This window comes from Teleopsis dalmanni, chromosome 1, assembly GCF_002237135.1.
Source record: "Teleopsis dalmanni isolate 2A chromosome 1, ASM223713v2, whole genome shotgun sequence".
NCBI lineage: Eukaryota > Metazoa > Arthropoda > Insecta > Diptera > Diopsidae > Teleopsis > Teleopsis dalmanni.
Genome location: NC_051846.1, coordinates 81,854,063 through 81,926,151, shown reverse-complemented (window position 1 = coordinate 81,926,151; position 72,089 = coordinate 81,854,063). Strand labels below are relative to the sequence as shown.

Sequence of the window (72,089 nt, the reverse complement as noted above, 5' to 3'; positions counted from 1 at the left end):
TGAAACTTTTATAATTCCTTAGATAACACACAAATAATATGTGCAATTCTGAATCTTAAAACTTGTGTCTAAAGAACTCTGGCCATTCCTAAGTTGGAAATGAAAACACTTTAAAACTTAAATTGGCACAATATATAATATATTAAAAATAGGCGAGAACAAAGAATTAAGTCCGCACAAATATATTCTAAAATATTGAACTTGAACAGAACAATCTCAATAATTTGCAGTCCTCATTACACTATCAGAATTCGTGTGGAATATAAAGTGCCGCTCAACGAACACTTCACAGACAAATCCAGTTCTTGCGCGAATATAGAGACTCTATAACCAAGTTACACATTCCACTAAGTTCTATTACTGCAACCTACAAATCTCTAATGTTTGTTATATCTATGGACTTCTACTTCCTAGACGTCCATATTACTTATAAATATTAGTTTGTAATATATAATTTTGTTCTAGAAGTTCTATTTATTTGTTTTTGTTTTTTGTATATAAAACTTACATCACTTTTTTTTCGCCATATACGAGTATTGTGCCTCAATTATCTACGACGGTTAATGCACTAAAAGATTATTTCTTGACTAATATTTTTTAAAATCATAACGAATTGAATTTATAATTTTTCGAACAAATTTCAATTGCAATATGTATTTGCACATTTAACATTTATATACATATGAACATATATATTATATATTATACAGACAAATACATATATATTAGAAATAAGCGTACAATTATTTTAAGGGAAATTTTTTCAACTATTGTATTCGCCTATATAGTATTCATGCATTAATATTTTACAACTTATGATAAAATATTGTTATTTTATAATAACAAAAACGAAAAGTAATTATTATATATGTATGTATATAAATTTATATATATTTATAATGAAAATAATTAACTTTCAAATAATGATTTAATATAAATAAACTGAAGTACACAAGAAGGATTAAAGCTTCCTGTGTACGAATTTATATTTTTAAATTAATTATTTTTTTATCGAAATCCAATTAAAAAACACACAAATTAAAAAACAAAAAAAACGAAAAATGTTCGATATTATATATGCTTTAATTATAATTATTGTAAATTTTTTTATTAATTTAACTCATATTATATTATAATTAAGTGTATTTTTTTGTATAAGCTTTGTTTATTTTTTATTTTTTTTTATAAATGATATATGTAATATTAAAGGATATACAGAAATATATCCTGACTGATTTGCTTCTATAAATTCCGTAATTTGAAGAATTAATAATTTATTTTATGCTATTTGTTATATAGTATAAAAAATACTAAAATCTTATTTATAATCAAATTGAAAATTCTTTGAAAAACATTTGTTGATATATCTAATCAATTATATTTACATAAATTGTTATATTACAGACAAGAAGACAAATAAAAAAATATAATTGCAAATTAAAAATATGTATTTTAACTTTTATTAAAACAGCAAATTTAATTAAATTTAAATATATTGATTTAGACAAATTCCTTTGATAATTTAATATGAAGACCACATGTCTAACCCATTCTTTCTTATGTTTAAAACATGTTTTTTTAGTAAATTCAATCAGTTTTAAAATACTGTATAATGAGGTTTTAATAGTAGTGAAATACAACACTAAATATTATTTTTATGTTATTTTAATTAATTGAATTTTTGGCTGACCATACAACTGTTTCAAGTATTGCCAAATACCCATCATCAGTAGTCTTGGAAATAACTCTTGTATTTAATTATTCCTAAACAATTTTTTGAGACTGCCTCGACCTCGTGCCCTGCCAAATTTGAAGCTCAGAGTCAGCGCACCTTAACCAACTGACCCAAAGCCGTATTTTATAACAAAATAAATAATTTTAAATTTTTAAAAAAAACTTAGCAATAATGCTAATACTAATGTTAAACAAGCAACTATTGTAAAAAACATATATTATTTTTTTCACTAAATGAGATATTGCCTATAGCTTTCAACCACCTTCTGCGCTTATTCAACTTGAACCATTATAACATTATTGTAGACAGTCGAGCTTTTATTTTTGAAAAGCTATTGCTAATATTTTTTATAATCGTCTTTTGAAGTCAATTTTATACCAACAAGAAAGTCTTCCAAAATCGGCATAAGCCACATAGTGTGTCAAAATGTTCTATCCATAATCTCTCAGATTTTTCCCGGTCACGAAAAATATATGACACCAAGCACAGTACAGAGGATTATGATGAAACACTGCAGATTGCCTTATGATTAGTTCTTACCTCTTTCATTCAATTTTTTTTCCTTATCCCTAATTATAGCTAATAGTTAAGATTTAGATTTGCCTAAGCAATAATAGCTTTCGAGCGTTGATTCCCAATCAATTATAATAAACACATAGTATCATTTTTTTCTTATCCAACCCACTTCTACTATCGCTTGTAAAGCCTCATCTATTTTAAATAGTATGAATTTTTTTATAGCACAAGTATTATTATTTGTGACCCACTTTTAATCACTTGTTACCAAACCTTTCAAAACTTGTTGCATTTCGCTAGCAACTGAACTTGACTGAAATTTATTATAATAAATGTCATTTATTATGATAAAAGCTTAAATACTAAGTTCGTTGTCGTACGAAAAGACGTAGCGAACGTAGAAAATGTGATTTCTTACCACAAAATACACACAAAAAAGCATAGAAACACAAACAACACAAGTTCAATCCGATCACCTATTCATCATCATCTATAACTATACAACCCATGTAGGACCTACCTAAGCCTATTTCACAACAGTCTTCCATTCTTCTCTATTTTTTGTTTTCTTTTTCTTCTAAGTCCTGTTACACACTATCTTTCCATCGTTTTCTTGTTCCATTTTTTCTTCTGCTGGTTAATACTTCGTTCTCCGCGGTACTCTTAAGCGATATTATCATATCTGGCATTCTTATCACATGTCCAACCCATACTAATCGCTGCTTTTAATAAATTCGTGCGATCACCTATCAAGATTTGTTGTAAACAGAATTTATCATTTTTTTATAAATCAGAATTTATATAGAACTGCCGTACCTCCAGACCACACAGTGTTATTCAGTGACGTCTTCTGGATGCAATAACATTATATTTCGTCAGTTACGAACAGTTACAGTTACGAATAGATTAGATTTTTAGAGTGGATCTTATTAGTAACTATATCCGCTAATTAAAATATTACTATAAAAAATTCGGTAAGAAAAATATATATTTTTATAGTAAGTTTTCAAAATTTTAGCACATTCAACAGTTGGTAAACGATCCATATTGTAAAATGGCGAATCTTGACCTAAACACATATTGTCTTGCGTTACAGTTCCGTTCGACTCTTAACTTTCAACAAAGAACTGTAATATTTTGATGGTAGTATAAACTCCGTTCCTATTAATACGTTCACAGGACCTAGTCTTATTATAAAAAGGAAAAATCAAAATAAAGTGTTGTTTTTAAGTACGTCATATTTCCCAAAGAGTGCATCTCTTTGGATCGCCAGTACAACCTGGGTAAGTAATATATCATTGAAGAGAATACACGATTCTTTACTCGACCAGTTCGTTTTACAAACTAATGAACATTTTGTGTATGTTAACGTGTTTGCTAGGCCTAAAACCCCTGAATACTGCTATTGTTTTTTAGACTACTAAAAGATTATTTAAATTCTTTTATTGTTTATTTTTATAAGGAAATGTATCAGGGCGATAGAACTTTCATTTCTATTGAGAATCTCTCGATCTTATTTCCTCAATAAATAGCAGAATTCGTTCCATTTTACAAAGTTTTCAAATGTTTATTTATATTAAACATTTACATTATGTTTTGTGGTCCCCACTTCTTCTTCGTATATTGTTTTTTCTATTGTTTTTTTTTTTTCTTTCTATTAAAGTAATATAATTATGGTATATATGGTATAAAAATAAATAAATGGTATATGAATATATGAAATCTATTATATTTTTAAAATCACAATTGAAAAAAAAGGACTTTACATATAAATGCCTTGCTGTTCCACAAACCGAAAAACTATAAAAAATTATTAAAAATTAAAATTAATTTTTTCCAACTATAATTATATAGTATTATCCTTTAAGAACAGCTGTCTATATAAAAAAATGAAAAAACAAAAAAAAATTATTTTTATGCTTTACAAAGAAAGGAACGCAAACAATTTTAATTTAAACTAAATTTTGTGTTCCTGCTCACCTCACAAAAGCACTTATTTTTGTAGTTTGAATCTAGGAAAAGATAACATTTACTCAAAATTGTTAAAATTAAAAAAGTTTTGAATAAAAACACGAATAACACAACTCAACTACAATAAAAATTGGAAATGAATGCCAACAATAGAAGAACTCAATGGAATGATTCAAAGGAGTAATTCAATGAAATGTCTATTGTTGGAATAGATATAGACAAATGATGAGATGTAAAATATGTAAAATGTTTCTATGTAAAATGAATAAATTAAAAATTGTTTTAAACTATAATAAATTGGCAGAGATACTATTTCAGTGCTTTGAGGTACTAAGATAGAGAGATACTGTTTCAGTGCTTTAGTATTTAATAACTTATCTACTTATGCCCTGATTGACTTCTCATCATCAGGGCATTGATGTGTGGCTTTCATAAGGATTTAAAAAAATAATGAGTAAAGAATTAAAAACAAAATTATTTGTTATACTAAAATCAGCATACTTAGTTTCAAATAAAAATAGAATCATTAAAGGTTTCACCTGAGGGCCATGTTATGCAAACTATCATATAACGAATGTTCGAATAGTTGAACATTCTTTTTGGCCATAACCATTAAGGCTTGTACTACAGACAGTCAAATCACAATTGTCAATTTCTACTTTTGTAACTAGTATTTTGATACTTTCATTGTGCCTAAATTTAAAAAGTAATATTTTTTATGTAGATATCGACATATGGTATACCCATACAAAAATATATATATTGCTTTCTTACAATCGTAAATCGCTGGTCAAAACAGGTCAAGTTTTAACCAACGAGAAAACCTCGTCACTATGACCCAAAATTTAAGCGAAATTTTTCTCTTGTTCTCATTCTTTATTTCAAGAATTACCAAATATAAAAAATGATAAAGAAGTTTTCGAAAAGTAGTGAACTAAAACAACAAAAATTATTTTTTATATTATTTTAATTAATTGAATTTTTAGCTGATCATACAGCTGTTTCGAGTATTGCCAAAAACCCATCATCATAAAAAATAATAACAAGACTAAAGCGTTTGATAACGTGCGGCATAACAGCCTCTTTTATAAAAATGGAAAAAAACTTACTACGAAAGAGTTATGTTACTACTACTTTATAAAAAGTTGTGTAGAGAACAGATAATTTTGTGAAAAGTGAAGAACATATCAGTGATGAAATAAATGAATCTGGAGTACCATTTATCCATTTTCTACAGATTTTCACGAATCCAATTATCGATACACACTAATATTGATATATTAATATTATCTGAAGATATAGATTGAATATTTGGGCTGGAGATTTTGGGTATAGCTAGGAATTCTAATATATTAATCATACAAAGGCGGCAATTGAAAGATCTGTGTGCGACTTACATAGCTATCTGTAGATGGACAAAATTATTGAAGTACTATGTAAATCCTACGCAAAACATATCTTGGAATCACTTATCTATAACCAACTACTAACTAGAATAACCGCAATCCAAAAGAAGTTTCCAGGACTTGGAAGCCAATTTGATGGTCATATAATCGCTCATAATACTAATCTCCCATATTCTCTAGACTATATTTTTTATCTTATTTTAGTAATTCTACGTGATAAGTATGTATATGATACGTAAATTTAGCGGGATAGATTTAGTCTCTACTCTTATACACTAGGGTTCTTGCGAGATAAAAATATCCACAGATTTAAATTATTCAGACATCCTTCACGAGATCCTATAATATTCAACGTATAAGAGAAACTGATTATGATGATGAACATGAGATCTATTGAGACAATAAGCCTTGTGACTAGCAACCATATTTTATTTTAATATTAATATTTCTTCTTTAATTGCTTCGTCTCTAAGCTTCTACATTCAGTTTCAACAACAAACTTCAAGCTTCAGTAATTATTACTAAGCGGTACTGACTTATTCAGTTCTTTTCTGGTATATTCTTCCATTACAAACATAGAAACAAAGAAATATGCCAAAGACTAGATAGAAAAAATTTTTTTTTTTTTAAAAAGTTTAGAAAATCATGTATTTTTTTGACAAAAATAGACCGCACTCAATACTTTCACTTAAAAAACTAATTTAAGTTTAAAAATAAATACTTGAAATACACCAGCCATTAAATGCTTTAGTCACAAAGCATTTATTAGAAATATAGGAGACCTGAAAATTCTTACACTAATTCACCCTTCATATACAAATCTTCCATATCCTTCAGTTTATTCAAAGCCCGTACATTGTCATTTTCTTTAGTGATTGTTTTTATTGAAGGTGTATGCACACGTAGATAAGGATTCCATAGCTTTTCTTCCATGAGGGTCGAAGGAATAGTCGAATATTTTGCACTACGTCGAGTCTCTGCCCAATTTAAACGCCTTTGGATGTGATAATTTTCAGGGTCTACTTTCATAGCGAAGAGAAGATTCTCTACTGTATTCTCATGACCTCCAAAAATTAAAGTGTCGTCAGGCAGCTTAGCTAATTTCTTGTACAAAGCCTTATGGAGATCATAGTAGCTGCCTTCGATAACTTTACCACAGCCGGCTTGATAAAGTGTATCACCGGTGAAGAGTGCGCGAATATCTTTGTTGGGCGATTCGACGAAATAACACATGTCTCCACTCGTGTGAAACGGTGTGGATATACATTTTATGGTACTATTGCCGAAAGTAATTATATCGTTATCATGGATTCTCCTAGTTAGCGCTGGAATACGGCTCTGACTGCCATAGACTTCGGGTATATTTTTAGTCAACTGCAGTAGTTTTTTATTCCCACCAGAATGTTGGTAATGGAAATGTGTCGTTAGTATGGTCGACAATTTTAAATTTGGCATTTTTTTGATGTATTTTAGTACCAGTGTCACATCAAACGGATCAACCACGGCAGCTTCATTAGTCTGAACATCGATTATCTAAAATAAAATTTTTATGCTTTGTAAGTGAAAATATTTTTTTATAAAAAAAATCGTTTTGATGGTGATCTATTTATAATGGAATTAAAAATCAAAAAAGTAATTAAGATTTCCTAATAGAATAATCCAAAAATTAATTATAAACCTGATCCTCGATAATATCAATTATTTCGCAGAAATAGCTTTATTTAATATCATCTATAGGAACAATCCATTTATGAAGTTTATATATTTTAGTTTGAGATCTTTGTATGTGGGATGATAATATATATTCTTATGGTATAAAATATTATTAAAAAACAATATAACAATACAACAATACAACTAGGTATCACCAGCAGTAATACCTAGTTGTGATTTAGACGTGGAGTTGTGAAGTCGAGCAGTAGAGTAATGTAGAGTAGTGAAGTAGTAGAGTAATGAAGAGTAGTAATAAAGTGAACATATTTAAATATTAAAACTGTACTAAAATAACTATAAATAATATAAAGTATATATAATAAAAAGTATATATAATATTAAAAGCTTGAGATATTTCAATATATTGTTCTTTTATTATAATATTATGTTAGGGAATTTTGCAATCTTGAAATCATAAATAAATGAACACGATCAATATACCACACAAGATCCATTGATTTGTTTACAGTGTCGGTTGTATCCCGCATCTTTAGGTTTTCCAGTGTCTTAGCATTTATTTGAGATGTATTGTAGTTACCACCTTAGGAATATGTGCAGTTCAGTTCAGTAGGCAGCTATTCTATAGTTCTATCTCATATACCTAGGCATATAGCGATAATAATCTTATAATTATCTATAGAACCAAATCATTTGAATAGCACTTAATTTAGATTCTATATTTTAAAATCAGAACGGAAGTCAATAATGTATATATTTAAGGAAACTATAAAGCGATTAAACATGATCCAGAACCTTTGAATTGTGGATAAGTTAAAGAGTATGGTAATTTAAAGTACCACCATATTTGTGGCTGAGAAACTAAATGTGATAATCGGACTCATGAATATAATTCCCAATGTGTGCCTCGATCACTAGGCAAATCGCTGATTGTAACAACTGGGTACTTTTATTCTAGAAGTCAATAGAGGTAAAAAGGGAAAAATAAGACCAACTTGATGGGCTGATCAATCGTAACTACAGTTGGGAGGAACGATGAGAGAAACAATACAACCAAGGCATGATTGAACAGAATGGCATACAGCAACGATAAATTGCTTTTACAATGTAATATGCCAGTAGGCTCTGTTGAAAACAGTGAAACACTGTAAGAAGCAGAAAGAATTCATTTAGCCATTATTTATCATGCCATTAGCTACAGATATTATTTTCCCTATTAAGATTGCTTGATGAATATCCGATTTGTTTCAAGGTAGAACACATATTAAAAACTTCACTCTGACTTACTTAAGTTTTTAACCATAATAGTTGAATTATAAATACTGTTCAATGTTCTTGAACAGGTGTTTTTGTCGATAGCCGGTCCGCAGACCACTACCGATATGCGTCATTAGCATCACTGGTCCGTGAAGTATCGTATTTTGGACTTAGTACCGATTCTTGTAAAACAAATTTTATATTTCACTGGTCCTTGTAACGTATATTGAATATTTTACTGGTTCAAAGTATATTTTAGGTTGAAAACTAGTAAATTTATAGGCTTTGAGTGGTTAATTATAATGGTTATTGTCTATGTGAAGTGCGATATCAATATACGTTTAACATTAGAAGTACATTCTCCGTCTACTCCTAGAACAAAAACAAAAGTTAGTCCAAGAAAATAAGTCTGGGTCACTCACTTGAGTTGATGCTCACTCTACATAGTACAATCGTACAATGAAATAAAATAATTGGTTTTTTCTTTGTTAGAGAACCAATCCGAATCTCGTAATATTGCTTTTTCTGTTTAGTTCATGTGATAGTTGGTTAATTGCTTGCAATGGAAGTTCAGTAGATGTCCTAATACTGCCTATAAATACCGATCATTCACTCTTTTACTACCATGTTTCTCGTAAGAAAGAGATAAAGAGATTAAAAGAAAACTAAATCTACCCCGTTGTACTCCATTGCGTGATAGTCTTGAAGAGATTTTATTGAAGAGATTTTGAATATATATGCTTTTATAATATTTTGTTTACTATACGAGCATTATTATCTGTAAAAATATTTGAAGGCCTCACCAAATACATTAAATTGCTTTCTCCAGCTGGCAACGTTAATATTTTCAAGCTGCCCATGTCAAAACGCTCTAAGAAACTGTGCATGGATCTTTGTAGAATTGTATTTCTAACATCTGAGGCTTCTTTAAGACTTGGTAAATAAAACCTACTTTCGGCTATTGTTGCTTCTTTTGCAGTCGAATCATCAAATGGACGAGGGAAGAGCACTGGAGTCAGGGAAATGAATCTGATGTAATTTTGGTTTTTGATGCATTTTAAAAAAATTTGTATAATTTTTTGTGTCGGACGGCATATTCTCAATAGCATTTTATAGTTTTCTTTTTAACCTAAATTTAAACATTTTTAACGAAACTGAAAATTTTACACATTTTTTCCTAAAAAAAATTTTGACGAAACAGAAATTTTGCGGTCTAAAATAATTTCAAAACATTTTTTTAATTAAATTTAATTTAAATTTGGTTACTGAGTTCTATAAAAAATTAAAAGCCGTTCTGGTAATTGATTTCAGTGTTGGAAGAGTTGCAACCGATTTGGTTTAAGTGACATGAAACCTACAGGATCCTTTATTTTGAATACTTATACTTCAATTTAACACTCCGATGGGCACATGTTTCGATAGTCACGTATGGTACTCATGGGTCTGGCCAGACCCTTATGCGTTTTCATGCATTTGTACGTAAATACTGAGTACTTTAATGAGTTATTGCATTAATATGCGATGTATTTATATATTTTAAATTGTTTATAGCTTAGATTTTTATTAATCTTCATATTTTTTTACATTTTTGCTAATAAAAATATCGAAAAAATAAAGAAAGTGACATTTGTATGCAGTAACATTTTATTATTTTATTAAAATAAATAATATAAATTTAACAAAAACTAATATATATTTATTTGGCTATTATTACAACAATTAAAACATATATATTCAACTTTAGAATGTTGTTGACAAACTGGATTTGAACATTTGATGCAAAAGAAACGGGTTTTGCGGGATAGTTTTTCACCTTTTGAACAAATGTTGCAATTTTTCTTCTTCTCGAGGGTATCTGCCCCACTAACGCCAGTCACGACTTGTGGTGTAAAATGTAATTGTTTACCGAAAAACGATTCCATAGTATCACTATAAATGCATCTATCTCAGCTTCAGTAACATCGCTTCAAACTTTTTGTACTTTATTGGGATTATCCACATTCCATTTATTAACTGAATCTCTTCCATACCGATTTGTTTCGGTAATAATGACTTGGATAATGTTTGATGTGAAAAATTTCTTAAATACCTCAAGTGGAATGGAGTTTTTTTCTTTAGGTCCTGCTCGGAAGCGCATAATATTGTGTTGACATATGCTAACACCGGCATTCAATTCATTTTTACTCCATTTTGTTCCATCTTTACCATAAAAATATTTTTCGCCAACACTTTGTTGTTGTGTTGCAGGAACTTCCTCATCGTTATCTTCTATATCAAATAGTTCATTTGGTTCGATAATTAATACGTCTTCAATATCAGATGCATCGTCCTCATTTGGTATGAAATCTGAATCATTATCTGCTTCATCATTGGGAACTTGATCTACTTCTTCATGCTCCTCTATAGCTTCCTCTTAGTCCATATCGTCGGCTAAAGCTGCTACTAGGCGATTATAAAGTGAGGTGTCGAACTCATCACTGAGGTTTTGCGTGTTATAAAGCAACTCAATTTCATCACTCATTTTTAATATAATAAATTTTAGTTAAAACAAATGTTTCGAAGATGTTTGCTGCAACCATCACTGAGACTACGTTTCAAATAGATCGGAACTATAATTTGGCTTCCTTTTATATAAAATTCATTCCATTGCAGGTAACAGCAAAAATATTTTTGAAGTAAACAAAGTACCATTTGCAAAAACGATTGTCACTTGCATTTTGCTCATGTTAAAATCGTGGGAAACACCTTATTTTAGGAAGTTAGTAAGAATACTGGCATAGAATGCCTAGTTCTGAAATTAAAAGTCGCCGAATTTTGCTCGTAGTAGAATCGTGGGAAATACCTGTTTTTGGGAAGTTAGTAAGAATACTCGCATAGAATGCCTAGTTCTGAAATGATTAAACTTAACCGAATCTTCACGACATTTCACGTCTGCAGTGAATCCAATTAAATCTTTTTTTTTAAATATATAATAAATATATCAATATATAATGTTTATAAATTATATTATATTATTAAATTATTATTTTAATAAACTTTTCTTTTTATTAAATTAACAAAATATCTTTCATTTGAGATTTTGATGTTTTCAAGTATTTGGCGAATACGTGCATGATTTTCGAATACAGATATTCCAATATATTTACGTATATTTTGGTAATTATTGTTTGGTTCTCATCAATTTTTTTTGCTTTTTGTTATTAATAAACAACATAAGCTTTTCAATAGTCTAAACCGACAGTTTTAGCATAGATATATTAAGAAAAAGTGAAAAATGCAAAAAATGTCATCATTTTTCATACAAATTGTATGTGGATCTGGCCAGACCTTTGAGTACCGTATGTGATGTGTACACCAAAACATGCTTATAATTATCCTTTGTAAGCTTTATCGCCACGATTTGCAGATCTGTAGTCAATAAAATTGTAGGAGGGTACCTGAAATTTCAAATCGCTAGCTAAATTAGAAATGTATTTAAATTGTGTTTGAAATCAAAAAAGGTCTGGCCAGACCCATGCGCCTATCGGAGGGTTAAAAATCGCTATTATTCATTCTTGTCTAAGCATACATTCTATATAAAAATGTGTTAAATTATTTCCAAAATCCTTAAGCATTTATTTTGCCGTATTCAAAATAGGTTCCATTAAGTTAAGTTATCACGTGACCCCACCATCCATACATTTTTAGGTATGACCTTCGACTCCAACAGCAAGTATTCTTTCATGGCCGCAATCAACACGAAACTCCTTCATCGAAGTGGTATTTCTAATTTCAGGAACAGAAAAGTCATAGATCATATTAGGTGAGTACTGTGCTGGATCTGTTCCATTCAATGTATAAAAGAAACGTTTCAGATTGTCTTCATTATCTGAAATTAGAACTCTTCCTTATCATGGCATTACATTATAAATTTTGCCCCAAGTATATATTCCAAATTATTACTTGTGTGACTTTAATTATTCAGTTTATTCTAGTATTAAAAAGGCTGGAACTTACTGTTACTTTGCTATATTCGTGATGCAGCTGGACAAAATTACGTTCTTGTTCTTGATAAATGTTATGTGAGAGTCATAACATATAACTATAATGAGTAGGTGATTTTAATTTTTTTTAAAGCGGGAAAACATTCCAAATCCTTACCGTATAAACCAATTTAATAAAGTCTACAGAACAAAGATACATCAATTTGTTAAAATCTCGGAGTTTTTATATGATTTTGAAATACATCCTTATCAAATACCAAATAAAAATAGTTAAGGAAAGTATTTTAAAATGTAAATCTAGTATATTTAACTGACTCTACAGTTGTTTTGAATATTACCAAATATCCATTATCAGTGGTCTTGGAATTATTTCTTATATTTACTTATTCGTAAATAGTTTATTAAATTCGTTAATATATTTTTGCACTTCCCCAAAAATAAACTCAATAAAATTTCATCGTCGCTGAAACGATTGCAAAATACCATGGGTTTAAGATATATTTTTTTCCCACCTTGTCAAAACTAAAGAATATCTTCTGACCTCTCTATTTCCCTTTCCCTCCTCCCCCCCACCATCAACTACCACCCATCCACATCCTATCTCATGTAATCCTTTCGTATTATCCGCTTTCAATATCCAACAACACCGACAATACGACATCGCACGGGGAATATGATTAGTAGACCCCTTCGAGCACCCTGCATGAGTCAATTCGTATTAAAAATACATCGACACCTATTGTGAGTTCCAGTACAGTTTTAGGAAAGAAAGATACCATTTTCATACGATACAAACTGACCTAGGAAGTAGGAATATACCCATATGCTGAACAATTCCGAATGTGTGCCCTAACTGCAATTCTATAACCCATGACGTCACCCACTTGTTCTTCTGTCCTAATGCACACACTAATTAATAACCTACCGATCTATATTTGCATCACATTTGAATGTCTACATGTCTGTACTTTGACATAGAGTAGTTCCAATTTATTTGGTCATCTAATTCGACTATAATTCATTGTCGTGCACGGGAATTCATACTCTCGTCAATACATTCTATAAATATTCTATAAACAACAACATGAGTATCTCTGTCCAGGTATGTTGGACAGAGATACTCATGTTGTTGTTGTTGTTATTGTCGTAACCCGCTGCGACCTGAAAACATATGACATGTAAAATTTACAAGACAAATACATGGGTTAAGATGTGGATGGATGGTGGTTGGGGTAGGACCTGTTATTACTAGCTATTTTTAAGGCTGTTTGTGCATCAATTGTTATTATATCAATGATATTCATTATCACAGAGACTTATATCGTTATTGTACACTTAATAACTTTATTGTAGCGTTAATATATCACAAGAATTGTTCTAACTTTTTTGACAGAAATATGTAAACTTTACTGAAAAAATAAAAATCAATTTTAAATATGAAATTAAATTCCTTCTAACTTTTGAAATAATTGCTTCCAAATATTGTTCACCAAGACCCCATTAGAAATATTCATTCATTTGCATTAATAATTGCTGAAATTGCTTATTTAAGCCTTGAAATTGTCCTTTTCCTTGCGCAAGCTCCGCATTGTTCTGATTGGATCTTTTTCTCCGGCATGCTGTTGTACAGATGTCTCGTGGACGCGCATAAATGGATTCCACATTTTCTCTTCACCAATGGTAGAAGGCACTGTAGGCGTTTGCGCAGCCCGCTGTAATCTTGCCCACTCGATGCGACGCAATATGGCGTTATTTTTAGGCTCAACATGTCGCGCGAAGGCCATGTTTTGCAAAGTGTACTCATGACCACAGAAAACTTTAGTTTCATCCGGTAAGGATGCTAATTTGACACAAAGCGCAGTATACATTTGATCAGGGGTGCCCTCGAAGAAACGTCCACAGCCACCTTGAAACAATGTGTCACCAGTGAAGACGACACGATCACCATTGGGCGCTTCTATATAGTAACAGATGTGCCCAGAGGTGTGACAGGGCGTAAACAAGCAACGTACAGTTAGAGAACCAATGTTGAAGGTGTCATCCTGCGTCACTTTCACATTTAGCGCACCAATGCGGTCATCACCGCCAAATACCTGCAGCGGTGCGCGGAACATCTTGACTAGCTTTTCATTGCCACCGGCGTGATCCCAGTGATGATGAGTGGTTAGAACTTTGGTTAAATTGACTTCCTCTTTCTGTACATTTAAAATGACCGATTCGGCGTCTACGGGATCGACAATAGCCGCTTCGCGTGTCGCACGATCGATTATCTAAAACAAATATTAAATAAATATTAATTTAAATTATATTTTAAATAATTTCTATTTTTTTTTAATTTTTTACCAAATACATGTAATTATCCTCCAAGGCGGGCAAAATCTTCACTTGCATCGCAGACATTTTTATATCGTCAATGGAACTGTGTGCACCTCTTAGACCAACTTTGCGCAGTTTTTGTGCTGCAACGAATGCAAATAAAGGATGTAAACACAAATTACAAATAATTCGTAAAGGAAAATGCATTTCTTTTCAAAATATTATAAATGCTTAAAATAAATATTAAATAATAAAAATATCCGCGGCGCCATCTGCTTTTCAATACATGCACATCAAAACTGTACTACCTTAGCGTATACACAAATCACAGACATAGGAATTTTGAGTAAATTATAACAGTTTCGTCAATAATTGTTATTATTGGAATTGTTATCAAATTATAACAGTTTAAAGCCAGAAAAATTTCAAGTAACAACCATTTTTGAAATATTATTTACACTAAATATAACTCAATTTGAAATAAATTTGAAAAAATACAAAATTAATTTCAATAATTCAAATCTTCAAATCAAATTATGCTACTGTTTTAATACAAAAAAAAAATTATAAATTAATTTTTATTCATTTAGAATAAACACAGATATTTAAGTGCTTTACTTGAGCTTCTTGCAATAAAAGCTCTACACAACAACAACAACAACAATATTAACAAACACTTGATAACAAACAAACCTATGAAATATGCGGCTGTAGCATTTTGGGTGATTCCGAATTGAATTTTTTTCCAAACATTTGTAAGCATTATAATCACAATAAAAAAGAATTTAAATAATTATATATTAACACTACTAAATATGTTATTCATATAAAAACGTGAAAAAATTATAACTTTTTACCGTTTGCTATCCAACTTCGTAGCGATTCTCACTAAAACTAAAAAATGTTTTTAGTGATGATATTATCAGCTGTCAAAACATAGCATGGCAGATACCGAATATTTTACTTGTAACGCGAGTAATTGGTTTTTTATATGCATTGAATCGTATTTGTATACACAATATTTTATTAATATAGATGGATTTTTAAAGTATACGAATTACGTGTTTAAGAAACAATGAATTAAACGATTAAGATTTTAATTATAAAATTGAACATTTCTATTTTATTATCAGATCTATTTCTTAACTTATTTCGCATTACGGTAGTTACCCGGTACACATAAGGTTTAGGTTCAAATTCCACTAAAGTCTAGTCTAAAAATACTCATTGAATAATCTTTAAAATAGCTTTGAGCAATAATTAAATTCGTAAAAGTGTTAACTATGAAAAAACTTATTTGTGCTGTCAATCCTATTTCATTTTAGAGATTTAGACGGTCTAATAATAAATATAAAAACAAGGTAGAAAGGTCACAAGGAAAAGTTTATAAAAACTGTCGACGGAAACAAAAAATAAAATTTTTCGAATGAGACTCCAAGGGATTCATTATACATCATTAAATAAAAAAGTTTTTGCATTAAAATTAATTGATGGGTAAAATTGTCCGCACGTACATTGCATAAAAGACCTCAATGGACTACACTTAAGGGAAAAACCATTCTACCATGAACTCTGTTTTCACTACGAAGAATAATATGAAATAACTTTACAAACTCCATCTAGCGGATGTACTAGTAAGTTATAGACTTCTTCTTTTATTGTTATTTAATAGGTTAAGATGATTAAATTTTATTTGTATTGAGCATAGATATTGTATTAAAAGCATTTTCAACGAAGAAACTTTACACTTATTATGTTCCATTTATATCGAATAGATTTTCAATGGAACTACATATTTCCTAAACAAGTTCTTTGTTTAACAAACTAGACCACAATATAAACTTTTTGGGCAACTCGATCTTAAGATTTTGCAATTCATTCCGAAAAGTCGCATTTAAGGTAATGTGCAGAGTTTACATTCTTACATTCAATATTCTCAATTTGTTAGACCAAAGAATGACTTTTTAATTGATTTTGTTTTATAAGAAAACATCAACAATATGAATTAAACTTTCTTTATATTTAATAATAATAATAATTTTTTGATTGTCTTGTGATACCACCAATCGCAATATGATCCGTACGACACTAATCGTACGACAGACCTGAAAAGCCACATTAAACGAACGGCGTTCTTTCGAGAAGACTATATACTTGGCGATGTCCTTAATTTTAAAAATAACTGCCCTGTCACGTTTTGAAATCGACTCCAAAGATTTTTAATCTGGTCCTTGCCATTGATAGATACTGACACATGGTGTGAATGAAGTTTGCTCCTCATCCGGAGAATCACAAGCCCGACCAAGTCAAGTCTTATTGCATGGCTTACTTTCTACTGTATTACGGAGTGGCCTTAAAGCCCCGATACCATAGCACTAAGCTGACTCTGCTCTAGTTGAAATTGCTGACTGGTTCGTATTTTGTCTAATTTAAACCAAATGATTCTAGTGATCTGACAGGAATTTCCATCCACACAGGCTTTGATATATATTATTAATTAACATTCATTTAAAATATTATTTGTAAACTAAAATAATTTTTTACGTATTCTTAAACTTTAAACAAATAAACGATAAAATCTTAAAAATATAATTTATATCATTTTTAACTAAAAATAAAACTATATGCTAATATTATTTTTATAAATTTTTATTTCAATCAATTTAGTATCAAACTTTTAATGTTATATATGCAAGACGATCAAAGAACCAGTTCGAACGTAAATCTTATAGAAGTACAACATGTGGGCGTGACGGCCAGATTAAAATCTCCAATAAAGAATTTGTTGCAAAACTCAACCTCATCCATTGAAAGTGAACATGGACATAGACAAGTACTATTTAACAACAACGAAAAACGTCGCTATGATAATCTTGTACCGGATTCCACAGTTGATACCGGTGAAACAACTGAAGCATCAAAAGTTTTATATGAAATGCACGCAGTACCGAATATACACCCTAAATATACAAATAAAGGAACCCCATCTAAAATTGAATTCCAACTCTATAATAAAAATCGTGCGTCACGCAGTCACAGGCATCGAAAACGCTCCCGACGAACAAGTTTGTTAGGTAGAAGTCGAATACATAAACGTACTCGCAATGTTGTACAAACCTCTATTTGCAGTCGTTTACGACAATCCTTCGAAAATCTGTGCAAGTTAAGGACAGAAGAAAAGCATGTTAGTATCATTGATGATCTACCTGAGCCAACAACAAGAAGCAATGCGGAAGTCCACATAGGCATTTATCCATTTGAACATGGGTCTGCTGATTACCTGCGCACCAATGACGCCTATCCATTATTGGTGTCCTATAATATAGCTGAACGTGCAACCGACTGTGCAACGCGATTTTGGGCGGAATTTTTCGGTAGCCTATATATAGGTGTGGCATTTATTGTGACTTTCATTTTGCAGACTTATCGATTTCTATTGTATTCCTTTGTGAATACTTTGCTGGTTGGACTTCTGCATATGACGGCAGATTACTTCCTGAAACCGCTCTTAACGGTATGCTTCAATGGATTCATACAACCTCTGTTGACTCTTTTGCAGAATATATTTACTTCTATTCGAAACGCACTGGAACCCATATCTGACACATTCAATAATTGTATGAAACCAGTTGCAACCGTTTTCAGCAGTTTCCGTATCGTTGAAATTAACCACCGTGAACGACAGTTCGAAAAGGAAGTCTGATTTTAATATCAACTATTCATCTTTCTATTGATTGTTTGGAATTTATTTATTTTAATTGTTTGAAATAAATATTTAAATTTTTTTGTAACATTTTTTATAAGCAAACTGTATTTTTTTAAACAAACCTCGTACACTGTACCGATTGGAATAAAGTTCTGAAAATGGATGAAATTGAGATCATTTAACAACATTTTTCCAATTATTTGTTCTTTCCACATAAATAGGTATAAAACGGATTACTTTTCTAAGTAAGACCCAGATATTTTGATTTATACAATATTCCATGGGAGTAGTAATTTTTCCTTCAGCGAATGCGATCGGATTTTTTCTCAAATCATCGTTGAGATTTTTTTTTTTTTCTGAAGTTTGTAATAAACACACTCCGTCCATTTTTAACTCTGATGCAACGTAATAAATCCGCTGTGGATCTCTGCTTTGATGGATCTATAGCTCATTCACTAAATAAATTAGTGAACTAAATTAAATAAGTTCAAAGTCGTCTCACTATTGCGGTTGTACATAATTATACATAAGCCTGATAACAATATTAGGGTTTATTATTTTATACCTAACTATTTATTCAAAATCGAAACTACTGATCGATATGGCATACCAACAGCCTTCACAATCTAACGTGTTTCCGAAAAAAATGAATTGTTTTAGGTGCGATGTTTCAAATTTTCATCCCAAATATTTGGCGTCACTTTAATGTTGTATTTATATTAAAATTTATAACCTACAAAGTCCCCATAGTGTGACAACCCTTTCCTTAATTTGAGTGATGATATTCTTGCCCAAAAAAATGATACTTAGTAAACATTTTTTTTGCTTTTTGAGCGAATTTGATAGGATAAATTTGATAGTCTATCAAACACCACCTATATATCAACAATATTTAAAATGTGATAGAAGTCTGTTTATAGTGGATGGTTAATGGAAACAGTATTAAATTGATAGATATAATACTGATCTGATCTATGATTAGATTAGTCCTTGTATATTCAATTTGTTGAGATATAGAAATTCTCTATACTGTGTTGGAAATATTTTGACGAAGTACATATTATATATATATTAAGAAATATCCTCTTTCTTATTTAAGAGAACTTATTAGAATTTCTTGTATCTCTTAAGAGGTATCTCTTACTGAGGAGATATCTTTTATTTAAGAGATATATATTTCTTCAGTAATAGGTTTGAATGTCTTTGCATGTCTTGGAGTAAATTATTTGGTTGTAGAACTTCTTTAGAAGTTATTTTTAATAGAGTAATTTTTTTTGGGGTAATTAATTAATTTTAAATTTCAATCATGTTTGATTCAATTATCGTTGTCAAAAGTAATTTTTGTGAGATTTTTACTTTGGGTTCAAAATATAATGAAATAATTGAATTCAACATAACTTGTTCAATCCAGTATTTACTATATAGTCTCCAGTACATTTGAATGTAGTTTTTTAATTCAGATATAGGTCAATTTCTTTATAATCTCTATAATTATTTAATTTATTATTATGTTTGAAATGATAAAATCAGGAAGCATTACCAGAACTTCTTCGTCGTCAAAGTTATTCCAAAATATGCTGAGCACCAAATAACAATTTATTTCTTCCAATCGTTGAAGTTGTTTTGAACTCTACTTAATTAAGATAGTTAAAGATTTCCGTCGGACAAGATGTACGCTCTGATGAGTGCAGAAGACAAGGGTATTCTACTCGTTCCATTTCCATGTATTTCATTTTTCTAAGGGCGGAGTTTTCTTACAGAAAAACATGCGTATTCATCGCGTCACAGACTTCAACCCCTAAATTTTCCAGGTTTTCAACTTTTTTTGTTTCACAATCCCAAGCATTTTCCATATATCCTAGCACACCTTTTGTCCACAGGCAAACATGTTGACATGTATGTATCCGTCTGTGTAGATACGAAGTATGCACAGCCCGCTCCCTTTTGTCTGTTTTCCTACTTTTGCAATATTGTGCATAGTTGTACCTTTTTGGTGCGGAATTTGATATCAAATTACAATCAAATGATTTCAATTTTTGTGCTGCTTTCGTAATCTTTCAACAGGAACATTACGTTTACGTGTAAATTCAATAAATCCATTGAGATCCTGGTGCTTAGCGAATTTACAAACCGTGATGATGTGTTTGCTCATTTCGTCGTCCTGCTGTTTGCCTCTGTGGGTTAAATTTTTGTTGAAATTGTTTCGATTCGAGTGCGATGCTTCCTTCCTTCTGCTTCGTTACAAGTTCTGACATATGTTTTCCCTGTTTCGGTTGATTATGTCCCCGGAGAGATGTAATCGCCCATAAACAAGTTAATTTATATTATACGGCTAAGTTTTTTTTTTATTGATATTTGTTCATTTTATTATTATAAGTGGTTTTAAATTATTTATTTTTTATTACAACAAATAATCACCTAAAATGAGATTCTTAAAATTTTTCAAAAAATATCTAATCATCATTAATATTTAAAGAACATTAATATTAATTAGTATTTATTATTTCACATATGTTTTATACATATATGTATATATATTGGTATTATATATTGCATCGTGTGTTTATCTAGATTGCATAAAATATATGAAGGAATAAACAGCTAAAAATCTCTAATTAACTACTTTTGTCAAGCAGTTATCTGGGCTGATTGATAAGTCAGTTATAGAGTAAGGCAGTTTGATTACTTGCAAATTTATTTTCCGACATCGTCCTCCTCGAGCTCTACATAATTTCAGCAACCTTTCGAAATAATACGTCTCTTCGAAGTACCCATAATAATTTTTGTTGCAGAGAAAACGCCTGAATGTGATTTATATTTTTTCCATAAAGTCATTTTTTTAATTTAAAAACAATAAACAAATAGTAGGAGTGAGATGGATGTGGTAACACCTCATGACATAATGTGAGTTCTTCTTGACCAATACTTCTGTTGCAAGTGCTAAGGAATATGCTGAAGTATAATCGTGGTAGAATAAGATTTCTTTCTTTTCAAATGCGAAATTTGTCCTTAAATGCTACATCTTAATTGTCTAAAAGCATCGCATAGTATTGACTTATTAATATTTTGCGTTCCCTAAGATGGCCAATCATAGTCATAATTACGCTATGTGCATCCCAATAACCGCAGCCGCAGTCTGTCCCCCAGATTGAACTGAGATCGTCCTTTTGTATAAAAAACTGTGTACTGTTTTTAATCGTCTTTCGTTTCTGACACATGGAGATATGTTTCTGAAGCATGGAGATATACTCAGGTCACACCTAGAGTTCAAAAACGACTCAGATTCCGCTGAGTCGCTAATATTTCAGTCACTTTTAGATTCCGCTGGAATATTAACAAATATTAACTGAAAGTAGTTACCTTGCTACGTCAAATAAATACAGTACGTATCTTGCTGACAACCTCTTTATATTATATATATTTGCATAATAAAATTTTTAAATTAAAAAATAGAATATAATAATAAAATCTACTGAACAAAAAGCAAAACTGTTCAAATGAGATGGCATATTTCAGCTTACTTAAATGTACAACTTCTGAGAGTCAACCTCTATATTTGCTAGTATTCGGATTTCTGCTTCAAACTAGTCAGATTAAAACTTTTTCTAGCTAGAAGAGTTTCATTTCTAAGGTATTTAGGGCATATAATTTAGCTAGCATAAGGTTTATCAGAAAAGCATTAACGACATGTACAATTTGACAATCGCTCAAAAAAAGGCTCGTGTCGATTGGTCCAAAGAAATGTTTATAGTAACGTTTATAAGATCGTCACAGGCGACGAATTATGGATCTATGCATATGAGTCCAAAACAAAACAATAACCGACCGCGTGAGTCTTCGAAGACGAGCCAAATCCAACGAAAGTTGTTCGTGTAAGAAGCACTTCGAAGCAAATGGTCGCCTGTTTCATCGGTAAAACTGGTCATGTGGCGACTGTTCCGCTTGAGCAACGAAGAACGGTCACTTCTAAGTGGTATACCACAATTTATTTGCCTGAAATCTTCGGAGAAATTCGAAAAACAAACAGGAGAAGACGAATCATTGTTCACCATGACAACGCGAGCTCTCACACATCGGCTCAAACCAGCGCCTTTTTGACCGGCCAAAACGACGAATTTATGGGTCATCCGCCGTACAGCCCTGACTTGACACCCAATGACTTCTTTTTATTCCCGCACATCAAGAAAAAAATGCGTGGTCAACGATTTTCGTCGCCAGAAGATGCTGACCATGTTTTGGAGGTGTCTCAATCGGAGTGGAAAAAGTGCTTCGACAAATGGTTTGAGCGCATGCAAAAGTGTATAAATCAGGCTGGAGAATACTTTTAAAAAACAATAAAACAATTTTTGATGATAAATATTCGCATTTTCTTTATTAGGCCAGAAATATATATAGCAGCCCTCGTACCATGCTAAACAAATTTGTACATATTTTGGTAAATAAAAAAATTTAAAATATTATCCAGTACTCAAATTCAGTTATTCCTAGGCTGAACCAACAATTAGATAAACAAATACACATAATAAACGCAAAATACCAAGTCAATAAAAAAAAGGCCAACAAGCAAGATTAAAAAGATATTGCAGATTCACTACTGGGCCTGCAAACGTTTGGTAGGACAGCCATGTACACATTACAGAGCAAGTAAAACAGAATTAAAGAACTTAAGGGTTATATATATAGAATAAATTAAAAGGCGCAGAGTTTTATGTCCTTAAAAGATATTCTGTGCTACAATAAAACCCAATCGAACATCAAATCTTCCGCCTTTCAAATATAGACTAGAACGTCTTTCATTGAGGACTTTCTAATTGTAAACAGAGAAGATAATATAGAAATTCCTATTTTAAATTCTTTTCCAATTTCTAGTTTAATATGCTAACACTTTTTGTACATTGACGGATCTTATTTAATGAATGATGTAAAGTAATTCTGGTTTTTGGTTATACTCTGGTTTTGTGGATTGTAGCTTAAACTGACTTTGCACAAATTTTCTTAAAAACTCTACTTAAAGTAAATATAGAAATGACTTTGTATCTTGATTTCTACGTATTATTGATTTTGTTGGCTTCGTCCATTATACTTTTATTTCACATTTCTCAAAAGTTTTCATACTCATCGGCAATAAACGTTTAGGTTAGAACTTAATAAATGTGAACTGATTATATTACTCTAAGTTACATTGCAGTAGTCTTTCAACTTCTCTGTATCAATACAACTGGATTTATTGGATATATGATGAGCGAAATAATCTTCATACTTATATAGAAGAAAATTTTTAATTACAGAAATTCTAGATTTATTAAGATACTAACAAATCGTGTTCTGCATTAAAATCAGACACTGCTTCTTAAAATATAAATTATTGTGTATATTGTAAACCAATATTTTTTAGATAAATCGAAAACTAGTCTTAGCATCGTACTTATTTAAAGTAGGGTATAATAAATCTAAAGCTTAATTAATAAGATCGTATTACCGACATAAATCATAGCCTGTCTAATGTTGCATTAATCACTTCCTATAAATTCGGATAGCAATGATATTGCAATAGCTCCAAAGCAAATTTATAACCAAAAATTTACTTCGGAGATATTCTTTCAAAAAACTTTAATAAGATATGTCATAATGAACTCTTTGGAGTTAGATATATCAATACAATTGAATATCATGAAAAATTATTGAACGATTTTAGCTTAATATATATTAAGTTTAATTTGGTAGCAACTTTTTATTTTCAAGATACTTTCAATAAAAATATAAAGTATAAGCACACATATTTACATATTTATATATATATATACTTGCAGTTCTGTAATTCACTTCAGTGTGCGGATTCAGCTCCTCAAGTCCACACCCTATCTTCGTGTCTAATCGAAGTTTCTAAACGAGTCGGTTAACTTGATCGACTACCTCCCTCACTTATCTATCTAAATCTAAAACTGAGTTTAGAAGAACTCTTACTTACTGTCTTCGTATAATCACAGAAGCTATAGTTTGTTAAAGAAAAATTTAGTATTGGATTTGTATTATAAAATCAAATAGTTATATATTTAATTTTTTCGAACATATTCTTCGTACTTCATCATATCTGCAATCCAGGAATATAATTCCGTCTTTACGGAAGAACGGAAGTATGTATAAAATATTTTCTACAAACTGATTTCAATCTCATAGAATCATTTTTACTTGTACCAATATCTTTCTTTCTCATATAATCTAAAATTTCTTTTTAAATTGGAAAATTAAGTCCACTATCGTTTCATAAAATCTTATTAACCAGAAGAATCTTATTCCAAAGTAGACCATAAACAAAATCAATGTATTTGATCTACATTTGTGTATTCTTCTCTTTCGCTTTTATTAGTGCAGAGTTAAGTGCAGTGCAGTCTTCCTTTATTATCCTTTCAGCTACTGTCCATACTCAACTGTTTTTAAAGGTGTCGCAGTGTGCTTCCCAGATTGAACACTTCGATAATATTTAAAGAGAAAAAAGGTGGCTTATTGTGATAATAAACACAACATTAAATCTTAAATATCTCTATGGAGACACGCCCCTCTTGACAAACAAAACTTAGCCTTTGCCAGAAATCCCTAATAACCTTCGCATATTCATAAACTAATTTCGGTGGTTTTTCTTAATTTAAACAAAAATAAAAAATTATAAACCATGAAGAACCAAAATTAATTATGACAGCCACTTCACACTTACAAATTATGTGTGAGTATTCCTTGGGGGCTATAAATAATTCAAATTTTTCTTGTTTTTTACAAACCGAACAACCCCCTTCTATGGAAGTAGCAAGTCACCATGTAAACTGAAAGTGGACACCCGTCAAAGTGAAATTCATAAATCAGTGCATCCGCGCGCGATTCTTGCTCGACATTCCGAGCAAAGGTTCAACTTACACTCCGAAATTGCCGTTTTCATGTTTTGCTTCCACTCTGCGCTGCCACGCCAGACACACCACCACCTCATGCCCTTCCTCGTGTGACGACGCTGTGTAAGTGCAGTCCAATTAGTCGGAAAATACCAAGAAAACTGTATTTGATGCCATATGTTAAACAAGAAAATTGAAACCACAAATAAAATTTGTTGGAAGCTGTTAGTTGATTGTAAGCTAATTAAGAAAGCAAAATGTCAAAGTTAATTTCGGAAACGTCAAATGATTTGTTTCAGTGGCACAGACCATATGATTTTTTGGAAAGGTGTTTCTGTTAAAGATTTTTGATTTTAATTAGCAAAATTTTTTAAAAAAAAAAGTTGGCCCATAAATCGATTGAATTATTATTTCGTTCAATACCTGCAAAAAATAAATAAAACATCATGAGTGTGCCTTTCTGAATTTTGACAACAACTATGACACTTGAAACACATATATCCGCGGTCTTAGAACTGAAAATTTCTAATAAACTTCTAAATAATTAAAAGCAACCGCATTATTTTTTTCTGCCGTAGATTGAAAGCATCGAAAACCACAGTGTGAAATTTGAACCCACCAACAAAATCTCTTAGAAACAATATGAGACGATCCGAGCCATTAGACTTTAAAAGCCTTTCGGCTGAAATCGGATACTAGTAATTCGGGTGTAAAACCTAAAAAGCTCAGTATTTAAATTTACTAATTAATCTTAGCTAGAAGTGATAATCTAGTATACATCAATTAGAAGCAAAAATATATATTGAAAAAGGATTCACACCGTTTAAAAGTTCACTCTTTGGACGGAACAGTTACATCTGCGATTAAACAACGGAATTGGATAAGAAGAGAGATCTATAAAATAGAGAGCATGACTTCCATTTGTTGAAGAGTTCCTAAAACCAACAGCAATTTAATTAAATAAAGTAGAATTATAAAAGTATATATCACTTATTATATCTTCGGCTACAAATGTGATCCAAGTCAGGCTACAAGCCGAAAGAAAATCGAGTTTTTTTCTCTAAGCCATTAAACTACACAATATGCTCCAAAATAGCATGTTTTCAAGCTACTGTAACTGCAACGTATGTTAACTGTCACAACAGCACATAATGTACAATATCAAAAAGATCAACTTTGATTTTTTTGGGTCTTGATTATTTTTAGTATATATACATATCACATTTAGTATAAATAAAGAACGTACGTAAGCATTTATATTGACTTTCGCCACATTGCAAACTATTCTACGAATCCTAAATGATTGCTCCTTTCCCTATACACTTTAAGCAGAAAAAATATATATAGTATTGATAATCTTTAATTGAGATAATTACCAAAATAATGTATATCAAAAAAAAAAAATATATACGACGAATTGCTTCATCGGTAAAGTCTAAAGACCTATTAAATCATCTAAATTCGTTGGAATGTATTTAGTCTATATTCTTTTATCCTAGGGCTTTTACCGAGGAGTGCGGCAGCAAAACGGCGAATAATCGCTAATTGAGGTACATAGAAAGTTATCTAATGGTCAACTACTGCAACCAAGCAATCAAAATCAACTTATCTCTAAAAGAGAAGTTAAAACATGCTGCACACTGCTTTCCTTTATCCAATTTTCAGATAATGGCATCCCTTCCACAATTAAATATAAATGTTAGTAAAAAAAAACTATTTAAATAAAGAATTCTGTGTGATTATAAGATAAAATATGCATCAGATCACTTGGTTCAACTAACATAAAGCGAACTCAACTTAATATATTGGTCATACTACTAATAGGTCACTGTGTATTAGAAATGCACACAAAAATGCTTGGTTGGCTCTCTTACGACTTTTGTCGGTGTTGTGGTTTTATGAATGAGGAAGAAATTATACTCCTCGTTATGTACCAGAGCACATCATTGACTAAGAGAAAATTCAAAATCTTTGGTTCCTTTCTCAAACCGTTTAGGTTTAAGTAAACTTCCATTGTCAAGTTTATAAACTTATCAGCTTTTTTTCTTTCTATTTAAATGGTAAAGTAAAGCTTTCATTACCTTACTTTCATTGTGTTCATTCATGTCTGGTGTATGGACACTGGCTTATGTGCTTTAGTGCAAAAAATTGACACTCCAACTTAACCATATCTAAAGTTATGTTGAGATGCCTTACATTAAACATTAAAAAGGACAAAAATATTTTAAGTAAAGGCAAGGTTTCAGTGCCGATGATGTAGATAATGATGAAGATCATTATCAACATCAATGGAGCTCCCAATGGAGCGGAGCACTGCGACCATAGTTGATCTTTTGTACTGTAGAACTGATAATATATGTTTTACAAATTTTTTTAATTTATTGATATTTAGCTAAAATGAACCAATGGTTCTAGGTGGTTTTAAACCCTGATTTATTCTTACATAGCCAGTAACACAATGGGGTACTAGGCCTAAGTGGATCCCTTAGGGATCGTCAGTATAATCTAACCTAACCTAATATTGTCGAAATATTTCAAAGAATCCGAATATTTTTCAAAGAATCTGTCGGTAAGATTAAGAAAATTTTATTATGCGCACTACAAATTTTTTGATATAAACTAAAATATTAAATTGAATGAAACATTTTTTGAATAAATTTTGTATCTTTTTTATAAAAAATGCTGATTTTCCAAAAGAAATTAGAACAATTGTTTGATCAACTAAATAACATCTGATCAAATGATCTTGATAAATCAATTATGGCTTCATATGAAATATTCCCAAGAATCGCATTAAACCTGTAACATATGTACATATATAAACTGGAATTTTATTGCTTCCATGTGAGAGTATCTCTCGGATAATTACGAATTAATAATGAAACTCTCATGGCTGCGTCTATTGCAGAAACATTGCAATACAAACATAATATAATAAACAATTACTTTCCGAATACAGAAAACTGAATTGTGTAATTGTCTGTCAAATCCGGCATCCCTCAAGCAGAACCCATATGTGAACCACTGCCTTTCAAGCAATCGCAGAACGAACGAAATGAGCATTGACACAAAAGGACGAGATCACAAAAACATTGCGTAGAGTTTGATTTTCATTCATAGTAGATTTGCTATCGAAAAAACTGGAAAATGTTGAACAAAAGTGATCACAACATTTGACACATTATTTTCCATTGTTGATTTGTGTTTCAAACACAAAACCCCTAAAAGACAGAATAGAATAGAAAAGAATAGAAGAGGAAAAGGTGCGAAAAGTATTTGCGTGTTTCGTCCTTTGTAAAGTCGCTCTTAATGACGCGACACAACCTGACATTTTACTCTGTGACTTGGCTCAGTCTGCTTGTAATCGTCATTATGTCAAACAGACAACAGGCATTACCGGAAAATAATGGAAATTGTTGAAAATTTGCGGATTAAGCGATTGTAATGGAGAGGAAAATTGAGTTTTGAACTGATTTCAGAGATGCTTGCGAGTATCAATTCGTAAATCTGCTTTTACGGATTAAGTGTCCTAGTAAGGGTTTGTGGTAAGTTAAGTAAATTTTGTGTAATTTTTTTTATTTTTTTGTAGAAAAAATTTAAAATTACATAACACAAATGGTAAGGTTTGAATTCTAAGTACTTCTATTAAACGATTTGCATAGTAAATCGGTCATGAAGTGTCTGGCGGTAACACTACAAATAATGAAAGTGAGACACATAAAATTGAAGTAGACATTTTCAGTTCAATTTTTCTTTGAAAGAGAAATTGGGTATTAGCACAAGATAATATATTTGTATATATAGGCGTTGACGTATTAAATACTAACGTACATGTTCCAAAAAATTGATTGATTGATTGACTACGAAAACATATCGATTCTGTCGAGCTTTATCTTTTTTTTTTCAAAATACTGTTTTTTTATCATTATTAGGGGATATGCCACTGCGACCGTCGGGCCTATTGTGCTATCATCAAATTACTAAAACAGGTATAAAAAAAATTATGTACTTATATATATATATTATTAAATATTAATTAAAAAGCATAAATTCTTTAATACTAAAACTTTACATTGAACTTGTGTTTCCAATTAAACGTATAATTTATAAGCTCATTCTGATTTAAAAGCACGGGAAACGCTTTGGTTAATGCCACTTAATAAAATAAAAAAAGAACAAAAAACTTGGAACTGAAGCATTGAAAGTTTGTGCAGCCTTGGCTACTTGAGCAAAAACACGATTAGTCATCACTTCTAATTTGACAGGCACGAGTTCCAAGCCTGGTACTTGCACTTCAAACAAATTATATACAAGTTATGAACTAATTAAAAAATTCGAATATGATGAGTACTTGGCAGTAATCGAAATAGCGCTGTATGGTCAGCTAAAGTTCAATAAAATAACTACAATTTTTATTGTTGTCTTTTCATTTCTATTCAAACCCTTTAAACTTCAAATAGTTTGTTTTTCTCATAAAACCTGTAACTTTCGACCCGTCTAACTTTTAAATAGTTTCTTCGCGTCACTTTCGACAAAAAACATTAATATTAAAACTAATACTTTTTACTTTTATCTTCTTGACTCTTCTTCTTCTTGAGTTAGTGCTATTACGCACTTTTACTCTATAATGGCTGGGGGGCTTATCTCTACCCCACACTAGGCTTTAACTAGGCTAAAAAAAAAATCATCATTTATTTGTCTTTTAGTTGATGACGGACCTTAAATCAGCATATCTTCCTGAGAATCCAGAAGTGGACTTAAGGATTGTTATCAAAATTTTATTATGAATTGTATTATCCCCGAGATTGTAGTTTGACGTATTACTTTGTCAACAGAAAATTATTATTTATTTTACAATAACTCAACTAAATTTAAAATTTTAAAAATATGATTTTCTATACACGAAAACTCCTAGAGTTTATCAGAAACTTTAATATATTATAAATTTTCAATATATATACTTTATCATTTAAAAAGAATTTTGCAGAATGATATAATAGCTAAGAAGTGCAATGTTCTTTAAACTAACATCTTAACGTTTGCCAAACAAGATATTGTAAACCTAATCTATTGTTATACTAAAGAAAAACTATATTAAATTCCGGGAATACCCGAGATTGTGATAGTACTTAAAAACAAGAAACTGTAACGAATCTAATTTGGTAGCTTTGATGTCAAAAAAAAAAATTTCCATTATTAAGGAAAAAAAATGAAAATTGCATATATTCAAATTTAACAAATTTGTATTAAAAATTTATATTACATATTATATTGATTTCCTTATTATAAGTGCACATAATTAAATGAAATGAGAATTGTAAATAAAATGAGAATTGTAAATAAAATGAGAATTGTAAATAAAATGCAAATTACTATTATTCTGCACAGTGGACATAACTTAAAAAGTTTATACAGAATTTTATTGAGAAAATTGTAAAATATTTTTGAAAAGTCAAAACTATTAAATATCATTAATATCATTATCTTACGTATGGATTAAATTTATTAAATAAATATTATTTACATATCCCACAAATATTCTATTCTTATGCAACAAGCCTTTTAAATACCTAAACTATTATTAATGATAATCAAGATTAATATGAAAATATATATGTTTTCCCTTCACACACTACTCTGACACCTGGTAATAGGCAATTCCCTTCCAATCTCACTAAACATTCAGCATAACCTTGTTTGCCGTTAAATCTGGCTTTGAAGTCATGTGTGAATATTTGTTACAACTTATCCATAACTTTCCTGATATCGTTTAGTCTATTTTAGTTATTATATTTAATAGAGATATAGTAAGTATATGTAAAGCCTGTTTTATTTTCCAACATTTACAACCATAGCCAGAAGCTTACTTCAGGAGGGCTTCTTGATGGCTTGCAGTGGCAGGTTAGCAGACATCCTTCCACAGTCCGTAATCAGCGTCTTTTCATCGTTTAACCACCGCATTCCTTGCAAGAAGCATTATGATACAAAATGGAGACAAAAATCATATCAAACTCTTTGAGTTGAACGTATTTAACAGATCTTTTGTTCTTATTGATAAACAGCCTGATAAACTGTTAAAAAAGTACTTCCCATGAGTACGACGGCGCAAATAATATAATCTTATATATGAGATTATATATATACATATATTATATTATATATATATATATACATATATTGGGCTCCAATAGGAACTTTCGGAAAATTTTAGTGATTGAAAAACTTTATCTAAGTATAAATGCTAAATACATAACTGCAGCAATTAGAGTTTTTCCTAGAATCTACCCTTTCCCAACTATCAAGAAAAACATGTTCAGGTTGAATTAAATTATATTCAAGTAAAGTGTCTTTTTAAGTAGGCTAAAAGACTATATATTGAAGAGGAATAGATAAAAAGAAAACAATATAAAATAATGCTAAAATTGATGTAATGATGTTTACAACTGTTGAAGCGAGATGAAAAGAACTGTTTGCTACAGTATAAAAGAATAGACGAAACTTGGGTACACCACTTCAGTCCAGTCAACTGAGAGGACAGCCAAAAACATAACATACAGCTAGCAAGATTATGGGTGTCGCATTTTTGAATATGCGTGGTATTTCGTTAATCGATTATGTTGGTTATAATTGCCAAATTGCATGGGTTAAACTTCGAATTACTTTCGCACCTATCGCATTCGCCAAATTCGACACCCAGCGATTACGACCTGATCCTAAAGAAATGTTCCAGGGAAAGAGAGTTGCGTCCCAGGAAAAAATCACCAAAACTAAGGTTTATTTCAAGGCCAAAAAGAAATCATTCTACAAGAGAGGTATCGAAATGTTAGAGAAACGTTGTAATGATTGTACGAGTATTATTCCTAAATGAAACTACATTGATGGATGAAATCGAATTTTTCCAAAAGGTGATTGTTTTTACTCATCAGCCGATGTGTTTTATTAGTACGAATATGTATAAGAGTATAAGAATAGTTTAATATAAATGGATTCAAAATATATTATATATTATCAAAATATAATATAATATTTTTGGACACAAAAAGAAAAATAAATTAAAATATTTACTGTAAATAAATTCTATAAAATAATAAAGGGACTTCATCATAAATATTTAATTAAAAATCTATGTTTTAATTTAGGTCTATTAATATATGCTCTATTATAAGTTAATGAAATATATAAATAAAGCAAAATATTTGAAGTTAATTTCAATATGCATTATATCAAATACTATGATCTTAACTAAATAATCGTGCAATATGGAGGATTATATTTCGTGTCCTGAAGCAACACGATCACCTCTGGCGGGTGTCATAAGCGGTGTGAATACGAGTAATTAAAAGAGCACAATCAAATGATATGTGGTACTAGGCTATACTCGTGGAAGAGTTTTAAGTGCCCACATTCAAATCTAAGATATCACATTATCACAGAAATTATGTTAAAGCAGTAGATAATGAATGGCATTTGTTGCTAAAGAAAATATGTTGCAAACGTAAGTGAATTTTTTAATTTTATTTTTTACATTTGATAAAATATTCAGTTACTTGTTAGTTGGATGAAACTGTGCTTTTATTTATTTTTTTTTTTCGACTTGTGTTGTTTAACAATTTTGCAAATCGGAGACCAGAAGTAGTCCGTCAGCAAAACATCAGCAGTGAAGTCTACATATTAAAAATGTTATGAATATTTACGAGTATATATATATATATATAATACATTATATGTGTGTCTGAATGTCTATGGATTTGGTAGAAATCACGAAAAATGCTATACTCAGCGGCAGTAAAGTGTGGGAACTACAACAAATTACATAAAATTCCTTTATTAATGGATGATATAAATGTGTTATGAATAAATTTGTGGACACATTCATTTTATTTATTAAATAGACTATAAGAATGTGTTTATTATTTTTTTATATATTAAATACAATGTTTGTTATTTTGTTTAGTTTTCCCAGAAAAAATTGCAAACAAAGATCTTTTTTAATAGGTCAATATTTCACATGACATAGAAGTTTTCACATCAAAATATTGTTCTCTCAAAACATTTGAGTTTTGATTGAGAATTTTCATAAAATCGTGCATATTTTTATTAATGAAAGTATAACTTTAAAAATTAATTACTATAGATTTATAAATAAATAATTCACATACATATGTAAAAGCCATTCGAAATGTTATAAGACGCATTATAAACTGACCTACAAATAACAGCTCGAGTTAAATAATATATGTACAATACAATTGTCTATATCAGTGGTTCCCAACCAATTGTCCACAAGTTGGTTAAAAATAGTCCGTGAATCAAATTTATTACGTAATAGATACATAGCTTATAGATTGTTCATTAAGACCTCACTTATTAAAAAATAAACATAAAAAATTGCCTAGTAATTATACACCTATTTTATACCAAGAATATAACCTATATAATGTTCCTATGCACTTATACAGTTTATTATAAATTATACTAGAAATGCATAATGCATATAAAAATATTCATTCAGTTTATTTTTAATAATTCAGTATGCTCTCGATTATCTGTTAAATTACATATCGAGAGTTTCTCAACCCAAAACGTACAACCAACTAAAAATATTCCATCAATGGAAAAAAGCAGCATTTTTTTCAAAATAATATAAAAAGAAAAAAAACAATAGTTTTCGAACCGATTATTTTAAAATAGCAAACCGGCAGTTGAGAAATATTAGCTCGGTTCACCTAAATATCCGGATCCATGAAAGACTATCTAACCATTGGGATTTAAATATAATTATGCATCTTTGATAGTTGTGTATTGTCCCATACGTTTTAGTGAGAATATGATCAGTTTTCGAGAGTGAAAAGTCTGCTGATACTCAATTTATGGCATTTACATAGACTGTATTCAAGCATACCTAATGGCACCTCAGATTTCCTGTCAGAAACTCGATGAGAATTTTGATATTCTCGTTACTCAATGTGAAGAGTCTGTCTGTGGCCTTTACAGTTCATTCTGTTGTTTTTATGTAACCTCTCGCCAGAGTACAGAATGGTTCAGTTCAAATAATTAACATTGAATTTCTTATTTGGCAAAAAACGAATCCCTTTCGTTGCGTTCATGTCACGAAAACCAATGGATTGGAACGTAGTGAATTACGGCTTTTAACCATAAACAACGTGCAATGAATAACAATCGCAGTTTATTGAAGAGAGTTAAGCAGTTTTACAGCATACTTGACTAAATTTTAACAAAACTTAAGTTCTCTTAGACCGCTTATATTGATTGTCGTTCAACTTATCATTTATCTCGTACAATCACACGCACTGATAGCCTTAGCAAATAGTAGTGTTTAAAATACTGTTAAATTTTTGCCCATGGGAAAAACTTTTGATAAGAAAATCCTAATATGCCTGTCACAGAATTACTCTACTTAAGTTTGGATCCAACTTTACAGCAGAATTATATAATTGATTCAAGTTTTCAGCCCCATTTCATCTATTGATAATTTTATTCTTGAAATTTTGTGTAAAATTAAATTTTTTTGGAATATGATCAGATATCAAAAGAAATTGATCATCAAATACCCCTTAAGACTCTTCTTATTAACATTGCCAATGTTTTGGAGATATAGTGCAGTAGCATCTTTTTAAACTTGAACAGTAAGTGACAGAACACTTGTGATGACACGTAGTGTATCGGTGGGACCAGTTTTTAAAACCGCTATGATACTTTCGCATACTAGTTTTTGCAGTTTAGGTATTTATGGTAACTACTGCAGTTACCTTAAATACGTATTGACATGATTATTGTTACTTTTCATATTAGTTTTGTGCAGACATTTGTTCCTGACATTTCCAAAGACCACTGATAATGGATATATGGCAATACCTGAAACGAATCCATAGTCAGATCAATAACTTACTTGATTACAGAAGTTTCATCTGGATTTTAAAATATCATCAGTATTACCATCCTTTTCTGATCGAAATAAATTTCATGTCATATGAAAAAAAATATTAATTTTTAAAAATAAATTGTTAATAATAAATTTGTACACTGAAGATGATCTACGAAGTAGACCGAAATATCTGTAATAATAATATTACATTATTATTTTTTGTTATTATTTTTAATATAATATATAATGTAAATATTTTTTATGAAAATTAAAATATAATTAAAATATTTAACACAAATAAACAAATGCCCGGTAATTATCAAAAAACTTATTGTAAATTGTTAATGTTAATAAGTTTGGATGTATTAGCATAAATATTCAGTATAAATATACAGTATAAATATTCTATTAATACCACACTAGTAACGCGGTGCATTTGTGTTAGAATTAAAGCACCTACTGGCTGGGTTCAAATCTCTCAAATATCTGATCTAAAACCATGCTTTGAAAAACGTTCAGTTTTTTGGCTTGGCTACTTGTGGAAAAGCACGACAAGTCATCACTTCTAATTTAACAGGCATAAGTTCTAAGCCGGCCACTTAAAGTCCATCAAATTATTTACAGACTATAAATTAAATATATGATGAGTAAATAGATGATGAGTACTTGGTAATACTCGAAACAGCGTTGTATGTTCAGCCAAACTTCAATAAATTAACTAAAACTTTTTGTTGCTGTTTTTTCATTTCTATTCGAACCTTTCTAACTTTTAAATAGTGACTTTCAACAAAAAAAAATTAACATTAAAAAACGTTTGGTTGTTGTTTTGAAAATATAACTTCAAGACCTACTTAAATTCGCAAAAGTTTCTTTTACAAAATCTATATAAAGAACAAATTGGTCTATTCGTGAGTTACGTCCAGCCAAATTAACTTAGCCTTACCATATATCTTATATGATAAAGGAAGTTTTGTAATTCATATCTATCTATGTTAAATCGTTTATATTAGTAGAAGTACTTTAGTTCTTTTATATAAAATTTTTAAATGAAAATTGATTTATTTCCTGCCATTCATAAAAGGTAAAAATATATTTCTGTGTTATAATTTCGTTAGACTTATTTAACAAATACAAAGAATAATAAAAATATTCTACTTAATCCTTTTTATTTATATACCGTCTTTGTGGTCAATTTGTCCTCTGCACTCTTTTAAGTAAGAAGTTAATAAAAGCAGTAATCCGGTACACGCATCCAATTATCCATTTTAATAAATAAACAGTTGCAACAGAGAGTCAGGGTGTTACCAATGGATACGAATGCTATTACATTCCGGTTGAATAGATTTTGATTAACCCTTGTACTTTAAATATATACAATCATGTATATAGTATTTGTTATTTTAAAATGTCATCCCTCTACCATTAAATCACTAAAATCTTTCCTTTAATAGTAAATTAGTCAAAAAAAGAGCACCTGAATAGGACTTTTCCACGCATAAAAAAACTCAACTTTAAATCCTTCTATAATCTCTTAAGTGTGTCGCTTCTTTGTTTATTTTTGCTACCATTTACTGGATTATATAATTCTGTGTAATACTTTTTTCTGGTATTTTTATTTTTGTTTTTATTTTCGTGGAAGGTGTGATGCAATTGAACCACAATAAGTACCATAACAACCTGACAACATCACATTAGGAAAATGTCTATTAAATTTCGAATAGCTGCTCTCTCGTTGCCTTACTTTATATTGAAAAAACGGCAGGATACTCGTAAATACATACATGCCCTAATCTTAAATATAGTTTTTTAAGGATTTTATACAATCTTTTTAAGATTAATTTTTTCGTCTTCCTTTTAAACACCCGTAAAACAAATATACAAATAGATACACATTCCAGGCATGTAGCCTCGTAATTATCACCTTCGAAATTTGTCAGCAACACTTCAATCTTCCCAGGATTTCAGCTGAAAATTCGTTTCGCTTAGCATTTTTAATTCGTCAGGAAAAATGTTTAATTGAAATTTGATGCTGGAGACAACAACAAGCAACATTGTCACTCTTTGAGAACTCATGTTGCAATTGTTCGTTCTATGTTGGCTGTTGCCTTTGTTAATCTAGTGCAAGCGAATTCCTACGGCTCACAATCGTCACTTCAGCTTCATTGTCGTGTAACTCAATTTGCTTATTATCTCAAAAATGACATAATTCTTATGTACACAAAATAATTAACGAATAGCAAAGGTATAAGATAGATATATACTTTAAGATATTTGTGCATCTTAGTTTCTCTTAAAATAGAAAAGTCATGTATTTCAAAAATTGGATGATATAAAAAGTTCCCACCGTTTATTTTTATTTAAAACAAAAATATTCCTTATTGAAAATCAATTTTAATTAAGTATATACTGGCCATTATTGGTTATTCATATTTGTCATTTTTTAGGTAATTTTACATAATTCCATCGATATAGAACTTCTGTGGTTTATCAGAAGTTTATTATTGGAGAAATACTTAGCCAAGTGAATCCTCGATCGGCCAATTTTTTAACATTAAGAAAGTTTCCCTGAGACCGAAACATATATTAATCTTACAAAATTTCATCGGTATATCACTTTTGTGGTTTATCGGCGAAAAACTTAACCAAGTGATATTAAATGAATCCCTGATCTGCCAATTTTTTAACACTAAAGGCTCAGTTAGACGATGGGTAACGTAAGAAATTAATTCGAAGCGAAATGCACAACCAACCAAATCTGCGTATTTGGTAGGAACGAAGTAAACAAAAGCAGTGTACTTTGTTTATTTCGTTTCTATCAAACAAACAAGTTTGGTTTGGTTGGTTGTGCATTTCGCTTTGAATTAATTTCTTACGTTACGTACCATCTAACTGAGCTTTAATGCAGTTTTGCAGAGACCGAAACAAATAATAATTAAAACAAAAAATCAATTGAGATGCAAGAAGTGTTAACGTACTTTCATTTATTAGTACGATAACATACTAACAAACCCTTTTAGGTGCTTTACTTTCACTACCCTACAGTCTACTACCATAAGGCTCAAGTTTTTGATTCTAATAAAGATTCGAATTAGGTCAAAAAATTTCAGAAAGCTCTCTGATTTAGCAACACTGATTCTAATATTAACGCTTAGATGATGAACAGCCCAATTAATTATAATTCTAATTGCAATTGCTGATAAAATTTTTATAATAAAACAAGGAATGAACTAGTTCTTAACCAAAACGTTCAGCGAAATCGAACATTTCCAAATTTAACAATTTTATATTAAAGATATATATCACCTCTTTAATTGATTTCCTTATTATATATGCATATAATTAAATATAATGAGAATTGTAAAAAGTTGGTTGGTTTCATGTTTTATAAAACTTTTTATTGAGAAAATTTTGAAACATTTTTGAATAATCAAAATTATTAAAAAACTTTAATGTTGGTTTTTACATATGAATTAAATTTATTAAATGAATATTAATATTAATAATATTAGTATTATTATATTATTAAATGATTATTAATCGATATTAATACGAAAATATATGTGTTTTCCTTTCAAACTTTCCTCTGACACCTGGTAATAGACAATCCTTTTCCAACCCCACTAAACACTCAGAATAGCCTTGTTTGCCGTCAAATCTGGCTTTGAAGTCACTTGTGGATAATCTTTACCATGATAAGTTGCGTGGGTATTCTCGTATTTAATTTACCGGCAACAATTCTCTTCCAAAGACAGTCAATCAAAATTGTTTCCTTTAATTCATACTGCTCTTTTTAAATGAGTCCAAACTATTATGAGGTTGATGTTTGGTGCATCCACTAACTTCTGACAGCTTGAGTATTATTTCACCAGTTGCAAATTCTCATCGATTTTTTTAATCACTGGGTGAATCTAGTGAGCTACATCTTTGGCAACAAAATTTCCGAAACAGAATCGAGTACATCATATTTAAATTTATATTTTCGTTGATAAACCATTTGCAGAACAATTTATGACGTATATTAATAATTGCATCGAAGAGTTTACTACTTCACATTATTCATTCAGATCATTCAGGTTTTTACATAAATACTTACTTCTTACACATTTAATATAATTTGTATTACAGATTATTGTCCGGACCTTACCATTATATATGAATAGCATTTAAATATTCTACAGAACACACCTTACAGTACTGGATCCGTTTGAGATAATTGTTGATGACTTCTGGACACATTGATGGGCATACCTTGCTTTGAATGATCGATTTCAAATAATCAAGAGTTTGAGATTTGACCACATAAATAAGAGTCCACAAAAAAAACTAGTGGTGACAAATCGGTGGAAAATTCATAACACTGAAACATGAGCTTAAATATCCCAGAAATTTTTCCACCAAAAAAATCTAAACAAGGCATGTTATGTGACTTGTAGCTCCATTCTCTTGAAACCACATAAATTCCTCATCTTTATTTTCAATTTTGCACAAATAAAAATTGGTGGTCATAAGACTGTATTGATCAGAATTAAAGGCGTGTGTCACTTTCAATAAAGTACAGGCCTATCACATCTTGAAACTAATGCAACACCATATAGTGATATTTTGTTTATGCAATAGTCTTTTAATAGTTACTTGTGGACTCTTACTGCCATAAATGCAAAAAACCCTTAATTCGATGCGTAAAATTATCAACATTTTGTAGTAACTTTCCATTATTTTATTGATTATTCATCGGTTATTAAACTATCTATAGTGTAAATTGGCAAGAATTAAACTAAATGTATGCTGCCTTGGATTATAGTAAGTTTTGCATATTTTACAGAAACAGTGACCACGAAATGGATTACTATTTATCATCAAGTTCCAGAAGTTATGAAGAAGTAAAAATCTTTTTATAGGACTCCACTTTGTCAATTCGAAATTAGAAGCTGAAGAGGAAAAAAAGACGGTATGATGCACTTAGTGTGGAAATTTCTCCAATGGTCTAGATTGACTAGATTGTTAAATGTGAACTAAATTTATTACATTATTATAACCTACATCACGAGTTCACGGCACGGGTTCCAAGAGTTGAAAACGCCTAAAATAACATTTGGAAAATTTGGTAGCTGTGACTTATGTATAAATGAAACTTGAAGGTTAATTATATAACTGTTTTTATAAGTTAAACAGAACTAATTTATTTAACAGAATTTTATTTACACAGAAATTTAATTTATAGAAAGAAATGAAATAGTATAGAATGAGCTTTTTTTATATACTTTTATAATTTGTAGTGGTTTTTCATTTTTTTAGCTATTGCTACAAAACTTAGTACTACGAATATATGATCTAAACTCTAAATATATGATCTAAACTAAAGGCTATAATTTCAAAACCGTTACCCAACATATGGGTCTTCTTATTTTATGAAAGGAGCTCATAACCCACTCAAAGCGGACGAGATAAGGTCATTTTTTGCCAAAATTCGTCTCATTTGTTAAAGAATGACTCATAGGTAGGTACTACCATGAGTAAGTATCACTGGAAAGTAAATTTTTTTTGGTGCTACCATAAGTAAGTATCAGTGGAAAGAGGAATAAATATATAAAATTTAATGGAATAAAATTTAAATTTAAGTATTTTAAAATGGTAACGAAAAAGCCTTTGTATTTTACCAAATTTTTATATTCAATTAATTAACTAAATTCTAATTCTGTTAAGGTTTTGACAAATCAGATTTATTTTAATTGAACCTAAACCAATTTTCAGTTTCTGATTTAATGAACAGATTGAAACCATCTTCTATTTGCTTTAGTTACTTGCTCAATTATTTGTTCAGAGAAATAATTTGTATGTGAAAAGAAATTGTTTATCCAAATTGCACACAGAATAATGGTCTGTTAGATCCTAAGGAGTATACGCAATGCTATACAGCTTCTAATTGCTTGAGAAGCTAAAACTTTCATATTCTATTTACTCTTTCTCCTTAGAAGTAGTGATTTCAGGGGACCCATATCCTGTGGTATGGTATCTGCTAGGTAAGGAGTGTCCTGAAGGTACGGGATATGGATTAAACAATGAGAGCCAAGCAAAACCAATTGATTGCTCTGTTCCTTTCCGATAAGCAGGCCAAATAATATGTGTACTACTTGTATCACTTATAGTACATATAGTAGAAAGTTATATAACTAGAGCGATAACCACATTACTTGGGTTATTATTACCGGAATCTTGGGTTATTATTCAAAATCTTTAGAACCTCTTTTCTAACAAACCTCAAAGAGTTGTCATCTTTTAAAGTAAGTAAAATCGCCAAGTTTATAGACTTTTCAGGTCAGTTTCCTTGCACTTGTATTGGGGAGTTGCGACTTCTACAAGGAACAATATTTCTGCACTAGATGTTTGGGACTTCTCTCTTTAAGGTGACTCTTCAAAACAAACATTATGTTAATCAGCTTGAATGCACAAAGCTGACACTCTAATCTAATTTCACCTACTTTTCTTTGTATAATTAGATAGTATGGAAATTTAAAAAGTAGGTATTACATCAATTGAATCTGGTAATGAAGAATAAACTCTGATATAGAAGAGGAAACCATCAAACAACTTCTGTTTTTCTAACCAGTCAATAATAAGGATAACATTGTCATTCTTCACTGGAGCATATTTGATGTGCTTCCAGCATTTATATAGCAAAGCTAACACAGTTGGTTACATCAGTGTTTCAACAAAAGCGGCAGAACTACTGTGATTATATAGTATCACAATAAACCAATATAGCCTAGGTGTATTAACTGTTAACTTAAAAAGTTGATGATCACGTCAACGTATACCTTGACTTGGACACCAAATATAAATCAAAAATTGATATTCTATTATCTTTTTACTTCTAATCTCATTAAAATCATAAAGCTTATTTAATACTTTTATTACTACACGTAAATAGTAAACTTTGGAGATATAATAGATAATGTAAGGCAATACCCAATAACCAACGGAGCTGCTGCGAGTAATTCGATACATTTTTCACCGCTCATAGGTCTCGGTAGTAGATAGTGGGTGACATAGTCATCTTTTTCTGGATTCTGATAATCCCAAATCCGGCACCAGTCATAAGAGAAATGATTATGATACCGATTACAATTATTTATTGCAAATGTTTTCATAAAGGAGTTTCAAAGGATTGAGTATAAGTGTAGGAATGCGTAAGTTTTTTCCACTTATAATCAATTATTAGAAATTTTGATAGTTTTGCTTAAAATGGATAAATCATTGATATGAAAGTACTTTCCCTATTTAATATGAAACTAATATATTTATTTCTATATATGTACCTTCATGGTTTACATATTTCTATCTACATTTTGTTATTGTATTTCATAAATAAATGTTCTTAACGATTTTATAAAAATATTGAAAGTAGAAAATATTTTGGCTATTGTGAGCGATTCATTAGAGTAAATTAGGAGTTTGAATAGAACAAAGACGTTATGCAAATATAACAAAAAATCCAATATTATGAATGTAGAAAATTGTGCAAAACTGACTTTCGAGGAATTTTGAAAATTTGATATCGTGAATGACATTTGCAAATCAAATCAAAATCAAATCGAAAGACAAACTGCAAAGAATTCGAACAAGCGCAGTAATTGAATGCAAGCTGGAAGGTTCTGCGCTATTGCAATATCTGTGGTGCTCCGGGCTCATGTTGCAAACATTGAATCACTACACCACTCACTTCTAAAAAAATGTAAATTCTGCTCTCGACTAAACGTATAGATCTCATATAAATATATATAAAAATTCTCTGAAATTAGGTCAAGGCCTTAAATATGCGAGTATATGCAGGTGCATCTATTTTAGACAAAACAATATTTAATGTACAATAGGAATTTAATACCAAAGCAGAACATTTAAATTGCTTATTAGACATTTAATCTAAACATAAAAAATGGCGTCCTTAGAAATGGTAACGCCCTCCTGTGCAGGATTGCACACAAGCACTTAACTACCCCACACGCCAGCCACTTAACATTGTTTCATATTCACCTCGTTTCGTATACACACATAGAGCTCAGCACCGCTCAACACCGCACAACACAACACACACTCACACACTCACACAACTGAACTGAACACTGCAGCCCTCGGAGCTGTTCAAGGTGCGCATTGTTGTTATTGTTGTTGTTGTGCTTGCATTTTCTTTTGCTGTTCCGTTGAAAACGTTTCTGATTTGCAACTTCAGTTCTTAGTTCGCTGTCAACACGTTCGGTTAGGGTTTTGTGTAAAATCGAAATTGAAGATCAAATATCTGTGGAGTTTACGCGCTAAAAAGTGTTTAAATTTATTTTTCTCATTAAAAATTAATTGCTTAAAATGTCCTAATTTATTGCATAATAAAAAAAAAAATTTTGCAATAAAGTTGAGTTTTATTGTGTGAAAAATTTTATGATTGAAAGTTGCAAAAAATTTTACGAGCAGTACAAAAATATTTAAGATATGCCGCCTTCTGTGCTTAAGCAAACTTAAATAAATAAACAAAAGAATAGTTTATTAGTTTTATGGCAATTTTCCATGTGACACAAAAATTATCATAAATGTTTGAAAGGAATATGAATGCAATTCTATCATCATCCATTAACGGTGGTGATTTAGATTCTACAAGCTCCGGCGGTACTTCGGATAATTCCGCTTATCATCAGGAAAACATGCACTCACCCATTTCTTATGGATCTTTATTTTTACCAAATGCAACAGGTATTTAATTATTATTCTATTTCAGGTAGATACTTTTTATTCTATTGTACGAACAAAATTCTCTAACTGTTTTTGGAAGATACGTAGGAAAACATTATAGATGCTGAAAGATAGCAATGCCAGGAAAATTCTCTAACAGTTTTTGGAAGATACTTAACAATATATTATACATACAGACTGATAGCATGGACTAAGTTCTTAATTCTAACTGAATTTATTTTAAATAGGATGGACTATATTACAAATAACTACAGATTATTACTTTATCCTGCCTCCCATTAAACTTTTATTACTTAGTCCACAAAGTAAGCACCATTATAAACTAATGATTATAATTTTAACATAATTCACTAAAAACTTTTGATTCTTAAGTAGTAATAAATTACAATAAAAATTATTGCAATAAATTCCTTTCTTTGATTAAAAAAAATTTATGTCTTCTGTAAATTTTTCATTATCAGAATCCGTATTTAACCGATTTCTGGTCTTCAATCCATCCCAACTACAAGTCAATGTTATTCAATTTGACACCGCTTCATAATCTATCCTTCCGCTGTGTACCATTCAAACTACCATAAAAGGGTTTCCGAATTCATTTTGAATGAACTGAGTGCCTAAAACAACAAAGTTTATCCAACATTCTTTTTATCACTATATCTGATCTAAGTTAGATTGCGAATAGTTCGCGATTATTCCTTCGCTACTTCCCCACATATGAAGTCCACAATTTTTGTTTTCTTTCGAATGCAACTAACAAATTCGAGTGCTTTTCGTTGAGCAATCAAACCCTTAATCTTAATCTTGTACATCAGTAGCTCAGATGTTATGGTTAAAAAGGATTGCCAAGTAATAACAGCTCTTTGTAAGCACCTAAATTTCGAATCTATTCGAGAGTATTGATAAGGTCTTTGTCTTGTACATTAGTAGCTTCAATGTTATGGTTAAACAGGCTTGCCTACCGATAATAACTCTTTGCGGAGCACCCAAATTTCGAATCTATATAGGAATGTTGGTGATAACATAGTCTTGCAGAGCAATCACTTGGTTAAAAGGCTTAACAGACTATAACTTTTTGTTACGCACCCAAAATTCGAATCCATATAAGAATATTGATTACACTATCATCTTGTGCAGCAGTAGTTCAAAGGATATGGTTCAAAACTTTATATAAAGACACTCGTTGGATTTCAGCAACTGCCTACGGTTTTCTTAATCGATGATATTATCAGCAGTTACAAATGACCCAAATCGAATAAAGGATTCAAATGAGGGTTTCTAGGCAAGGTGATGTGTTTAGAAATAAGTTTAATATACTTAATGTTGTCGGATTTTAAAGTATTTCGGAAATGTTATAGAGATAGGCTTATTTGTAATTACGATTGTTATATCAGAAAGCATTTTGAACTTAAAATTTTTTTTAGCTCTAATTTGCTAAATATTGCGGGTCATAATATAAGTGTAACAGACCTATTTTATAAAATATGGCAATTTACTCAAATTCAACTCTTATTAAATCATATGTTGTTTGAAAATTGGTGATATATATCAATATGATTAATAGCGTTCGTTTAAATTCTACATGTAGATAACACTGGTTTTAGTTAATGTAAATATGGATTTCCCCAACTTGAAAAACATAATTTATTTATGGAATTTTTGAAAAAATTTTTATTTTTATTATAGTAATGTACAGTAACATTATCAATATACAATGTTATTAAAAACATTGTTTATTAATAACATTATAATAAGCTTAAAAGCAGCTCCTTGCCAGTCATTATTTAGAATAATAGAATAATACTAGCTCCCAACATAGGAAAACAGTAGAACCGTTGTAGGTTTTTTGTGCTACAATCTGACAATGGAATACACTCAACCCCTGGAAACGTAAAATGTCATTCATTGAGGATTTTCTAATATCGGCTGAGGATAGAAGCTCTCGCTATAATATCCCCATCGTAGTCCAAATCAAAAATATGACTAGAAATCTTAACTGTTTGCAAGCAGATCCCACATTTTATAGTTTTTAACAAACTTATCTTGTTGACCCGTCAGATTACCAAAACTCTCTGCTCCGTTCTACTGTAGTTGTAAAGACGCACCAGTTCAGATCAAAAAATAACTATCACAGTAAATATTACTAATAGCCTAATTTGCTTCCAAGCAGAGCCCTTAATCTATATCTACAAACGAATCCGTTTTGCTGGGATGGTCAATCGCGGCATGTTTACATATTACATTTTAATAATATTATCATATTATCAACAACTTCAGCTTTCTTCTACTATAGTTGTAAAGAGAAACCAATTCTAACGAGTGAGGGTTAGCAGGTATATCACGTCTTCTTTCGGTTATTATCGCCAATAATTATGTATTAATATACTAGGTATAATAACCATTAACAAACTATTACGGTATTGAATACTCTTGTTATCAAAATAAAGGCTAAATAAACCCTAAGAAAGAGATCTGGTTCGATTGAGAAAGGGATTAACACATCGATGGAAACCATAGGAAAGGTTTACAAATATTGAAAAATCATTGGAATACTTGCCTTAAAGTTAAATTTTACTATTATTGAAAGTTTTAATAATATGATTATCTAATAAAAATGTTTATATAAAAATATACGGAGGTATAGATATATTGAGTATATGAGCCATGTAAATTTATATATCAGTTTCATACACTGAATTAAATCATTATTAAGACCTCAATTTTTAATTAATTATGTATATTCAGTCCACTTCTGCTATTATACAAAATTTCAAAGATATTACGGCAAAGATATTTTATACATTATATATAATACATCGAATGGCCCAACTGATCTGCACCTTTTCTGACCGTCAAATGTGTAACTTAAAATTGAAAAAATATATTAAAAAATAATTATATTTTTACGAATTCGTTTTGAATGTTCATAGAAGCCGCATTTAAAAAAAGCCCACTGACAAACGTATCACACGTTTCACTAATATAAACTGAAGAATCTAGAATCTCTGTGTATTAGAACACAGTCTCACAGCTAATGTATGTTAATGTAACATATCTTATGTGTCAGTGCAGATTCTTATTGAACTTCTGTTTCTCTCTCTCTCTCTATCTCTCTCTCTCTCTCTCTCTCTCTATCTCTCTATCACACTTTCTCTCTCTCTCTCTATCTCTCTATCACACTTTCTCTCTCTCTCTCTCACTACGATATTTGATAGTCCTCGACTTCATAACAGTTTCTCAATCTTTCGGTAAATATTTGCATTAACTTTTGAGCTGGACCAAGATATTTGATTGTCCTCGGCGGCAGATCAGTATCTCAATCTCTCGATTAACATTACCATAAACGCTGCGCAGAATGATTATCAACATATCGAATACCTAAACAAGAGAATAATCATATAGTCGGTATTTGATTGCGTTTGTACAACGAAACCCTTCATTTAATTTGTGGACATGTAATCGAGATTGGATAATAATAGTGTTGCTCTAGTCAAGTTTCCAGTAGGAACTATGTCAGAAGTTAACTAAATTGTATGGAAATAAATTTACTCACACCTCTTACGGATAACATAAGCCAATGGCATGAGAAAAAAACATGGTTTAAAAAATCATTGCAAAATACTTGGTGATAAATAGAGCTCTTAGCACTTCTCAAATTGTCAAAAATACCTACTACAAGATCTTCAAAGAGGGGTTTAACGGTATCTGCTATTGTAACCAATAGGGAACAATAGGTCTTATGTGTGGTTTATAGTTAGGCAAATTAATCCAATCCATCCCAACTTTTATTATTTAATCGCATTTGATTTAACATGTTTTCTCTATTAGATTACAAACATATTGATCAACTTAATATACCCGTTGTTTATTATTTCAATAATATATATGTTATATATGTATTTATTTTATATTGAAACAATATAAAGAACATCTACACCTTTTATATTTATATACAATTACACAAATATTCTGAGAAACAATTCATCGAACTCATAATTTTTTATATTTATATTGATTAAAATATTTAATAAAAATTCTGATCATTATTTTATAAACAAACAACAGTCCTCAATCAGTCCAAACATCAGTCCTCAATTATTGTTAAACAATTTCTGTAATTCTATAAAATAAAAGTAAAGAGCTTAGCTTAACAAATACTTTAAGAATAATATTTCAAACAAAAAATGTAATTTTAATTTATTAAAAAAATTAAAAAAAAATGTTTCTTACATTCGATATGTCTGAAGTATCAGGAAACCGATTTATTTATTAAAATTTTTTTAGGGTATTACGAATTACTCATTAGTCATGCATGCAGTCATCACAATATTGGCTAGTTAGCAGAAAGTTAGAATAATGTAACCTTTTCTATAATTTACATACATGAACCAGCTTTTCATATATAAAAATAATGCTTAAGTATAAAAATTAAAAATGATTCAATTTATTTTTAGGTTATCGTGGCAATATTTCATGCAAAACCGTATTGCATATTGACAAATTCTCACCGTATGCGTCAGAGAAAGACATTGAACGGCGATTTCAAGACATAACCAGTGACTATGAAAAATCTTCACCGTCAACATCCACTACTTCACCCATTTACCCCACGCTAAATGGCGTGATATTTGAAAATAGTCTCAGTGATCTAAATGGCAATACCAAAAACCTTGGTTGCAATGAATCGTTGCATGGCTTAAACCAAGCGGCAGGCCAGGCCCTTAACAGCAGTGGTCCATTATATCCAAATTTATCAGCAAATCATACTGTCAATGGAAACTTCCATGTAGATAGAAAATTTTTGCAATTCACAACAGATCAGGTACAAAATGTACATATACGAATAATTGGTAAATAAATTGAAAAAAATTTTAAATTGTTTTTTTCTTTAACTCAGATACAATGTATGTGTGAAGCCCTGCAGCAGAAAGGTGATATTGAGAAACTTACCTCATTCCTCAGCAGTTTGCCACCAAGTGAGCTATTCAAAACGAACGAAAGTGTGCTGCGCGCACGTGCTATCGTGGCTTACCATCGTGGACACTTCAGTGATCTATATAGTCTTCTCGAAACACACTGCTTCTCTGTGAAACACCATACTGATTTACAAAATCTATGGTTTAAGGCACACTATAAAGAAGCAGAAAAAGTACGTGGACGTCCGCTGGGTGCAGTTGATAAATATCGTCTACGTAAGAAATATCCGCTACCGAAAACGATTTGGGATGGCGAAGAAACAGTATATTGCTTCAAGGAGAGAAGTAGAAATGCTTTAAAGGATTGCTATCAAACCAACCGTTATCCTACACCAGACGAGAAAAAGACTTTAGCGAAGAAAACTGGGCTGACGCTAACGCAAGTGTCGAATTGGTTCAAAAATCGAAGACAACGCGACCGAACGCCCCAACAAAGGCCGTAAGTTTATTTATTCTCTGCTGCTATAATAGTTGCGTATAATAAACGCAAACTACCAAATTTATTGATTATTAAAATTAAGTGGAAGAAGTGTTCAATAAACAATCGTTTCGACACGAAATGAACAATAACTCCACTCTCGGAAATCTAGTAAATCTTGAGGAGCTCATATTTCTTTTATGTGCTATAAAAAGTAAAATTACTAACGGCTTCAGTTTAAGAAATGCGCTCAAAATAAACAAATATAAGTCGTTAATACTAGGGCGGGAAGAATTCACTTTATAACCACGGGAAGCCACTTTGGCGCGTAAAGTATTTACAAAAAAATTCAAAGTTCCTCATAAGTCATAAAATAAATCATAGCGAAGACGACGTGAACTACACATATGCAGGGAAAAAACTCAAAAATTCGAAAATTCATTGTTTCCAATTGAAATTGGCATTAAAATCGATTAGATCTGACCATAACAGGCACACATGCACTTGCACCATTTTTTTATACCACAAGTGCGAAGCGTCGAGGTTTCTTCTTAATTTCCTTAGGGGCACTTGAGCATATTTTATGTGCAGTTTTTGCATTTCATTGATGTTTCATGCGTTTCACTTTCAAAGACTGTAATATTTTTAGACATGGAGTCGCCTACATTAGAAGAAACTATTCGAGCAACTTATTGCCATGAACGCACCGAAACGCACGCATGCCTAACATGTGGACCACAAGTCGTGCGTGGTTCATATGCAGATTTCTTTAAATGTCGGACGCTCATATGTGACTTTACAGAATATTAAATTGAATCTTTAGTCGCAGCATCGTAAAAATCTTCTGAAAACACTCATGCCACCATTCAGCAAGTGGTTCGGCAAGGTGGTTTATTTGGCAAAAATCTTGTCCTATATAGTTTGCACGTCTAGCAATATATGACCAATATATGACGGCTACCTCCATTAAAAATGTACGTGTTCGCAATTAAGCATCTAATCACGTTTAGTATACTCCCTTTTCAACCAGGATATTGGAGTCTAACATGTCTGTAATGAATTTTAAAAATATCTATATATAGTGTGTATATGTATACCATTCCACACCACTTTTTATAAACGGGTTATTTTTTTAATAGGTTGTTTCAATCTCAGTTTTTATTAATGAAGAATTTTTTAGAAGGTCTTTTAGACTTTGAAATAAAAGAATATTATTATATTTCTGCATTTATTATATTCATATAATACGTATATATTTATAGAAGGGTTTGTAAGCCGTACGGAATTACAATATTAAAAATAGCTATGTGGTCAGTCAAAAATTCAATTAATTAAAATAATATAAAAAAGAATTTATGTTGTTGTAGTTCACTACTTTTCACTACTTTTATCTTTAAAAATAATAATAATAATATAATAATAATTAGGATGCTTTCTACTATAGGTAGGAGTAGCAGGAGTAGTAGGTGTGTTGATATTATCGATGGCCTCTATCCTGGATGTTAGTTTATTAAAATCTTTTTACTGAATTCAAGTAAAGTTTTGATACCATACACAAAATATGGTCAGTACCCCTGATCAGTATCAAAACAATAGATTACGCAGGAATATCCAACTGTATGTAAGTTCGTGTTTGTCGTTAATTCTGTCTACGTGTCTTTTAGAAGATCAAATCAGTTTTTTATGAATCCAAACATATCAAATCGACAAATATACAAAATAACTATAGAAAGAAAACCTTATATAACCTTATATAAAATATCTATAACATATATTGAATCCCCTGTTAAAACCACTTTCTTAATATAATGGAATTTATTTAATAGGAAATACACTAAAAACTCTCTTGAATGGGCACTAATCATCCATTTTATACATTATGCATTAAGTATTACAATTTATAATAATTGAGAGGTGTCAAACAGTAGTGAGTTACAACAACAAAAATTATATTATTTTAATTAATTGAAATTTCGAGTATTGCCAAATACCCATCATCAGTGGTCTTGGAATTATTTCTTGTGTTTAATTATTCATAAATAATTTTTTAAGACTGCCAGGAAGTCGAGAAATTTATAATTATTAATTTATAATACATTAAGACTGAAAAGTTTTCGGAAATTCTCATTTAAAATTCGCGCGCTGTATATTTTTCGATATTTTAAGTTTATGTAGTTTGGCAGCACTGTCCTTAATTACTATGCCAAAAATGAGCTCGATCTGTCAGACAGTTCGTTTACGGCAGCTGTTGAAACCAGTTCACCTCAGTAGTGCGTTGCGAAATGTCTTCGACGGTCGTACGACCGTCCTGGAAGGCTTTGTACCACTCATAAACTTGAGTTTTCGATAAAACTGATTCCCCATAAGCCTTTTGTAGCATTCGCAACGATTCTGCACACGAAATTTCGTTCGAAACACAAAATTTGATGCAAACTCTTTGTTCAATATTTTTTTCCATTGTTTTTTTCGCAACGCCCTACTGAGGTGAACTGGTTTCAACAGCTGCCGTAAACGAACTGTCTGACAGATCGCGCTCATTTTTGGCATAGTAATTAAGGTCAGTTGCTGCCAAACTACATAAACTTAAAATATCGAAAAATATACAGCGCGCGAATTTTAAATGAGAATTTCCGAAAACTTTTCGGTCTTAATGTAATTCAATTAACTATTATTTTGTGTTTTTAGACTTTAGTGAACAATATATCTCGAGTAACATTTAGCGGATGTTATTACAGATATTAACGACATACCCTGAACAAGTAGTCAAAAAAATTTCAACACGTCGACAATAAAAACAATATAAAAATAAAAAATAATATTCCAGATTTTGTGTTCATCAAAGCTTAAATACAATAAATAATCAAAATTAAGTAAACTTAAAAACAAATTAATTAAATTAAATTAAATTTGTTTATTTAATTTTTGCCTGAATGGAAAAACTCAAATGTAGAATCTCATCAGCCATTGAACATTCTCAGTTTCATTTAATGGATTTAATCTTTCGAGTTATTTAAAACTATATATTAGAATCACATCTTTTATATCAGAAACATCTAAATTTTTACGAAATCGTTGCAGTCTTTCTCATTAGAGTTTTTCTGAAAAAGTTTTTCATCTGAGAGGGGTATCCATTAAGACAGTTTTGACACAGTTTTGACGCATAATATTTACCAAAAGTTTAGCAGGACCAAAGCACATCATTAAAGATTAGCTGCTTATAGAAAACTTAACCCATCATCATCATCCGTGACTATACAGTCCATGTAGGACCTAAACCTGTTTAAGAACAGTCTTCTCTGTTTTTTACCATTTTTTCCAATTTCTTATGTTAATTTCTTCTAGGTCCTGCTACAGACAGTATTTTCATCGATTTCTTGGTCTCTCTCTTCTTCTGCTGGTTTCTACTTCGTTCTCATAAATCTTAAGCGGTACTCTCATATCCGACATTCTTCTCCCATGTCAAACCCATCTTAATAGCTGCTTTTTCATAAATTGGTTGATTACATCACCTTCAGCTAGCCGTGGTTAGTCTTGTGGTTGTATCTTTTGCGATACATTCCGTTTTCTTTCACGGGACCAAAAATTGTTCTGAGTATTTTCCTTTCAAACACTGCTATCTTGCTTGCTTCAGTTTCAGTTAATATCCATGTCTTGCAGCCATATTTTACTACTGGGCGAATCAATATAGAAAATTTAAATACTAACTTTAATTATTTGCTTCGATATCATAATCTTTTAAAATTAAAATTTTATAAATTATACCATAAAAAAATTCTATTAGATATAATTTTTGCCTTATTGATCCATATATCTTTACACAATTTCAGAGATTTAATGTCTGTGCTGCCTGTCAATCACATGGATCCCAGTGGTTTTCCACGCATGTTTAACGCACCGAGTTACTATCCAGAATCAATTTTCAACGCTCAATAACACTAACAGAATATATTCGAATATTGTACTTCGAAGCAGTGAGGAGAAAAGGATGAAGCCCATATTTCAAATGTACAGATCAACAAGAACGTAAAAGTCCATAAAATGGCAAAACGCGCTTAGATTGTTGTAAAACGGAGCTTTAGTTCAATTATTTTAAATTAAATAAATTGAAAAAATAGATTTAAATTATAATAATTAAATTGCAATATAATTTAGTTTAAAATAAAACAGAATTTCAAAAAAAAATGCTTTTTTTATATATCGCCAAAAAAAAAATTTCTATTTAATCTATTATTTTCTGTTGATCTTTTAAGATCCTCTATATTTTTAATTTTATTATATTTGGAATCAATTCTTGAATCGAAGCTACATACTTTATTATATAGACGAAGGAACAAAGGATGACGTATATGTAGTTTTAATAATATTAACTTATAATAGATCGTAATCCTGATGATGCCTCTCAAGGAGAATCGAAATATAGAGTATAATAAAAAATATTAAACGTTTAATTATTTCACAAGAAGGGACCTACAGCTAGATTAAAAAATATATACTTTATTATATTTTTAGTAATTCTGCATTACTAAAGATCAGTTAACCATTTTCTTTTTTCTAAATTAAATTAAGAAAGATTTGATTTTCATAGACCTCTACTAATTAATTTTTAAGAACTTCGTGTCAAAACTAATTGAAAACGCTTTCAGAATTGAAAGAGCCTAATAATACAATATTTGTTCTTCAATTCTCTCTCTCTCTCTCTCTCTGCCTCTCTCTCTGTTTCTCTCTCTCGCTCACTATCTGTATCTATCTCTCTCTCTCTCTCTCTCTCTATCTCTCTCTCTATCTCTCTCTCTATCTCTCTCTCTCTATCTCTCTCTATCTCTCTCTCTCTCTCTCTCTCTTTATGATAGTAAAAAACTCTGCTTAGCTTTTTTATGCTTTACTGTTGGAAATGAAAGACTGGATAGATGAAGATTCCTGTATGATTACAAGACTCAACTGATCCAAATTGTTAGCTACTTGAACAAAATTAAAACCAACTTAGTACTATGGTATTGATGTTAACATACCAGTGCATATTAGCAAAGCATGCAATGAGACTTACTCGTTCAATAACAACTTTTCTTAGGGTCATGGCTCTGTGAATAAAAACGGAACTGTGCTCCAGCTCATGTCACATCGCTTCTTATTGTCTTAGAAAAAACTCAAAATCTTTGTGATCTATTGTCTTACTGACCAGGTTGACATGTCATCGTTTGTAATTATAAACATTACCAAGTTCATAGACTTACTAGTTAAATTACTTTCTACTCGAGTGGTAGCTTCGCAAATGGATGCTATTCATATGCTAAATGCATTGGACTTCTACCTTCAGTGTGGTTATTTGGATCTACTTTACGGAATTAATCTCATCCGTGGTAACTTGGAAACATAATCAAGTTTATAATCTTGTCATATTGATTCTTTTCTACTCTAATTAAAGAGTGACACCTTCTCAAATGAACGATGTTCTTGTGCTAATTGCTTTAGATTTCTACCTCTCCGCTGAAACGTTTCTATCCGTTTTATATTCTTCCTAAACATAATACGGCTTGCAATTTTTGTCAAGACTTAAAAAGCAGTTAATTTTGATAATGGACGCGGCAGTCCCTTTGCAACTGTGTTCGAATTGGTTGATCATCGTCCTTACTCTTTAGATTTGACTGCATTTTTTGAATCCAAAATTAAAAGCCAACTGGAGGGACTGCAAAAATTCTAATCAAATGATGAGAGGATATCCGGTGAATGAATATTTTAAGGGTCATAAAGCAATACAGTGCATTGATACAACAGTTGAAGGGATTAAACTATTGCTCCGAGTAATGTATTGAGTTATATCGAAAAATAAATAACATATAAAACTTATAAAAGCTCCCTTACTAATATGTTTTAGACAAAACTTTTTAGGCACCCCATTAGTTTTAGTTTCTCATATAACTAATGTCAATTTATAATGCAATACAATATTTAGAGACGTGCTTATCTAAAACCGCAGTTCGGTTGTTCATAGTTAGGTAATAAAATTTGAAGAGAAAATATCGTAATATTATGTTAAGAAGAGCTACACAACCAAAATAACAAGTACAACCTGAAAATTTATACCCAGAAGGAGGATGGCTCTCTAACAGTTCATGTTATGAGCAATAAAGTATATGGGTCAAAAACCTATGTTAAGAAAGCAAAGCTTTCGAAAAATTATCGAAAATCATCGGATGATTATCGAAATGTGTGATATAATAACAAATATAAGACTATATATAGACTTTAAGATTATTAATTCCATGAAGGGAACACTATAAATCTCTAGTTCGCAGTGTAAAATTCTCCAACTTAATAATGTTGTGATAATGTTTATCAATTAATTTTATTTTTATACATTTAAAATTAAAAATCCATATAACTCATAAACAAAACAGATTTTTGGGTCAATAAATGCGTGTAGTAATTTTTATTTAATATTATATAATAATATATTTTAATTATCATATAAATTTCCAAAATGAAACCAATATAAATTTAATTATTTAATTTATTATTAACATAAATAATATATTATATATTATAGTATCATAAAAATTGTATTAATCATGTATTTAAAAATTTATTTTTTTATAATCAATAATTTTTTAATATAACGTTGATATTATATTAATTATTAAACTTCAATTTGTTTTGAAATAAATTCTGTTAAGCGCATTTAAGATTACTTTTAACAACAGATGGCGTTCAAAGCGCTTAGTGTACCGACAACAGCTGTGTTTGTATTGGCAGAAAATTTTGCTCATTTTTCTGGTGTTTCTGTAAACAAAATTAATAAAATTTGATTCTGCCGTTGTGAAAATATGGAACAAAAAAATTCTGGAGGACCCAGTTTAAGCCAATATTTTGCAAATGATCCACCAAGTTTTTTCGATGAATTAGCAAATAAAGGTATTCAAAATGATTACTAATCATTCATTATTTATTTATAAATTCTTTAGAAAGTGCAGGAGCACCAACGCAACAGCCAACAAACACGGCAGCATCGAATACAAGGCCTAATGGAGCTTCTGCTGCTGTGAACATATCAGATAGTACTTTTAACGGCGGTTTTCAACCAACTGAATATGTGCATAATCCAGCTGAATTAGCAGACACTGTTTCAGATGAAGTGCGCAATTTTTGGGCGCCAGTAGTTGTTGAGCCTGGCATACCACCAATGCTTACAATGCCTGGGATACATTCACCCAATGACTTGGTAACTGAAATAAAAAAAAATGTATATATTATAATCGACTATAATCAGTGTTTTATCATTGAAGCCTGATATTATTGCTGATGCAGTATTAAAACATTTAGGAGAAGTGGAACTATCACAACGTAAAATTCTCGGCGTTAACAATGTTACTCAAGATGAGCGTGGTTTACGGTCACTCATTGCTGCTGGTTGCTATAGAGCTGCAGTAAACCTAACCGGACGTTTGTTAACAATTTATGGTCAAGGTTATGGGCGTACAGGTCAACCAGCGAAACATTCGCCACATTCTTTGCAACTTTGGTTTACTCGTTTAGCGTTACTTGCTAAGCTGGGTGAGTATGAATTGTTACAAGCGGAAGCAGAACCATTTGATCAATTGAATAGACCCGATGTATACTATGAGGTATGAAAATATATTCAAGAAATTGAATAACATGTATTCTATACTTTTCAATATCAACAGTTTTATCCTGAAATGCATAATGGAAAAACAGGTTCCATTGCATGTTTTTCCTTTCGACTTTTGCTAGCAGAACTACCTATATATCTTGGTAATCCACAGCAAGCCATGGATCGTTTATCAGAACTATTCGTCATAACCAATGATATAAGTAAATATTATAAGCATACGGACAATGAAGTTGCTGCGGAGTTTTGGAACAAACGCGAAATTCGAGTGCTGCACTCTTTCATCAATTGTGCCATTATAGTATTTATGCCGCGCTAATAGTCCTTTCATTTAATATGTCTATTATTTTGCAGATGAAAAAATATAATTTAATAGATGATATCATACGCGATATGATACTTGATCGTCCCGAATTGGCTAAAGAAGAGCGACGAGCTTTGTTTTCTGCTTGGGGGCGCATCTACTTGCAAATAGGCGATATTTTTGGTGCTGAACAGAAATTTGCCGAAGCGCGTCGTCTACGTGAAATGTTAGCTTTTGTTTTTAATATATTAGTTTCAATTTTAATTATATTTCTTCTTCAGCAATTCAGCACCGGATTTGCGAGATCTCGTGGATAAGGGCTTAATAACTTTGGCTAAAAACGATTTTCCTGAAGCATTTGCGATTTTTCAGAAAGCTCTGCATTTGGAATCGGGAAATACAATGATACTTAATAATATGGGAGTTTGCTTACTCTACGCTGGAAAATTAAAAGATGCTATTAACTTGTACGAGCGAGCAATTAATCTGAATCCACAGAAATCGTTAAATGAGAGTTTGCTGGTCAATCTCTCCACATTGTATGAACTGGAATCAAATAACTCTAAAAGCAAAAAACTTAATTTATTGCGTTTAATAAGTAAATATAAACCAGACTTAAATATCAGCCTGGAAATATGTCTAAAGCTGCAGGCTGTGAGCTAATTATTTAACTTTAAAAAAGTATAAACAGTTAAATGTGAATTTGTAAAAAATAGAAGTATTCTTGTTGTCCATCCAGGTTAGGAATAAAAATTAAATATTTTGTAAGAAAAGTATTATGTTGCGAATAATTTTAAATTAGGATAAGGATTTATTATAAACCAGTTAATTTTTATAAATACGGAGTTAAATATTAAAACATGGAACAGATAAGTAAAGTAGAGTTAACCTATTCTATCTATCCGTACACCTACGAAAACCAGCTAGAATAAATTTAATAAAATAGAATATAACAGATAACACTTCCAATATAAAGCCTGTGACAAACAAAGCAAATATATTCTTGGTAAAAATTTTAATGCTTTAAATATTTCAAATTGATTAATTCGAAAATAAGATCTCTATAAATATATAAATTAAAAAAAGATGGTGTTATTTCATCAGGGAATTTGACTTATTGAATACCAAGGTTCTGATGTAGTAGGTTTCTTTATAATCAATAAAACAACAATCACCACTTGTATAGCGAAAAAGGTTTAGACCTTAACTTTAACCATTCCCTGATATACTTGACGTTATATGATAATATAAGAAATGAAGGAAAATCGTGACATATAAAATCTTATAAAAGTATCTGCAAACGCACATCTGACGATTTAGAGCTCCAGGTAATTTAATTCTCATAAGCCATAGAGAAAACTGTAGTAATGCGAAAAAAAGGTATTAAGGTCGTGTGCGAGTTAGGCTAAGTTGATGCTAAACCAAGTGGGAGATTTTTTGGGATTTTTTGCACTGCACACATTTTGCCATTTATCAACACGTATCGACACATCAATACATTATCGACACAACTTAGAATTTCCCTCATTTAGAACGCAACTTAGCCTAACTCGCACACGACCTTAATATCCCAAAAACGTTTACTTAAGAAGAACACAACAATTGATAAACGAAATCTAAATGACGCACTTTGAAACTTTAGAATATAAGAAATAAGACACTTAATGTATATACCGGTTCTTGCAAAATTATATTCAAATACATTACCATTAATTTCAGCATGTACTGGCGCCCAGCAAAGCAACACTTAATTGATTAACTGTTCACCCCTAAGTTGTTGTAATGTAAACACTTAATTTTAATTGTGCAACTATCGTAAATGAAGGTCCCTTCATTGTGAAATGTAATTATAATCGGATTTTATGGAATACAATAATTACACACTTATATTTCGAAGTATAACATTTAATCTTATTTATCGTACAAGCCCATTGCCAGGATATACGAGTTGAAGCGATATATATTTTTTAAAATTAATTATATAGTAAATCCTGTTATAAAACATTTCAATGTGGCAATGATAAGTGCAAGTTTTGATAAAAACAAACCGGAGTCAAGATAGCAACGACGACAGGAGACCCAAACATAAAAATTGATAAAAAGATAGCATTTTTTTAGCTAACTTAATTAATTGTAATTTTCTGAAAATAAGAAAATTCTCTTTTCAAAAAGCTAAAAATCGTAAACATCGTAGTTGTGTGCACGATTATTTAAAATTTATTTTATCTATTTTTTAAAAATTGTCCACTTTTTACATAAAATCCAATTATTTGAAAAAAAAACCTGCACATTCACAGCGCCAAATGCGGAGTAAATTTAAGGCAGGAGTGCCAGCGCCATCTATATTTCAAGTATGAATATGATTGTATTTTTGCAAATAAATGAGTAAATTAAAAATTGAACAGAAAATGCGATTTTCTTATTTAAGAAAATTAATTTAAAAAAAACTATCATAAAGATCTAAAAGCACATGGAAACTTTAAAAGGCAATAAAACACGCGTCCAATTGCAAAAAAAATAAGAAAGCTCACATTTGTCTTCACCCCAGGAAATTTAATCAAATATGAAAACTATTATTTCTTTTCAAACATTTGTTTAAAAAAGTTTAAGATGAGAAATTAAAAAATATCAACAAAATCCATTTATTGTATGTCTCAATAACTTTTTATGGAAAAAAAGAACCAATATGTTACCTATTCCCAATTTTACTATTCTGAATAATATAGGAATGTGAGTTTGTTCCATATTCTCGATTCCCTTATTTCAATCATATGGGAATGTGAGTTTTTTCCCAATTTTGCACAAATTCTTTCCCAAGCAAATTGTTTGGAAGTCAAGTTAAAAAAGTATTAAAAATAGTTTAATTTAGTATGAAAGTAAGTTATAATAATCAGATTTTTGAATATATTTTAATAAAATTATTATTATAATAAATTTTATATTTTCAATGTTTTATTTTTTTATTTTATTCACACGGGTTGATTAGTTTTTCGAATTTTTTTATTAAAATTATTATAATAAATTTAATAGAATAGAAAATTTAATATATTTAAATTTTTATTTACTTATTTTACCCATTAGGGTTTTTTTTTCAACAAAATTAAAGCATTGTTATTTAAAACAAAAGATAATGAAAGAAACCGAAATCCTGAAATGAATGGGATTCCTAGAATAAGTTAAAATAAACTTTTGCAATTATGCGCATCTAAAACATTACTTCTTTTAACTCAAATTTTAGTTAAAACATTTATAACTTTAATTAATAAATAAGATATTTTACTTTGTTTTATTGTATATAAGAAAATAATAAATTATATACATATTTAAATAATAAATTAAATAAAAATTTTCTATTATTTACTTATAAAGTATTCATTATACATATTTATTTCTGATAATTTGTACAGCAGACAAATAATGCGATTCTTACATTTAAATCAAAATATAAACCGCAATTCTTTTCTTTGTTTTGCTTTGCCATAGTTGCCAAAATGTAACAAAACAAATTAGAAACTGTTGTTGTTCCCAAAACTGCATGGAAATAGGGAGATTTGTTCCATGGGAGTATTCAAAATTGCTATGAATATGTCCATAAAGATGAAGAAATTTCCTTTGCAAAAAACTAAAAATCTTAAAAATCGTGTACACAATTTTTTTACAATCATTTTTTAAAAATTTGCCTATTTTTTTACAAAAAAATTCGATTTTATTTTATTATTAAAGTTTTTTATTCATGTAAAATATTAAATTTATAAAATAAGTTAAAGCAAAATATAAAAGCGGAATGTTTTTTTTAAATAATTATTCAATTAATTTTTTATATTTATATTAACATTTAAATTTTTATTCATAAAGAAAAAAAACAATGACGTTTTTTATTTATTTTTCTACTTTTTCTTTTTTCATTTGTTTAAAAGATCCAGTACTTGAATCCGGCTCTTGTTTCTTTTCTTTGGTTTGGTTATGTTGATTATTTTTCGCTGCTTCCTCTTGTTTTTGCTGCTGACGCCGGCGATTTTCTTCTAGCTGACGTTGGCGATTTGCTTCCACATCACGACGGCGTTTTTCTTCTTGTCGACGTTGGCGTTTTTCTTGTTGCCGACGTCGGCGATTTTCTTCTACTTGACGCCGGCGTCTTTCTACTTGTTGACGTCGGCGTTTTTCTTGTTGTCGACGTCGCCAACTTTCTTCTTGCCGATGTCTCCAATTTTCTTCATGACGCTGTTGATGCTGATGTTGCAGGGGCGGCTGTGAAAAAATATACCAATATGATTAAATTTTATTAATAAATACATATGTATACCAATAAAAAGTTATAAAAAAAATGTGTGTATTAAGTCAAATAATTGAATCATTTAATACTTACATTAATGCTGCCAGCCAGCAATCCCATTAGGACGCCTGTAATCATATTTGTATTCTGGAATAATTAAAAAAATTATTTGTTTAATATTTATTTTTAATAATTTAAATAAAAATAATAAAGAAATGTTATTAAAAGCCAAATAGACTTTTAATTTTATTTCTTAGTATTATAAATAAATATTAATACTATTTAAATATTATAATATTTTATATTAAAATTTATTTTTTATGTTATTAAGTAATTTTTAAATAATAAAGCACTTATGTTACATTTTTAATATACATAATTTAAAAAATATTTATTTCATTTTCGTTTTATTATATTTTACTTACCATTATCCAAACTTTTACTGCGTAACCACAAAAAAAAAGACACCAAATGCGCACAATACCTTTCGGCGCAAGAGACTAACGCAAACTATGTGAATGTTCAATTAGGCAAATGCATTGCGTGTATTTAGTATGTACAACCATATACTTATATATGGTATGTATGTATATGCAACATATGACAATACAGAGTTATTCTTCTCTCTGTCAATGTAGGATTGCATGCAAAATTTGCGTTCGGCGCCGGACACACAGATCAGGAGAAAAAATATGTATCCACAATGTAAAAAAAATTAAAAATGGCGTTAAGCGTTTCACTTAACTTACAATCCATACGTATGTATGTATGTATATTAAGGATATATATACATATATCATTTTTATTTATTACTTATTTAAAAGTGTTTGTATTGTTGTCATACAATATCGTTTTTTTTAATATTATTACTTACAATATATTTATATTATTTAATATTATTATAATAAATATTAATAGCAATTATATAATTGTCGTTATTATTGTTAAATGAAAATATTTTGATATTTTTTACAATATTTTTTACAATTTTCATAAAATAATGTGTTTTTTAAAATTGATGAAGTAACCTTTTAACACTTTTCGATATAATTTTGAATCAGATTAAAATACATACATATATTAGGGAAAATATAGAAACATTGGCGTAGCCAGAATTAGTAGAAATTTTATATTTACATACATATGTATGTATAAATTCGAAAATAACCAACGCTTTTTTTATTATATAATCAAATATAAGAATCAAAATTTTGATATAAAAAAAAATTAGGTAGCGTGGAGCCAAGCTTATGGGTTGTAAGCTTTGAAATCAATAAATTTATAAAACGAATGTCTATATATATACATACACACATACATACATGTGTATGTACATATTTCTAGATGATTATTTTTCTAATAATAATTATAATGTATGTATTAGAGTACTACTCTATTCAATAGAGAGAACTTTTAAGTAATATTTATATTTCAATTTAATTAAATTATTTTTTTAAATATATTTTAATAATATTATATGCATATATCATACTTATTATTAATTAAATATTATTTAGAAAGCAGACAGTGGAGGAAATAAAAAATTTGGATCATATTGTTATTCGATCTGTTCGAAAATTTTAGACAAAAGTTAAGCCACTTGCACAAGTAAATATAAATCTACAAACCCACCCTCAAATTACTATCCGGGGCGCACAACACTTTCGCATACACTTTTGTGTTTTTGTGATGATGTCATTTACTTTACAGCTTCGCAAAAATCCTACGAAGTTAAATGCACAGGTATGCAGGCAAAAAAAAGTCTATCAATGTGCATAGGCAAGCAAAGCTATGATATCCCAGTAGCAGAAATAAGGAGTACAAATATTATTTTTCGTTTTATTTTACTTTTTTTATTATTATATTATTTTAATCTTATATTATAAATTGAAAATAAATAATAATAAATATTAAATATTTATATAAAACAAATATACATATGTATGTAAATATTTTATAAAAAAATTTTATACTCATATAATAAATGTGTGTATGAATGTATGTATTCTATGCGTAATGATGTATGTACATTAGGGTGCCATTAAGGTATATGGGCAATTTTTTTTCTCGTAAAATCGGTTGACGGGACCCCCCAGATCGGTTCATTTTACTAAAAAAATAATCTGTGTGAAATTTTAGTTCAATTGGATAAGTGGAAATGGTGCCCCAAGAGCCCCAAAGATTGGAAAATAACTATTTTTTCCATAAAATTCATCTTTAATTGCTTATATCTCCGACATATTTAATTTTACATAAAAACTGTCTTTCTAAAAGTAACAGATCTATTAAAAATGAACAATTCACTCATACTCTGTATTTCTAATAGTTATTGTGTAAAAGAAAAAATAAGCTGCAATCCCCCTATTAAATTTAGGTAAGTTCAATGGATGAATTGTCTACTAAATTTGCTACAAAATAAGTCCAATACTTGTATAGTTATATACATAACTGAGTTTCTGTATTATTCATTGGAATGCGAAGTGAATTTTATAATATTTTATCGTATTGATTAATTCAAAGTGATTACATTAAAAAGTGTTACCGAGAAGTCTTCTTCAAATATTCATAAAAATCGTATTGATACCTTGTTTCTAGTAGGTTGACTGGTTCTAGTAGGTTGACTGGTAGTAATTTACCATCATATAGGGAAGCATTAAAAGTTCTTTTTTACCATGTATGTGGTTAAATTATGGTTATGGGAAAGTGCTACTTTAACTATACAAGAAGTTATCATATTTTGGCAAAAGGCACGAATACCAATAAATGAATAAAAACATTGCGATCCTATTATAATCTCATGAGATACCTGCACTGAAAAATGGTACCGGAAGAGCACAGGCATCTGCTATTTGTAAATCAATTTCTGAATGGGATTTGCAGGATTACGTGCAAGCTTTTGTTTTTGATACGACAGCAGTAAACACTGGACGTTTTAATGGAACTTGCACAATTATTGAAAAATATTTAGAAAGAGATCTTTTATATTTAGCGTGCAGACATCATATTTACGAAATTATTCTCAAAAGTGTTTTCCATGCTAAGATTTACAACTCTGAAAGCCCAAATGTTGAACTATTTCAACGATTTCAGAAGTTTTGGCCGAAAATAAACGTTGATAATTTTATAGTCAGCTTAGAAAATGAAAAAGTATGAAAATCGTTAAATACGGATGATGTGTTACGAATTACAAGTTTCCTTTATAAGATTCGTAAGGATAACCAACCAAGAGATGATTATAGGGAACTTCTGGAACTTGCATTGTTTTTAGGAGAAAAGATGAACTGTACCATAAAGTTTCGACCCCCTGGAGCTATACATCAAGCAAGATGGATGGCGAAAGCCATGTATGTATTAAAAATATTTTTATTTAGGAAAGAGTGCAAATTATCTACAGAAGAAGAAAATGCTCTTTGCGGTATATGTATATTTATTACTAAAGTGTATGTTGAAGTATGGTTTAATGCTTTGTCATCAGTCGAAATTCATTTTCAAGATTTTAATCTTCTTTCTCTTCTCAGTCAATATGAAAAAATTGTATTTGGTATTTAAGCTCAAAGCTTGTTCATTTTGCTTTTTTGGATTTAAATATATCACCTGAGACAAATAAAAAGATGGTTTCAAATTTGAATATAGATAGTGATGACAAGGAAGTCAGGAGAGTATCAATAGATCGCGCAAAAATAACTGAAATCGTCGAAAAGGGAATTGAACAGTTTGTATACAAAAATACTAAAAACATTTTTAATCGTTTCAAGTTGTGCGATGGCTTCTTGAAAATATGCGCCACAAAATGGCATGAAGACCTTAGTTTCATTCAAGCTAAGAAAACGCTTTTAAGCTTGAAAGTAGTAAACGATACGACATAGCGAGAATTGAAACTAATGCTGGACTATAATTCAATTTTAACAAAAAAGGAGAATCAAAAACTGTACATATTAAAATTGTTAACGATTACCGCCGTCGTATTCCAAATTCTAATAAAGATACTTTGTTCCAGCAACTTTAAAAATAAAATAATAATAGTTATGTAGGAGAAAACTAGAATTAGTACTTTTTTATTAGAAGAAATATTTAATTTTAGATATATTGAATTTATTTTAAATTTTTTAGAAACATTAAATTTTTTGTAAAGCTGAAGCGGACAATTACATTCATAGTACTTGCAAAGCTAGCAATCGGGTGACTTCAGCTTATTTTTTCTTTTACACAATAACTATTAGAAATACAGAGTATGAGTGAATTGTTCATTTTTAATAGATCTGTTACTTTTAGAAAGACAGTTTTTATGTAAAATTAAATATGTCGGAGATATAAGCAATTAAAGATGAATTTTATGGAAAAAATAGTTATTTTCCAATCTTTGGGGCTCTTGGGGCACCATTTCCACTTATCCAATTGAACTAAAATTTCACACAGATTATTTTTTTAGTAAAATGAACCGATCTGGGGGGTCCCGTCAACCGATTTTACGAGAAAAAAAATTGCCCATATACCTTAATGGCACCCTAATGTACATACATCATTACGCATAGAATACATACATTCATACACACATTTATTATATGAGTATAAAATTTTTTTATAAAATATTTACATACATATGTATATTTGTTTTATATAAATATTTAATATTTATTATTATTTATTTTCAATTTATAATATAAGATTAAAATAATATAATAATAAAAAAAGTAAAATAAAACGAAAAATAATATTTGTACTCCTTATTTCTGCTACTGGGATATCATAGCTTTGCTTGCCTATGCACATTGATAGACTTTTTTTTGCCTGCATACCTGTGCATTTAACTTCGTAGGATTTTTGCGAAGCTGTAAAGTAAATGACATCATCACAAAAACACAAAAGTGTATGCGAAAGTGTTGTGCGCCCCGGATAGTAATTTGAGGGTGGGTTTGTAGATTTATATTTACTTGTGCAAGTGGCTTAACTTTTGTCTAAAATTTTCGAACAGATCGAATAACAATATGATCCAAATTTTTTATTTCCTCCACTGTCTGCTTTCTAAATAATATTTAATTAATAATAAGTATGATATATGCATATAATATTATTAAAATATATTTAAAAAAATAATTTAATTAAATTGAAATATAAATATTACTTAAAAGTTCTCTCTATTGAATAGAGTAGTACTCTAATACATACATTATAATTATTATTAGAAAAATAATCATCTAGAAATATGTACATACACATGTATGTATGTGTGTATGTATATATATAGACATTCGTTTTATAAATTTATTGATTTCAAAGCTTACAACCCATAAGCTTGGCTCCACGCTACCTAATTTTTTTTTATATCAAAATTTTGATTCTTATATTTGATTATATAATAAAAAAAGCGTTGGTTATTTTCGAATTTATACATACATATGTATGTAAATATAAAATTTCTACTAATTCTGGCTACGCCAATGTTTCTATATTTTCCCTAATATATGTATGTATTTTAATCTGATTCAAAATTATATCGAAAAGTGTTAAAAGGTTACTTCATCAATTTTAAAAAACACATTATTTTATGAAAATTGTAAAAAATATTGTAAAAAATATCAAAATATTTTCATTTAACAATAATAACGACAATTATATAATTGCTATTAATATTTATTATAATAATATTAAATAATATAAATATATTGTAAGTAATAATATTAAAAAAAACGATATTGTATGACAACAATACAAACACTTTTAAATAAGTAATAAATAAAAATGATATATGTATATATATCCTTAATATACATACATACATACGTATGGATTGTAAGTTAAGTGAAACGCTTAACGCCATTTTTAATTTTTTTTACATTGTGGATACATATTTTTTCTCCTGATCTGTGTGTCCGGCGCCGAACGCAAATTTTGCATGCAATCCTACATTGACAGAGAGAAGAATAACTCTGTATTGTCATATGTTGCATATACATACATACCATATATAAGTATATGGTTGTACATACTAAATACACGCAATGCATTTGCCTAATTGAACATTCACATAGTTTGCGTTAGTCTCTTGCGCCGAAAGGTATTGTGCGCATTTGGTGTCTTTTTTTTTGTGGTTACGCAGTAAAAGTTTGGATAATGGTAAGTAAAATATAATAAAACGAAAATGAAATAAATATTTTTTAAATTATGTATATTAAAAATGTAACATAAGTGCTTTATTATTTAAAAATTACTTAATAACATAAAAAATAAATTTTAATATAAAATATTATAATATTTAAATAGTATTAATATTTATTTATAATACTAAGAAATAAAATTAAAAGTCTATTTGGCTTTTAATAACATTTCTTTATTATTTTTATTTAAATTATTAAAAATAAATATTAAACAAATAATTTTTTTAATTATTCCAGAATACAAATATGATTACAGGCGTCCTAATGGGATTGCTGGCTGGCAGCATTAATGTAAGTATTAAATGATTCAATTATTTGACTTAATACACACATTTTTTTTATAACTTTTTATTGGTATACATATGTATTTATTAATAAAATTTAATCATATTGGTATATTTTTTCACAGCCGCCCCTGCAACATCAGCATCAACAGCGTCATGAAGAAAATTGGAGACATCGGCAAGAAGAAAGTTGGCGACGTCGACAACAAGAAAAACGCCGACGTCAACAAGTAGAAAGACGCCGGCGTCAAGTAGAAGAAAATCGCCGACGTCGGCAACAAGAAAAACGCCAACGTCGACAAGAAGAAAAACGCCGTCGTGATGTGGAAGCAAATCGCCAACGTCAGCTAGAAGAAAATCGCCGGCGTCAGCAGCAAAAACAAGAGGAAGCAGCGAAAAATAATCAACATAACCAAACCAAAGAAAAGAAACAAGAGCCGGATTCAAGTACTGGATCTTTTAAACAAATGAAAAAAGAAAAAGTAGAAAAATAAATAAAAAACGTCATTGTTTTTTTTCTTTATGAATAAAAATTTAAATGTTAATATAAATATAAAAAATTAATTGAATAATTATTTAAAAAAAACATTCCGCTTTTATATTTTGCTTTAACTTATTTTATAAATTTAATATTTTACATGAATAAAAAACTTTAATAATAAAATAAAATCGAATTTTTTTGTAAAAAAATAGGCAAATTTTTAAAAAATGATTGTAAAAAAATTGTGTACACGATTTTTAAGATTTTTAGTTTTTTGCAAAGGAAATTTCTTCATCTTTATGGACATATTCATAGCAATTTTGAATACTCCCATGGAACAAATCTCCCTACTCCCATGCAGTTTTGGAAACACCAACAGTTTCAAATTTGTTTTGTTAAATTTTGGCAACTATGGCAAAGCAAAACAAAGAAAAGAATTGCGGTTCATATTTTGATTTAAATGTAAGAATCGCATTATTTGTCTGCTGTACAAATTATCAGAAATAAATATGTATAATGAATACTTTATAAGTAAATAATAGAAAATTTTTATTTAATTTATTATTTAAATATGTATATAATTTATTATTTTCTTATATACAATAAAACAAAGTAAAATATCTTATTTATTAATTAAAGTTATAAATGTTTTAACTAAAATTTGAGTTAAAAGAAGTAATGTTTTAGCTGCGCATATAATTGCAAAAGTTTATTTTAACTTATTCTAGGAATCCCATTCATTTCAGGATTTCGATTTATTTCATTATCTTTTGTTTTAAATAACAATGCTTTAATTTTGTTGAAATAAAAACCCTAATGGATAAAATAAATAAATAAAAATTTAAATATATTAAATTTATTATAATCCTTTTATTAAAATAATAATTTTAATAAAATATATTAAATACAAATTTAGTTATATTAAATTTATTATAATAATATTATTAATAAAAATTCGAAAAACTAATCAACCTGTGTAAATAAAATAAAAAAATAAAACTGAAAATAATAAATTTATTATAATATTATAATTTATTATAATTATTTTATTATAATAATTTTATTAAAATATATTTAAAAATCTGATCATTATAAGTTACTTTCATGTTAATTTAAACTATTTTTATTACTTTTTTAACTTGTCTTCCAAACAATTTGCTTGGGAAAGAATTTGTGCAAAATTGGGAAAAAACTTACATTCCCATATGATTGAAATAAGGGAATCGGGAATATGGAACAAACCCACATTCCTATATTATTCAGAATAGTAAAATTGGGAATAGGTAACATATTGGTTTCTCTTTTGCATAAAAATTTATTGAGACACATACAATATATGCATTAGCTAAAAAATTCTTGATTTTTGATGAAATTTCTGTGATATGAATACAATATTTTGTTGATATATTTTAATTTCTCATCTTAAACTTTTTCAAAGAAATGTTTGAAAAGAAATAATAATTTTCATATTTGATTAAATTTCCTGGGGTGAAGACAAGTGTGAGCTTTCTTATTTTTTTGCAATTGGACGCGTGTTTTATTGCCTTTTAAAGTTTCCGTGTGCTTTTAGATCTTTATTACAGTTTTTTTTAAATTAATTTTCTTAAATAAGAAAATCGCATTTTCTGTTCAATTTTTAATTTACTCATTTATTTGCAAAAGTACAATCATATTCATACTTGAAATATAGATGGCGCTGGCACTCCTGCCTTGAATGTACTCCGCATTTGGCGCTGTGAATGTGCAGGTTTTTATTTTCAAATAATTGGATTTTTTGTAAAAAATGGATAATTTTTAAAAATAATTGTGAAAAAATTGTGTGCATATATATTACGATTTTTAGCTTTTTGATAAGTAAATTTTCTTATCTTTAGAAATTGCGATTCCTCTTTTACACAAGGTGTTATAATGATTACAATGAAGTAAGCTAAAAAAATACACATTTTTATCAATTTTTTATGATAAAAGTAAAATATGTTGTGAAGGTTTTAAAATTATGTTTTGTAATGTATTTTTCAATATTTTTCATTTTGTTTTTGAAATTGGATGATATTTAAGCAGTTTTAATACGATTTAGCACATATTCTACGAGTGCAATTTTTCTGATTTTTTATTTAATTGATAGCTTGTTTTATTGCCTTTCAGTTGAATATTTGTACAGGTCGGTCAGTCTTCGGTTGTTTTTTTCATATATATTTTTATGTAAAAATTGTCAGTTCTTAAAAAAATTTGTTTTTATTTTTGGAGTGTCTCAGCTATTACGCAACATACAATTATGAGGTATATTTCAAATGAAAGATTATTTAATTTTATATCAAAATAATATTTTTTATTTGATTAAAAAGCTTAAATTTAGCTAATTTTGACAAATTAATAAACTTAGAAAAATTTCGTTTTTCATTACGGTTTGGACACATCTTAATTTTGCAAAAATCTTGATTTCATCTTTGTTTCAGCGAAATTAAATTGTTTTTTACATACAATATTCAGTTTTAAGGTTAGAAACAAGGGCTGAAATTAAGGGACATTACAAATGCAACTATGCATAAGATATATTTTAAGAAAAGATAAAGTTCAGATAACGAAAAAGGGACATTTTTTTTTAAATAAATGTCAGTAACAATTGACTTTGATAAAACCTGGAAAATATTTTGAGAGTAGTGCAAGTTTTTACATTTTAATGTAAAAGAGAGTGAAAAATATAATTCACATACCTTAAATCTACTAAAGCTAATAAAACTACTGAATGCTATCCTTTATAGTTATAATAATCAACTTTTAAAATTTCCCAGATACAAATGGTGTTTGGAGCATTAAATTTTTGTATATAAAAAACATGTGATTTCCTTAATTTGTGACAGTATGAACACTTTCGAAATTAATGTAATTTCGTTTTTACGAATTTAAGAAAATTTGGCTATCTGAATATAGTATAGTTAAAATCATATTTTATTCACCTCACAAAAATTAGTGTTGGTAAAAATATCACCAACACTAACATTTTGAAATCAACATCACATCCATATTGGCATAGCTCGCTGATTATATCGCTAGTTATGGGAACACACCACGGATTCGTTTAGTCGAAAAGAGGTAATTGCGAAGATATCTGAATAAAATTGCTGCAATTAATTTATCATATTTTTTAATATATCGTAATGCAATAGTACTGCAATGTGTTGTATATGTTTACACGAACAAAAAGTGTACAATTTATACTTTATTTAATAATTTTTACGGTGAGTTGAGCGCCTAAAAATTCTACGACTAAAGTTGTCACACGAAGCTGCTATTGATGAAAAATTTTCCATTATATATAAAATTTTTGTATGTGTTGCTAGAAATTACAGTCACGAAAGTTAACTCTAAAAGTTATTTTCTTTTGAGGTTTTCTAATAAAATTTCATAATACGAAAAGTGTTGCTATTAGAATATAGAGAAAAGGAATCTTTTTAATTATTTAATTTCTAAAAAATTTTATGTGAATGTAGGATTTGTTGTGAAAATTGA

General features: G+C 29.6%; 7 protein-coding genes across 11 annotated transcripts; 4 read left to right on the top strand and 3 right to left on the bottom strand.

Annotated features, from left to right (window-relative positions):
- Window positions 1-6,280: 6,280 nt before the first annotated feature.
- Window positions 6,281-9,739, bottom strand: LOC119673460 (hydroxyacylglutathione hydrolase, mitochondrial-like). Its single transcript, XM_038084739.1, has 2 exons — window positions 9,360-9,739; window positions 6,281-7,161 (listed from the first exon to the last, which is right to left on the bottom strand). The coding sequence occupies exons 1-2, from the start codon at window positions 9,663-9,665 to the stop codon at window positions 6,421-6,423; spliced, it is 1,047 nt and encodes a 348-aa protein (XP_037940667.1). The 5' UTR covers window positions 9,666-9,739; the 3' UTR covers window positions 6,281-6,420.
- A 4,121-nt stretch (window positions 9,740-13,860) lies between these two features.
- LOC119668700 (hydroxyacylglutathione hydrolase, mitochondrial) lies at window positions 13,861-15,791 on the bottom strand. Of its 4 annotated transcripts, XM_038078298.1 has the most exons (4): window positions 15,713-15,771; window positions 15,549-15,563; window positions 14,883-14,998; window positions 13,861-14,809 (listed from the first exon to the last, which is right to left on the bottom strand). In XM_038078298.1, the coding sequence occupies exons 3-4, from the start codon at window positions 14,937-14,939 to the stop codon at window positions 14,087-14,089; spliced, it is 780 nt and encodes a 259-aa protein (XP_037934226.1). In that variant the 5' UTR covers window positions 14,940-14,998; window positions 15,549-15,563; window positions 15,713-15,771; the 3' UTR covers window positions 13,861-14,086. The 4 variants fall into 4 exon arrangements, with proteins under 4 accessions (XP_037934226.1, XP_037934227.1, XP_037934224.1 ...); XM_038078299.1 differs by lacking the exon at window positions 15,549-15,563 and having other exon boundaries at window positions 15,713-15,791; XM_038078296.1 differs by lacking the exon at window positions 15,713-15,771 and having other exon boundaries at window positions 15,549-15,662.
- Window positions 15,792-16,390: 599 nt separating this feature from the next.
- LOC119668699 lies at window positions 16,391-18,621 on the top strand. Its single transcript, XM_038078295.1, has 2 exons — window positions 16,391-16,489; window positions 17,523-18,621. The coding sequence occupies exons 1-2, from the start codon at window positions 16,482-16,484 to the stop codon at window positions 18,556-18,558; spliced, it is 1,044 nt and encodes a 347-aa protein (XP_037934223.1). The 5' UTR covers window positions 16,391-16,481; the 3' UTR covers window positions 18,559-18,621.
- Window positions 18,622-43,799: 25,178 nt separating this feature from the next.
- On the top strand, window positions 43,800-53,532 carry LOC119668869 (protein sine oculis). Of its 2 annotated transcripts, none has more exons than XM_038078542.1 (4): window positions 43,800-44,067; window positions 48,519-48,895; window positions 48,962-49,479; window positions 53,286-53,532. In XM_038078542.1, exons 1-4 carry the CDS (start codon window positions 43,908-43,910, stop codon window positions 53,389-53,391), a joined length of 1,161 nt encoding a protein of 386 aa, XP_037934470.1. In that variant the 5' UTR covers window positions 43,800-43,907; the 3' UTR covers window positions 53,392-53,532. The 2 variants fall into 2 exon arrangements, with proteins under 2 accessions (XP_037934470.1, XP_037934469.1); XM_038078541.1 differs by having other exon boundaries at window positions 43,801-44,067; window positions 48,519-48,886.
- A 2,577-nt stretch (window positions 53,533-56,109) lies between these two features.
- On the top strand, window positions 56,110-58,156 carry LOC119671787 (trafficking protein particle complex subunit 12). The gene is made up of 6 exons (XM_038082565.1): window positions 56,110-56,367; window positions 56,418-56,674; window positions 56,739-57,077; window positions 57,138-57,383; window positions 57,437-57,612; window positions 57,668-58,156. The coding sequence occupies exons 1-6, from the start codon at window positions 56,280-56,282 to the stop codon at window positions 58,047-58,049; spliced, it is 1,488 nt and encodes a 495-aa protein (XP_037938493.1). The 5' UTR covers window positions 56,110-56,279; the 3' UTR covers window positions 58,050-58,156.
- A 3,103-nt stretch (window positions 58,157-61,259) lies between these two features.
- Window positions 61,260-62,178, bottom strand: LOC119673097 (capping protein inhibiting regulator of actin dynamics-like). The gene is made up of 3 exons (XM_038084324.1): window positions 62,085-62,178; window positions 61,753-61,806; window positions 61,260-61,634 (listed from the first exon to the last, which is right to left on the bottom strand). The coding sequence occupies exons 1-3, from the start codon at window positions 62,085-62,087 to the stop codon at window positions 61,266-61,268; spliced, it is 426 nt and encodes a 141-aa protein (XP_037940252.1). The 5' UTR covers window positions 62,088-62,178; the 3' UTR covers window positions 61,260-61,265.
- A 5,493-nt stretch (window positions 62,179-67,671) lies between these two features.
- Window positions 67,672-68,598, top strand: LOC119673084 (capping protein inhibiting regulator of actin dynamics-like). Its single transcript, XM_038084307.1, has 3 exons — window positions 67,672-67,773; window positions 68,052-68,105; window positions 68,224-68,598. The coding sequence occupies exons 1-3, from the start codon at window positions 67,771-67,773 to the stop codon at window positions 68,590-68,592; spliced, it is 426 nt and encodes a 141-aa protein (XP_037940235.1). The 5' UTR covers window positions 67,672-67,770; the 3' UTR covers window positions 68,593-68,598.
- The last annotated feature ends 3,491 nt before the right edge of the window (window positions 68,599-72,089 follow it).

What these genes read in the sequence shown, in the direction of transcription:
- LOC119673460 (XM_038084739.1), bottom strand. Translation starts at nt 9,665, where the DNA reads ATGCTATTGAGAATATGCCGTCCGACACAAAAAATTATACAAATTTTT. An exon ending in AAAGCAATTTAATGTATTTG is followed by an intron (nt 7,162 to 9,359) that starts GTGAGGCCTTCA and finishes ATTTTATTTTAG; the next exon opens with ATAATCGATGTTCAGACTAA.
- LOC119668700 (XM_038078296.1), bottom strand. Translation starts at nt 15,618, where the DNA reads ATGCTTACAAATGTTTGGAAAAAAATTCAATTCGGAATCACCCAAAAT. An exon ending in TACAGCCGCATATTTCATAG is followed by an intron (nt 14,999 to 15,548) that starts GTTTGTTTGTTA and finishes CATTCGTTGCAG; the next exon opens with CACAAAAACTGCGCAAAGTT. An exon ending in AGGATAATTACATGTATTTG is followed by an intron (nt 14,810 to 14,882) that starts GTAAAAAATTAA and finishes TATTTGTTTTAG; the next exon opens with ATAATCGATCGTGCGACACG.
- LOC119668869 (XM_038078542.1), top strand. Translation starts at nt 43,908, where the DNA reads ATGTTTGAAAGGAATATGAATGCAATTCTATCATCATCCATTAACGGT. An exon ending in ATTTTTACCAAATGCAACAG is followed by an intron (nt 44,068 to 48,518) that starts GTATTTAATTAT and finishes ATTTATTTTTAG; the next exon opens with GTTATCGTGGCAATATTTCA. An exon ending in CAACAGATCAGGTACAAAAT is followed by an intron (nt 48,896 to 48,961) that starts GTACATATACGA and finishes TCTTTAACTCAG; the next exon opens with ATACAATGTATGTGTGAAGC.
- LOC119671787 (XM_038082565.1), top strand. Translation starts at nt 56,280, where the DNA reads ATGGAACAAAAAAATTCTGGAGGACCCAGTTTAAGCCAATATTTTGCA. An exon ending in CGATGAATTAGCAAATAAAG is followed by an intron (nt 56,368 to 56,417) that starts GTATTCAAAATG and finishes TAAATTCTTTAG; the next exon opens with AAAGTGCAGGAGCACCAACG. An exon ending in TCATCAATTGTGCCATTATA is followed by an intron (nt 57,384 to 57,436) that starts GTATTTATGCCG and finishes ATTATTTTGCAG; the next exon opens with ATGAAAAAATATAATTTAAT.
- LOC119673097 (XM_038084324.1), bottom strand. An exon ending in TGCTGGCTGGCAGCATTAAT is followed by an intron (nt 61,635 to 61,752) that starts GTAAGTATTAAA and finishes ATTTTTTCACAG; the next exon opens with CCGCCCCTGCAACATCAGCA.
- LOC119673084 (XM_038084307.1), top strand. An exon ending in TGCTGGCTGGCAGCATTAAT is followed by an intron (nt 68,106 to 68,223) that starts GTAAGTATTAAA and finishes ATTTTTTCACAG; the next exon opens with CCGCCCCTGCAACATCAGCA.